Genomic DNA, 72,089 nt, shown 5'->3' with positions numbered 1-72,089 from the left:
GATACAGCTATGAACGCATCGTCTTCGCTTAAGCACTTCAACAACGTGTTGTCGACGTTATTTTTGAACAATTCATTGCCTATGATAGTATAGTTTAGAGCCCTATATTTGACTTTTCTGTCGGTTGACCCTACAGGGTTCTGTAAGTATTCGACGATTGGCTTTCTCCAATCATTGGGAGTAAGGTTATCAATAGCCATAACATCGAGATCCAAAAGACTCAATTTCTCCTTGATCCTAATCAACTCTTGCAATTTTTGCTTATCTATCATGTACCCGGAAGCAATTTGTGCTAACTTGTTAGCTTCTTGATTGCTTACCCTAGGTATGTAGCTAATTCCTTCTTGGTCAAAATTGGCTAGTAAACTCATGGCCTTTACGTAGTATTTTGCCAAATTTTCACTTATGCATTTGTATTCCTTGGTAAGTTGCTTTACAACCAATTCTGAGTCACCTTTAATTTCGACGTTCTTTGCCCCCAAGGCCAACAATATTTCGAGGCCCAAGACTAAAGCCTCATATTCAGATTCGTTATTGGAGCAACTTTCTCGAATTCAAAACATGAATTTGGTTGGGATGCCTTGTGGGGACACTATGAACATGCCGATTCCTGACCCTTCCTTATGGCTTGAGCCGTCGAAAAACAACTTCCAAGGCTGTAATCCTACATAAGCTATTTCTTCAGGCAAAGTGTGATCTGCCAAGAAATCAGCTACTGCTTGCCCCTTAATTGCCTTTAAAGGGGCATAAGTGAGCGAATATTCGGTTAATGCTAAAGACCATTTACCAATTCGACTATGCAAAATAGGCTTGGATAACATGTGTTTTATTATATCAAAGTGAGAAAAAACCATTACATCAATTGGCTTTATATAATATTTCAGCTTGGTACAAGAAAAGTACAAACACAAACACAATTTCTCGATCATAGTGTATCGAGTCTCAGCATCGTTTAATACACGACTCAAATAAAATACGGCTCTTTCGATGCCATCTTCATCTTCTTGTGCCAACATGCTGCCAATGGTTTCATCTGTAGCCGAAATATATAACCTCATTGGCTTTCCTTTTATAGGAGGAATCATCACCGGAGGGCTTGCCAAATAGTTTTTGAGCTCATCAAATGCTTTTTGGTGCTCTGCTCCCCAGCGAAACACGTCTTCCTTCTTTAGTCGAAGAAGGGATGAGAAAGGCTTAGTTTTGTCACTAAGGTTAGCAATAAACCTTCTAAGGAAATTGACTTTGCCCAACAGCGACTGCAGTTGTTTCTTGCTAGTTGGTGGACTTGTGTCGAGGATCGCTTTGTCCTTATTCTTGTTGATTTCGATGCCTTTCTTGTGCACCACAAAACCCAAAAATTCACCTGCAATTACACCAAATGCACATTTAAGAGGGTTCATTTTTAGGCCATGTATCCTCATTCTCTCGAATGACTTCCTCAAATGTGACAAGTGTTCATCCTTGGATGGGGACTTGACCACTATGTCTGATAAACCTGCATAAAAGTTTCAATAAAGTCATGAAAGATAGTATTCATTACCCTCTGGTAGGTCGCGCCAGCGTTCTTCAAACCAAATGGCATGACCACCCACTCATATGTCCCTAAAGCACCAGGACATCGAAATGCTGTTTTCGACACATCCTCCTTGGCAATGAAGATCTGGTTGTAGCCGGAATATCCGTCTAAGAGACTTAAGTATTCATGGCCTGCTGCTGAATCCACCATCATCTCGGCTATGGGCATGTGATATTCATCCTTTGGTGTGGCAGCATTCAGATCTCGAAAATCTATGCAGACCCTCATCTTACCATTTTTCTTGATTACCGGGACTACGTTGGCCAGCCACTCAACATATTTGGCCGCTCTGATGAATTTGCACCGCGGCAATCTTTCGATTTCTTCCTTGATTTTTACTAGAACGTTTGGATGGAATCTCCTAGGCAGTTGTTTTACTGGCTTCCTGTCCTCTTTGATTGGCAGTTGTAATTCTACCAAGTCTCGACTCAAACCAGGCATCTCATCGTAATCCCAAGCGAAGCAATCTTTGAATTCTTTCAACAACTCTATCATCCTGCCTCGAAGCTCTGGGTCGATCAAGGAACTTATGTAGGTTGGTCTTTTCTTCGAACCATCCCCCAAATCGATTTCCTCCAAAGGGTCCTGAGCCTCCATTTTCGTGGCGTCTACTAAAGGTTTTTCGAACCCCAATGGGTCATTATCATAAATGCAATCCATCTTCAGATCATACTCGTCTTCTTTGTCCTCTTCACTTGGCTCATTTCCAAGTGCACTATCCCTTCCATTCCGAGATAGCATCTCGACAGGCGAAACTGCAACTTTAATCTTTCCTTTAATGGCCATGTTTTTAGCCATTTTGTCGGCCTCTAGAGCCGTTTTTATCTTGTTTTCGGCCGCGTAAGCCGAAATCCGAGCCAAACTCGAATTAATCATCATTATGCTGTATTGCCACATTGGTGGCAGCCTCATCGCTTGCCACTTCTTTAGCGGCAACTTCTTCATCGTCACTGTGTCATCCACTCATAGCATCTGTCTTGCATGACTCATTGAGGTGCAATCCTCGAATTGGGTCTAGTGTCACTGAATATTCTGAGTAAGGGTTGAAGTACTGATTGACCACTATGTCAAGTGGGGCAATTGTAGCCAAACTCTTCTCAAAATTCTTCCTGTCGACATAGCCTGCTTCTGCCAAATAGTAACTTTGGTTAGCTTGCACATTCTCGACAACTCTGTCTGCTTTCCATATGGAGATTCTCTGACGTAGGGTAGAAGGCACTGCCCCTACTCCATGGATCCATTCTCTACCCAATAAAAGGTTGTAGTTGGCCTTTGAAGGCACAACAATGAACAAGGTCGATCTACTTACTGTCCCCACTGTTATATTCAGCATGATCGCACCCATGGAGGTGCTGGTCTTACCTTATAGTCTGATAAGACCATGTCATGGGGAATCAAATCTGTCTCCGTCTTGCCCAACCTCTTCATCATGAACTTGGGCATTAAGTTGATAGCAGCACCACCGTCGACAAGTACCTTATTGACCCCTTTGTCTTCCACTTTGGCCCATACAAACAAGGGCTTCAAGTGACTCTTCATATGCTCTGATGGCCTTTGGAAAATGGCCCTTTCATCTTCAACAGCTCCTCTCTGCATGACATAATAGCATAAAGGGTTATCATCAGCCTCTTCCTCGACATAGTAATCTTCGTCGCCTTCGATGACTTTTGATACCCGGTCGAAATCGGCCGGGAGTATGGACACTATGCAGATGATGTTGAGGTCTTCCCCGTCACTTTCGTCGAAGTCCTATAGCATGTCTTCATCTTCATCTTCATCTCCAGCTGCTACCTTTACCTTCTCTTGGGTAGGGTTTGGCAAGGTCATTCCCTGCTTGATGGCGTGGTCCAGATGATTGATGATGGATGTCACGCTTGACTTCTTTTCTGGGGCCTCTGAAGGCTTAACATCCCACAAGGATCGAAAATTTCCACCCCTTTCCCGCTCCGCCTTTCTTCTCCTTAGGAAGCGTCGAAATTGGGTCCTGGTCATCTGCTCTGGCCCATAGTAGTTCCTTGAGCCATAAGAGTAGTTTCTTGACACCTGAGAGTTATTAACGTATGAAGATCCTTGGCCCAAATCGATTTTCTGCCACTTCTGCCTTGGCTTTGGTTTAGGTGGTGCTGACCTAAACCATTGGTTTTTTGGCACATCAGCATTGGGGAGGTAGGATTTGCTCTTCCCCTTTTTATCTTGACCCATGTGGCTGTAGTGCTCTTGGGTGGCTATCTCTTCATGAGGGTAAGTCAATCTTTTGGCCACAGGCGCTTTCTGTTGATAATGCCTTTTCATTTCAGAATCTTGGTAAGCCTTCGATGCTGACTTGTCGAAGACAGCACTGCATCTAGGGCACAGCATGACTTCCTTTTCTCCGTCTTGACTTCGAGACAGGAACTCTACAAGAGTCTCTCCAGCTTTGGGGTAGACCTCCTCTAAGCTAGCTTCTTTAGTTTCTGTTTCTTCCAGAATTAAACCCGAGTCGAGCTTCTCAGTGATGTCTACCATGCAAATGTGGAGGGGCTCCACGTAATTGGCTTCAGCTTTCTGGGGTGGATCTGAGTCGACCTTTGCTTGGCCCTTAGTCTTTTCGCGATACTTGAGTCTACCAGAATCCAGTGCTCCTTGAACAAGGTCCCTGAAACGAACACACTGTGAGGTCCAATGGCCAAAAAAGTTATGATACTTACAATATTTTTTGACTTTCTTCTGTTCAGGAGAAGGCAATTTTTGGTCTTTAGGGACCACAATTAAACCATCAGAGACAAGTATGTCATAAATTGCATCACATTTGATTACGTCAAAAGTGTAAGTTTTAACATTAGGAATACTGTCTTTGGGAGATTCTTCTCCCGACTTGTTTTCATAAGGCTTTAGTGCCTTACATACATAAGGGTCTCCTGGCTGGAGCTCAGCTAGATTGATATCATTATTGTCCATTTCGGGGGTGACCTCATGGTATGCGTACTGAGTTGGGCACACCAACTCTGTATCTATGTAGGTCACTTTCTCTTTTTTAGGCCACTTGTGAGTTGTCTTAGCTTTCTCGTCGTTCTTCTCCGCTTTGAGTAACTCGACATGCCTTACTCTATCAGGGAGCTGAGACATATCTCGAATATACTGTGTGTCGAGTTTCTTCCTAATCGAATACTCTAAACCACCTGCGGCCAAAACAACCAGTTCATGCTCTGGGACGTGAGTAAAGCATCGAGATTTCAACATCCTGAATCTATTCAGGTAGTAATCAATGGATTCGGCATTCTGTCTTTTGACACTAGCCAAATCCTTTAGACTCACTTTGCACTCCCCTCTAAAGAACTTCTCATGGAAAATCCTTTCCAATTGTGTCCAAGTGTGGACTGACCTAGGAGCAAGGGTTGTGAACCATGTAAACGCGTTCTTAGTCAAAGAACTTGGAAAGTACTTCATTTTCAAATTTTCGTTAATGGCCAGGTCCCTAGCCTCAATCTGGTATCTCGCCACGTGTTCTACAGTAGACTCCCCTGAGTCCCCAGAGAACTTAGTGAACTTTGGGACTTTCCAACCTCTAGGGAGTTCCGCGTCGAGAACTTCTTCAGTGAAGGCTGAAACAAAATGGGGTCTATTTGCAAAACCCACATTAAACCCGTGCTGATTTAGTAATTGTTCGACAACAGCAACATTTTGTTGCCCCCCAGCATTTTGGTGTCGAATTCTTTCCAACACTCCATCAGCGTGTTCATTCCTATTTACCATGTATACGTTCTGCGGCCCTGGTTGTCCCCCTTCATTTTCCTCGAATAAAGGGTTTTGTCCTACGTGTTGATAGGGTTGTACGGGCCCGCAAGCTGGGATTGCGACCGGTGGAATTGGCTCAATCCTTGGCATAGGTGCTACCTCGTTTTGTGCGCCTAACACTGTTGCCAGATGCCCCATCTGATGGGCTAACTCTTGGTTATTGGCATTGGTGTTATGGATCAAGGGATTGAAGATCTCCCCCATTTGTCGAGACAAAATATTAACCATCTCGTGCTGGCTATCGTTAAACTGTTGCCTGATAGCCTGAAGTGACCCTGAGTTCATGCCCGTGGGCAAGTACATTTGCGAACTTTGCCCCGTGGCAAAGCCGGGAGGGCTCACTCGATTTCCTACGTTCATCATTGTGCCATTTGCCCCGTATGGAGGCATCCCAAAAGGGGGCACATTCTCGGAGAACGTCGAATAATTGCCCTGCAAGCCATCCGTCAACGATGTAGGCATGCCAAAGGGCATATCTCTCGCAGGCGGAGGAAGGTTAGGCATAAAGGATGTTTGGGCCACGTTGGTCACTCCTCTCGCCACAGTTGGCGCTGTGACGGCCTGAACCGTGGTCGAGATAGGTATCTCAGCCACAACTGACATCACTATACCCTGGGGTGGTGATATGACGCCAAGAGTCGTTCCAGGAGGCAAATCCTCTTCCCTGTTACTAGTGCTCCCCACCAGGGCTATTCTGATTCACCACATTGGATCCCTGTGGGGAGGCTCTACCTCGACTATTCGCCATACTTACTGTCCTACCACTTCTCAAGTGCATAAAACTAACTCACGCAAGCAAGGACGAAAAACAAGTAGCAAAAACAATAAAGCTTCACACAAAACGCTTCTGTAAAACTTGGTTTTCACAAAAATGGTCCCACCGGGTGTGCCAATTTGTTTACCGTGATATTTGGTAAACAAACATCTTCCAAATTCGACTGGAAAAAGTTTAAGAGTTTTGCGAATTAAGGGTTCTTTTGGGAAAACGTCTTGCCAAAGCGTGTGTGAAATTGGGTTTTTCGACAACCGTGTGTCAAAGGTTAAAAGAAAACGAAGTTTCGAAATCAAAATGCAGAACAATCGAAATGCTTGAAGATAAAATTCACTATTTAAAAGCTTTACAAGATTGACAGTAAATCTAACAAAAGCAACAATGGGCACGTTAGGCTCGTTGAGTATCTAAGTGCAGGAATCGTAAACGGTTGGCTCAGCAACATACTTCTCCATGATCACGTTAGGCTCGTTGAGTCTCTTTGATGCGGACATGAGACCTTTTTAGTGATTTTTGAGAATTTTGTGTTGGAACCCTTCTTTCTGCATTGAATTCTCCTATTTATAGAGCTCTCTGTCTTGTGCGAGCTTGGCGGTTTCTTCTTCCTTGCTAGACGAGTTAGTGGGTCTTACTCTACCCACGATCTGTTGCTTGCTCCGGAAGTTCCATGCGTAGTGGTGGAGGTGACGTTCTTCAACCGCTTCTTGGCAACGTCGTGGGGGAAGCGCACGTTCTCCTGGTCCATTTTCGACTGCCCCATGCGTTTTGGGCTGAATATTGGGCCAAACATTGGTACATCGAAAAATTAAACAGACAAGAAACAAAAACTACATATGCACAACGTAATATATAATTACATCATAAGTGAGAATTTCAAAATATTTATTTTTAGCAAAAGTGAGATATGAACCAACACGCAACCTTAGAAACAAGAGCAGAGGGCGTATAACCACTAAGCCAAGCAAAATAATTGGTAAATTATACATGAAATGATATTTATATGTATTTTACCCCAAAGTTGATACACTAATTATAGATTAATTGTTCACTTGAAAATTATTATTTCTTATTTCTCAAGATATTCTCACAGCCGGCATGAGACTAATATGCTCGAGACTCAGATATCACATTAAGTAGATAGACCTCTCTCAACAAATCATTTTCTATCTATGTCGCCTAAAAATCAAACCTTGTACTAAATACTAAAGGAACTTAGTTACCTACCAGCTGTGTTAGACCTTCTCGGTCATACATGATATTACTTGATATTTTAGTTCTTTCAGTATCACGAATGTGTGAAATAAGTGCTCGTGTTTTAAAATGAGCAATTTAGGCCCCTAACGTCTGTTTAATGTTTCCCTTTGGTTCTTCTCTCACTTCTTTGTAAAAATAACTTAACAAATTTGTTTATGGTCATTTTAAAACATGAAACTTTTGAGTAATGATATATTTACACTTCTTTTTATCTCTCATCTCATTTGCACACTTTTTTTTTTCTATCTCTCTCTGCATTCTTTGTCATGTCACATATTATATTATTCATTTCTTTTCATTTTTGTCAAAGTGGAGATGCAATAAAAGTGTTAACAAAACATTATTGCGAACTTTGAATTGGAGTGAGATTGAACCATCAAAATGATGTTGCAAAACAACATCGTTACTAGTAAGCCAATGTTTATTGTAAATTAATATATGCCCAATAAATAAATATATATATATTTATATTTATATTGATTGATTGAATTTTAGAATTTTTTTATATCTTCATAGTAATAATAATAATAATTTAAAATAATATTCATATAAAAAATTAAAGATCAATTAATATCATGTATGACCGAGAAGGTCTAACACAGCTGGTAGGTAATTTTTTTATTCTTATATATTTTAACATTTTCAAACTACTTATTTATTTTCATTTTTAACTTTATTCTGTTCAATTACAATATCTTACTATCAACCTTCACACCCATTCCACTCACACACACTTAACTGAAAGAGATAGAAATAAAAAGCGAGAAATGAAATATATAATGAAGGATGTGATAGGAGAAATAAAAGGTAACTAGGAAAAAAGGTAAATGGAGTTAAAAAGAAAGTGAATATTTTTTTTGTTACAAAGGAAAAAAAATATATAAAAGTGGTGAATATTAGGGTGATCCTTTTATAAAAGGGACTACCGTTGGTCTGTCATTTAATATTGTTAGATATTGGAATTTATGAATATTCTTTAGATGGATGGTGGGTCTTGAAGTGGAGGTTTCGATGAGGTTGGTGGTCGCAACTTTGACGTCGTGATCATGGTGGTTTGCACAGGTTGTGGAATGGAGTAAGTTCAAAGTGGTTGGTGTGGGGTGGCCTTCAAGTTGTGAGACGCAAAGCTGATGTGTTGACTTGGGGAGGAGGCCCTGAAGCGAAAGGCTCTGGTTGCGATGACGTTCGATGACAGGTATTTTTAAAATGAGTGAACAAGTGATGCAGAAATTAAGGATAAAACTTGTATCCAGTTTGCTAAAGTTTTCAAATTAAATATCTGGATATTACATAATTATAATTAACAAAACTGTTAAATAATGTTATCTTTTAGAAATAACCTGTTACGACACTGTTTTCATAGCCATTTGCTCTCTTTCGTGAATCCCACCTCTCATCTCAACCTGTGACCAACCATACCTTGGTTGCCACTCCCACTATCCCATTTCTGGTGACCACCACTCACAATCACGCATAGTTGAATTTCTATCCTCCATTCGTAGTGCACCGTCACCATTAATGTGTGAGGAGGTGCTTGAAGGCGCCAACATAGTGGAGACAAACCGACATGGGACTTATGGCGGTGATAGGCAGAGCGACCATACAAGAGGGTGGAAGTTTGAATGGTGGAGAACATATAAGAGCAAAGGTGGCCAGAGCACTCTGGACGGAACAATGGTGTGATGGTGAGCAAAATTAGAGATCCCAAAACAAAAACAATGAGCACCATGGACGAAATTTAAAGGAGAAAGGAGACCAACAATTTCACTCTGCAGTAATTTAAAAAATAGTACACATGTGAAAGTTTTATTTGATGACCAGATATACTAGATATAAGCAACTAGACTTAAGTTTTATGCGAAAAATAATTAAGTAAACAAAAATTATGTGATACACGTATTTGAGCATCTGCGTCAATTAATAGGTCACATCACAACACAAACAACCAGAAAAAAAAAGTGCAATATTTTAAACTTCATTTTTTTTCATCCTAATTTCATCCTACGATAAATCCCCGGCCACATACTCATAATTTAGGAATATCCAAAAAAAAATTCCATGTAGGTGTAACATAACTCAAAAAGAAAATTCCGAAAGAAGATTGCGAGATTGAAATTGAGATCGGGCGAGAACCGAACCGGTAAAGAAGCAGTTGAAGAAAGAAGCTTTTTCATTCATTCTTTCATTTGTAGTCGCATTTTTGGTTTTAGGGTTTGAGAATCTTCACACACTGGGAAGAAAGCAATGTCAAATCATCACCGTTCTACGAGTGCTTCATCGAAGAACGGTCTTCCTCCTCAAGAACTCCTCGACGATCTCTGCAGGTTGGTGTTTCTTTTTCTCTTCCGCTTTCGATTTTCTCGCTACTCTTGTTTGGTTTCCCAGAAAATGTAGGATAAAGGGTTATTCGAATAGCCATTGTTTCGTTTTCACTCTTTTTTAAAGTTTCTTCAATTTTAGTCGCATTATGTTAGTAAATGGTACTGTCTTACATTGCAATTTTTGAAAGAAAAGGGTTCTGATGGATATTTTACTTATCAGTAGAAACTGGTAAAGGTTCAGTCTTGTAACTGCTTAGTTATGTGTATCTTACTGTTACGAAAAGGTTGGATTCTTTAGCAGCTGCTACAACCATTTAATTATTTTTCTTCTGTAGCAGAAGAGATTCATTGAAATGATTTGACATGTATGAATATTCTGTTTATTTGCACTTGGTCATTTTCATACCTGGGCCCCTTAAGCATCTAGTCCAGGGTTCGATCCTTGGGTGGTGCGAATGGAGAAGGATTTGTTGGGAGTTAGAGCCTTGAGGGGTTAGTCTCATGGCTGCGGACCGACTGTGGGAAAACCTTGGGGAACCAAAAAAGCCATTTTCATTAACTTTCTTCCCACAATTTGTCTTTATAATTGTGTCTTCCTATGTTTTTGTTGTTTTTCTCATATAAGGCTTTTTTTTTGTTTATGTTGCAGCCGATTTGTGCTGAATGTGCCGAAGGAAGACCTTCAATCATTTGAAAGGATCTTGTTTCTCGTGGAGTATGCACATTGGTTTTATGAGGATAATTCTGTAGAAAATAATCCATCTCTGAAGTCGTTAAATCTGAAGGAGTTTACATCTTTATGTATCCTTACTACTGCTTTCTTTGTTTTCATTCCTGTATTTAACATGGCAGAAGTTTTTTTTCTCTTATTACTTTTGACTATAATAATTCATCAGCAATCCTTTCATGCACTGGGTTCTTTCTTACTTTTCATCTAAAAGGGAAAATAACTTTTTTGTGGCCTAGTTTGGAGGTGAGATGAAAGAATGTGAGCAGAAGGACATGGATTATCCATCGAAATTTGTTCCCAAGATTGAAATCTTTAATTTGGTTAGAATTTTGGTTGCTCCTCAAAATTTACGTGTTCTGTTCTTCTCTATCTCTTGTAATATATGAACCAAAACTTTGTAAACCAATCTAAATTATTCTCTTTTATTTTCTCTAATGTTCTAGCATGGAGAATTTTCTGCATGATATGGCTCAAACAAATGTAGGCAGGCACCTATCTGCATCTGGAATTCCCTGTCCCCTCCTCATCTCATTTTTTTCTTAATAAAATCCAACAAGTTGTTGTTTATGGGTTCATCAATTTGGTTGGGTTTATGCTCAGCCGTGCTCACATGCTTGCTTGTACACAAATGAAATTGATATAAAAGGCACATCTGTCTATGCTTTACGTAAAAAGTGCTAGTAGTCAATGCAGTTTAGTTTTATTGTCATACTGTCTCTATTCTGATCATCTTATAATCAGACATTATTTTCCTTAATATTTAGCAGTGTTCAATAGTTGTGATGTTTTGAAGCCTTATGTGGCCCATATAGATGACATCTTTAAGGACTTCACTTCCTACAAGGTTCGAGTTCCTGTAACTGGGGCAATAATTCTTGATGAAACCTATGAAAGGGTAAGCCTTAAAATATAGGCTCTTGGCAGTACTTAAGACAGACCTATTTATTCACCTTCTTTTCTAATGCCAGTGGGCTTACACTTTATGGTATAACCATGACCCTGAATCAATTTGCATCCTAGAATATGTTGGTTTGTTCTCAGAAAATTTTCAATTCATTATGCTGTTTGGTTAATTATTACTATGATGAGTTTGTAGGTTGCATGTGTTTAAAATCTCTCTTGTAAATTCCAAATTATCTATGTTTTGTATTGGCTCTTAGGAGGATTGATGCTGTCAATTGATGGCTATTCAACTATTCAAGTAATTAGGGAAAATGTCAAAGGTAAACTCTGAACACTTATGTCAGAGTGGTGATGAAGGATGAAAAAAGCCATAAACTTGTCTAATTTACATGTTGGCTAAATATTTTTGGATCTCCTAGATATGGAAGATGAAATATTCCTTTGTCACAATATATACTATACATGCAGTCAATTCTTGACTTGGTTATGCATATTTTTTTCATTACTCAACTTGGTGAGCTTGTAGTGAAAAACAAGGCATAGTAAGGTGATAGGAAAAAACCCCCATGGGTCCATGTTACTGCAGTTTAGAGCAAATTAGTGGGTTAGAAACTGTTGGGGTAGTTATTGGGTTAGTTATTATTAGTTAGTTACATCAGTTTATGTTAGTTATGTTCTACCAAAAATTGCCTAGGGGTGGTTATTAAATTTCTGGTTATTAAATAGGAGTTGTGGCTGTTAGTTTAGACATTCAGAAATTCATAAGTGATTTAGTAGGGAGAGAACTGGCTCTCGAATTCCAGAACTAGGAGAGGCTGGCTCTCTAAAACCAGTGCTTGTATAATTATTCAGTAATTCCAATCAGTTCCTATCATAAGGCCATTAATAAGCCATCATGTAACATCTAAGCTTTAGGATGGTTGGTCCATGGCATGGTCTAAAATCGTCTTTGCGGAGGTGGTCAAGATTCACCCCCAATCTTATAATGAAAAATTGAGTTTCAGGCACAGGTTACAAGGACTTGTTCCTTGTTCACCCTTCAAGTGCAAATGACTCTTGCATGATGAACTCCCAATGCAGCAAATAATTGTTAACTAATTTCGAGTTAAATCATTACATAATGCAACCTGTCATCATGAAACATGATTTATTCTGTCTGCCACCAAAATTTAAATCATTGCATAGTGTGTCGTTCGCATTTTCTGCATTTACTATCCTGTCTGCCATGTATGGCGGCATAAGAAGCTTTATTTTTAGCAGTCAATGGTCCCACACAGCTCGCCCAACACTTCTCTTTTGGATCTGGTTTTATATCTAGCATTTTCCCCTTGTGTAGAAGTTTCCTTTTGTGAAGAGGGGTTTCTGGTGACTGTCTTAGTTTTCTCCAGCCTGTTCTTCCTTTTCTCAGGCTGCCACTTTTCCATCTCCTTCAGTTTGTTCTTGTTCAGTAATCTGCTGAACGCAAGGTTTGTTTTTTTCTCTTCCAAATTCCAATGGCTGTTTGGAGCCCTTTTTCTCTCTGATGACTTCTTCGCCACCTTCTGTAGCACTGCATTTGCCCTTTGTGGCTAATGACCCATGGCTTCAGAACCTCCTGTAAATGGACGCCTATGTTGATCTCTTAAAGTGGTTTGAGGTGTGTTAGGCCTCAGGTTCCACTGTCTCTGTTGCACAAATTGGTAATATCTTTGCTTGTATTTCCCAGTCATCCTATGTTGGTCCATTGTTTCTGAATTCTAGTGCCACTAATAACATCTTTGGTGATAAATCCTTACTCTCAACTTTCTACCTTGGTTATTTGCTCACATTTACCTTGACTGGTGCTTCCCAAACATAGTCCAAAGAGTTAAGGTACATCCTCTTTCCTCCTTGTCTGGGGATTCAATATAATATGTTCTAGGTTCCTTGTTTAATTTACTTACTGGTAGCTGCTTGACTTGCTCCCTTGACTGTGTCATCTCTTCCACTAAAGATTTTGTTTTCCATTAGGGCTAAGTTTGGGTTCGTATGTGAGTCCAGTGGCCTCTACTAACTCCCGAATCCATTCCTGCATTTGGATTGCGGGTTGCCTCAGATTCACCTCTCCCAATAGATGTTCATTTAGAGGTGTCAAGGAATATGAAGAAGTAAAGGCTACTTATGTCTTTATGTAACTTTAGTATTACTATGAATAGTTAATTAGGGTGCAGTTATGTGTGATCTTTATTATGGGCTGGAGAAATATTCTTCTCCACAGAACCTCTTCTCTTTTTCCTTGAAGTCCTAATGTTTCTCAACAGGTGGGGTGTTAAGTAATTCAATTATAAATCGAAATATACATTAGTTCCTTAAGAAAAGCATATGAATTTTATCAGAGAAGGCATTACTTAGTTTGTAACTTGCTATCTAAAGTTGTCACCTTTTGTCAAAGAGAGTGTCATTCATATATTTAAGCTTATGTGTACTACCCTTAGACATCAACATCTGTTGGTTCAGTAAAATAATTTTCCAATGCAGCTGTTGGGACCGAAATAGTTCTATCAGTATTTATTGTCTGCTAAGCTGTAGTTACTTCCATGTCTGCTGTTGACAGTGCTTGCTAGTGAAGGGATGGAAAGGTACAAGTTGGAGTTTCCCTCGAGGAAAAAAGAGCAAAGATGAAGAAGATCATGCATGTGCCGTAAGAGAAGTAAGCATGATAATTTGGAGTTGTCACTTTCTCAGTATCATCATAAATGACTCTGTCCATGTTCTTTGGTCTCTTGAAAATAGTTACCCATTTATAGCAAAATTGAAATATATTGAAAGAAAATAACTAAAAATAATGTACGTTGTATCTCACTAGGAATCTTGCCTTAGTTTTTCCATGTTTTTTGTTTGTGGTGAGTGCAGGTCTTGGAAGAAACAGGTTTTGATGTTTCAAAACTTCTTAACAAGGATGAATACCTTGAAGTTATTTTTGGGCAACAGAGAGTGCGGCTTTATATTATTGCTGGTGTGAAAGATGATACAGCATTTGCCCCACTTACCAAAAAGGAGATAAGTGTATGTGATTCTTTTTAAGAATTTACTTTTAAAGTTCCTATCCTATGTGCTTTTAAGTTTTTGGAGTCATCACTAATACCTCTAGTAGTAGTTAAGATAAGATAAGAATTTCCATTGAGAAAGGAAAAGTAGTAGTTTAGGTGAAGAGCATGCTGAGAAATTATGTGTTGTGTTGTGATATCTGTGCAGGAAATTGCATGGCAGCGCCTTGATGAACTTCAACCAGCGGGTGATGAAGTGATATCTCGGGGGAGCACTGGACTTAAGCTTTACATGGTGGCCCCTTTTCTGGCGTGAGTACAACCTCTATGGTTTTGATAGTTTTGGTGAATGTTTCCCATGTGTTGTCAAAGTTCAAAATGATTCACTGCCTTATAACAGATCATTGAAATCGTGGATTTCAACACACCCACCTCCTATGGCTCCAAGGCATGATTTGCCTCTTAAAGGTAAGTCCACTTTTAATACAAATGCTGGTCAGCTGCAAACATTATTTGAGATATTAAATGTTGGAGTTATAGGGTTTTAGAGAAGGAATGATGAAAGAAAAAAAATAAGACATACTATTATTATTATAACAAAAGACAGAACTAACCATTATCTACAGTTCTACACTAATACTAGAATTGTAATAAGGTACTAGATTTCTAATCTCAATTAAATTAGGAACAAATAACAAGATAAGAAGAAATTTGGAAACTAACGCTAAGAGATAATCTAAGATACTTAAGATCCACATATCATAAAATTTATTTGATATAATCTAACATTGTTAAACTGCCTGGAGGTTATAGGTCGAGTTTCATTTACTCAACTCCTGGCTGTCTTTAAACTTGAGTTAGTTTCCATAAGCTAGTTCAGTGTATTGCACTAACATTATTTACATTGCAGTCTCAGCACATCGTCTTGAATGATGATTTTAAGTTGAGGTATAGTTCAATCAAGATTTGGGATGTTAGATGTATCAAAATTGGATTGAGTTAGCTACATTAGTATGCAGTTTTATTTGCTACTTAAGGTTTTTAGTAAAAAGGATTTATTAATAGGTATACTTAATTACCAATATACCATGATTAGGAGGATGAATATGATGTCTCTACAAAAGCTAAGTGGATCAGAGAAAAGACTAAAGTAACTAGACATGTCGAACTTTGAGCTTAGTAAGGCAAGATCTGGATTGTAGAAATGAGATAGGTATTATTGCAAATAAGCCTGGGTGAATGATATTGTGGAATGTGGATGGCAAAACGGTAGGAGATAGGATCATAGCTTTGAAGTCTATAGTTGAAGAAACTTTTAATGTTAGTGCATATGCACCACACAAGTAGGGGTAGAAAAGCACCACAAGATAAAGTTCTAGAGGGTTTAGAAGGTTTTGTTCAAGAAATACCTTTCTGACGAAAAGGTTTTCCTCGGAGATGATCTAGATGATCATGGGTGTTAGGAATTTAGAGGGCATGAGATGTGCATGAGATCGATGGGTATGGTATGAGGGAAGCAAATACAAAGGGTATAGAGAGTCTACTGGTTGCATTTGTTTCATGAGAAAAGCACCTTAATTTTGAAAATAATCTTATATTTTTACAATTGCTGAAAGCCTTTGCTTTTTTGTGAAGGAATTTGCGTGTGGAAAGCAAAGCATAGTTCTACTGGAAGTAGTTGCATAGTAATGGACATCCAGCCAGCTAAGCATGAACCTGAGCCTGTTGCTGAGGGGCCTGGCAGGAGCTTAAGGAATTTCAGATTTGATACTGCTTCAATTTTACAAGCAATGGGGGCTTCCTTTTCTTCTTGAAAGTTCAGCAACCTTCCTGTAAAGTATCCCTCGACTGAATTGACTTCCCTCATTTCACTCCTAGTCAAAGTTGGTAGCAATCACTGTCTATGCTCTAATTAGGTTTCTGTACATGATGTTCCCCAAGTTGTCTGGTTGAGTAATATGTACATTGTTATGTACAGGAATTATTTGTACCTAAAAAGTGTTATCAGTTAGTTCGGTGTTATTTGTAGAACTAGATAAATAGCCCTTGTAAAAGTTATGATGCTTTCAATCAGCATTCATTTCATACAATATTAACTCAAACTCGGTCTTTGAATGAAACTCATTTAGATTGTAATGCCTTTTGTGAATTTTTACAATGCGGCTATGTTAGGATAGGAAATCCCAACAAGTGACAAACAGAAGGAATAACACAGTAAATCAACAAGATTGTTTATTAATGGTTGTAAAGAGAAAATACAGAGAAGGAATGGAATCCAATTCTGACCAGAGCACTGCTCCTAGAGGAAGCTCACAGCTACCTCATCTTGACACTTAACTAACAAACTGAATGGATAACCTCTCAACCTCTCTCTATTTTCCTTATAAGGTGGATTATACAATCTTCCTTACTCTCTCTATTCTGTTAGCTTAATTACCCTGATGTTCCCTTCTTGCCCCTCCTTGAATAAACCCTCCAGACTCTTGGCCCACTTGGTCCTTGGTGGATTAATGCTTCATTAGGCCCATCAGGCAAACAAGCTCTATCAGGCTACTTCATTCCGACTTTGCAAGTGGAAGTGGTAGATAGATTTGACGGTGTTGCTTAATTCTATACGAAATAAATGAAACACCTGCCCCCATAATATCCTCAAACTTTTTTGGTTTTATCTAATAGGACATCCATCTATCTTTGTTTTTATTTCTTACTTTTTAAAAAATATATTTTAATTTATTTTGGCTTAATTAAGTTTTTGGTTTCTAACCTTTGCCATATACCTGATTTTAGTCCCTAGTCGGCCTAAGTTTGGAAGTGGTCCCTAACGTTTGCATTAATGTTTGATTTTAGTCCTTTTGGCCGGTTGGGTTAACGCCAGAGCTCCGACATGCTAACGTGTGCCTGCCACGTGATTTAATGAGTCCACATGACTTTTTTTCTTCTTCTTTTCCATTTAAAAAAAATTAAAACATAATTAACCTCACTAATTAATCTCTTCATTGACTTGATATTGTGGTGTTAGTGGAGACTCATTGTCAATTCCATAAGGCTTAGAGGTTTTGGCGAAGGCAGGGTTTCTTGCCTCAGTGAATTCAAATTTGAGATTTTATGGTGCATTAAAGGGGAAATTTTGTGATTAATGCACTTGAGCACACATCCTTTGACTTGGTTTTGTGTTAAGCAGAAATTTTGAGAGAAAATTTTGAGAGAAAAATCTGAATGGGGATGATGGTGGGCGGCAAAGGAGGAGTGAGGAGGTGAAGGTTGGACTTCTTTTCACATTTAACGAGATGATCATGAAGGAGGAAGGGTGGAGACTTTTTGACCACATTAATGGAGGGACTAGGACTTGAATGTTTTGTGGGCTAATTTGAAAATAAAGACACCTTCATTAAAGTCAGCAAGGACTTGTTTTTGAATGGTTTAATTGCAACTTTGGTCCCCGACGTTTACCAATTCCACAATTTTAGTCCCCCACCTAATTTAATTACACGGATGGTCCCTGACTTTGCTGCCCGTCTGCAATGTTGGTCCTGTCGTTTATTTGTTAACAGAGGAGGCTTACGTGGATGTCCAATTGAAGAGAGAAAGAAGGACTGAAGAAAGATGGAAGCACGTGAGTTGCACGTGAGACCTGCAACAGTCATCTTCTACCCTCTTCCTCCTTAAAAAACAGAGCACCGTAGGGAAGATGTTTCGAAGCGAAAATGGAAGAGATTAAGAACGAACAAGTCCCTAGAGGCGAGAAAGAATGTTGAATCAGTTGCTGGTCTCTTTCTCTCTCCAATTCAACTTCCACATCAGCTAAGTGACCATCCACGTAAACCTCCTCCATTAACAAACAAACGGTAGGACCAATGTTGCAGACAGCCAGCAAAGTCAGGGACCACCCGTGTAATTAAATTAGGTGGGGGACTAAAATTGTGGAATTGGTAAACGTCAGGGACCAAAGTTGCAATTAAGCCTTTTTGAATCTTTAAAAGTTGAGGTTTTAGTTCCAATTAAATGGAGGATTAAAACATGTTTCTAAAGAGAGTTTTGGACTAGAAAATAATTTGCAAAGAGACCCTTGGTTTGACCAAGCTTTGGCCGAATTTTTCAAGTGTTTTGGAGGGGAAAATGCATTCAATTACCTCTCTCAATGCTTTGTCCCCAAACCTCTAGTATAAATAGTGTAAGACCTGGATTTACAAAACTAGTTATTTTTCCGACTCACGCGTAGGATCAGTGTAAGCGTGACAGGAGTTTGCTATTTGGGAAAGTTTAATGAAGAAGAAAGTTCAGGAATTGCTCGAGGATAGTACCATAGTCGTTTTAGGAGTTAGTGCGAGTCGTCTGCACACCTGCCTTATGGCGAGAGTGTCCAGAATAGGCTAATTTCGCTCTTAAAGCAACGTTTAAGTGAGATTTCAAATCCTTGGAAAAATTAAAGAGTTCTCTTTATTTTTCCTTCGACCAGTGTTTCATTTCGGAACCCTGGACTGTACGCACGATAGTATTCACTTCTCGGAAGTTCGACGACGCTAATTTCTTTGCTTCAAAACCCTAAATTCAATCACTGAATGAAGACTTTTTCTATTCGGAGCTTTTAACGAAGTTTCCGTCCGCTTTTCGAGATTTTTTTCGATGTTTCCAATCTTTCTTCAGAACAAAGTTTTGTCGTCTGACCTTCACAGCAAAAAGTAGTTTTTCGGGACAGATTAACTTACACCGCTTTTGGGATTTTAGAGATCGTTTTCCCCTAATTATAGAGATTTGTTTTGAGTTCTGGAATTCTGTCGCCAGAATCTCTCTTAGAATTCACCGATGAACGTGCTGCAAAAATCGGAATCGCGAAATTTTCATTTTCCCGCGATTTCACCTTCCTATAAATAGTTGAAAAATCAAAATATCTTCAGATTTTCTTCCATTAGAGCCGCGAGTTGAGGAGAGAAAGGAGGAAGGAAGATTTTCGCCGAAACTTGACCGATCTTCGAGCTGTTTGTCCCTACTTCAACGTATCGAGGTAACTAGCTTGATTCTTACCTCTGATCATTGTTTCTACTGCGTTTCTATATCTCTTTCTGTGCTCAAAGTTTCGAGCTTTTCGTAAAACTATCCGTTTTTCTTGATTTTTCGCTTGGGATATCTTCTATACTTACCCAAGAGCCTAGAACACTCGCCGATTTTGATCGAGTTGTCAAAGATCTGAAAAACTGATTCAAAACCCTTTTTGTGCACATATCGAAACTTTAATGTCGAAAAGTCGCAATCCGACTTCGTGCCTTTAGGATTAGTTGCTACAAATGTCGTTAGGAACATCGCTGTCAAATTTGTTTTCCGAAGTTTTAACTTTGAGGTTTTGAGCTTTTATTTTGGACCAAAACGCCCTTGGATAGCCGTATTTCGATCCGATCGTCCGAAAATTTTTCCGACAGTTTCTTTACTCTAGTTTTACCCGAAAACTACCTTGTAATCAGATTAGATCGAAGAAAAAGAGCCAGAGCTCTTTTCCTCTTTTGGCCGAGAGCATGTTTGTGTGTGGGGGGGGGGGGGGAGTTTTTCGTTTTCGAAAACTTGTCTTTTCGTACTCGATTGTTGTATTCTGAAGCTTCGATGCTTTGTCTATCGTTAATGAGTTGTATTGTGATCGAGCTAATCGATTTTGTTTGGATTTCTGCTTTGTTTTCTCCGAGGTTTAGTTGAAGGAACTTTGGGTTTCTCAGAACAATTGTGTGAAGGAAACTTAGACCACGAGGCTGGAGCAACTCGAGGTTAGGGCAATGTAACACCCCGATTTCGGTGGCGTCACTTTAGTAACCAAAATAAACTTAATGCGGAAAAACGTGAATATTTTTTTTTCGATAATAACTAAGACAAGACTGAATTAAATAAAACCCAACAATAACAATAATCAGAACTAATATACAATATATAGACAGCCTCCGCTGTAGTAGTAACCTCGTCACGAGTAACCTCCAGTGACGGAAAGAAAAGTGTAACGCCCGAAGGCAAAAGGTACAATCCACAAGAAAGGTCAAGTGTCCGCAACACCATCCCTCAAAACTGAGAATAAGCTGGCCCATCGGCCTGAAGCAAGACCTCCTAAGTCCAACCAACTCTCTGTGATTCTCGTAAAGAACCACACAAAAAGCTATAGGTGGGAAACTACCCTGTCCCAAAAGAAACAAATGATGTTCAGAGCTAAGACTCTACTCCTACACTAATCCCATCTTGAGGAGCTCACACCAGCACTAAAACCTACATGCTAGCATGATCGTCGACCGAATTCGAAATCCAGAACGACCTAGTCTATGTACACCCTCCGTCCTCCTCTCGCTACCGCGATACGCTCCAGTTCCCGCATCTCAACCCTAGTTCCTCCCGAAGGATGAACCATCATGAATCAGCCCTCCAAAGACATCTGACAAAGGGCGTTTGTTCGCCAAAGCACACACAGAAGACGCGAGGGTCAACTCCAAAGAATTATGTAAATAATAGCACTAATAAATATAAATAAGATAATAGCCACTTAGGCTTATAACTAGGGATAACATCCTAGGGTTGCATATTTCCACAAAGAATATAACGACTGTAAATCACAGTTAACATGCATCAAGTAGAACTAACAAGTATCAAACACACTCATCAACTACGTCAGTATGCATGTTGCATGAAATGATATGCAGGTTAACCCAGTCAACCAATATGCAATCCGGAACGGATGGACATCATCGGATCAGCCCTTCACCAGCCACGGTGGTGCCATTTCGGCCCGTGATGCCTCTTACTCCAACATCATCATGTAGTCAGATCAGCATAAAACCCGAAGGCCTGCCATTTCGGTCTGCTACTAAGAGTCGCCTAATAGCGCTCTTACGCGGAAATCCGGGTCTTATGACCATTTTGGAATCCACCGAGGTCCGGTATCACGCCGTGTATTAACCTCCAATCCACCGAGGTCCGGTATCACGCTGTGTATTAACCTCCAATTCCCCGAGGTCCGGTATCACGCCGTGTATTAACCTCCTATGTATGCATGAGTGCAATGTGATTTGCCAAACAACGTCTCCGACCTCACTCGACACGTCGCCACGTGTTCTAGGTAAATTAAAGTTTCTAAAAGCTTACCCTAAGGTAAAAGTCGATTCTGCGACAAAGTACAATAATCATAAAATGAGTGCAAACACTCACGATAACTCTTCGAGTCATCAATGCTCACACGAAGTCTCACGCTTCAGTGGAGTCTCACACATTCACAAAGTCTCACGCTTCAGTGAAGTTTTATGCTTTCACAAGGTCTCACGCCTCAGTGAATTTACACACTTGCACGAAGTCTCACGCTTCAGTGAAGTTTCATGCTCTCACAAGGTCTCACGCCTCAGTGGAGTTCCATGCTTTCCACAAGGTCTCACGCCTCAGTGGAGTATCCCGCATTCACAAGGTCTCACGCCTCAGTGAAGCTTCTCGGCTCATCCCTTGGATGGCTAACAAATTGCTCAACGAGCGAAGAAGTACCAACATACTCAGAACTTACCAAACTCCTCAACACTTGGATCCGACGACACTCCTCGCTTTTCCAAAACCATGATTTGACTTCCAATGCCTTCCTTCGAGGTTGTTATCATTACTTAAAGATTTTGAGGTTATTTAAGGTCTTATGAATTTTCTTTATAAAATAGATTCCATTTTGTCTTATCGCAAGTCTTATACATTTGCAGGATCTCCCAATCCCAAGTCGCTTCCAGAGGATGTCTCGATCCACTAAACAGAATTAAGGCCCGAACCTCGTTCGTCCTATCAAACTTTCTCAAAACTCTCAAAATAAAATCGGCATGACCTGCCCGCTATTCTCACCATTCAGAATCTCAGATTCCAGTACAGAGCATATTTAAATCATCACAATCAACAACATGTCATATATCAATAAATCGCATCATAAACACTTAGCACTTAGCATATAAAGCATGCACCACACATCCTAGATTACCCACATAGCACATAGCATGTAAGACAATCTCAAAAACATTCAGTAGATGAATCATCTACATTGTCAGCCGAAGCCTCAGAAAACATTTTCCAATCACACACAATTCCAGTGCATAAACAGTAAACAATGTCGAAACATCGACCCTAAGCATTAACTAGAGATTCAGTGAGAAGCCCTCACCTGTAGGTTCTCCCGAGTTATCTCCTAAAGCTCCTTCACAATCAAAGCCTTGCTCCGCTGGAAATTCCTCAAAATCACCTTTAGAGCAAAACCACAGAAATACTATCAGAATCTATCGAAAACTAAGCTATCGATACTTACTAAGGTTACTCGAAGTAATCTATACTCTAAGGTACGATAATCTAGCGCGAAAGACAAGTTTTCGGAAAAGGAAATTTTCCTCCTCCCCCTCTAATAGGCTCGGCCACTTTTCACAATTAAGGGGCTCGATTTTTCTTCGATCAAACTTGGTTCCTATGCTTTCATAAGCCGTAACTAAGGGTATTCTGAACTCGGAAAAATTATCGGATCAAAAACTGTCGCAGGGGTATTTTGGTCATGATTTTTAACTTAGGATTTTCAAAACTGAAATCCCAAAAATAAAATTTTGCAGGGACGTCACCAACGACGTTTATGACAACTAATCCTACTAGCACTAAGCTAAGGCGATAGTTTTCAGCCTAAAGGTTGAAGCTTTACTCCAAAAACTCCAAAATGGGTATTTTAGGCTAAAATTGATTCCGACGGAATTCCGGCGACATAACGGAAAATCTAATCCGGCAGAAGTGATCTTGGGCACATATAGAAGAGGTTTAGAATCAGAAATGAAAGATTCAGGATAGTTTTGCAAAAACCCATAAACTATCCACTCAGAAAACTCTACAGAAAAGCTATGGAAAAAGCGATCAGAGGTAAGGATTAGCGACTATACCTCGAAACCTTGAAGGAGCAACTGATTAATCAACGATCAAGCAAGGTTTGAACAAAAACTCTTCTTCCTTCTTCCTTGGATGAGCTCGCGGATTTGAGGAGAGAAAATGGAGGAAAATTTGAGTTTTTCTTCCTTTCTTTGCTATATATAAAGGTTGGAAATTCGCGGGAAAATGAAAGTTTCGCGAATCTGATTTTTCCGGCGACATTCTCCGTGAATTAATAGATATGTTTTGGCAAAAGAATTTCAAAACTATAAAGAGGTCTCCTTGTATTTTTGGCAACTAATGCATAGTCGGTATAAAACTATTTTACCCGATAAGTTGCTTTTTGCATCGAATGTCGGAATAGAAAACTTCCTTCGGAAGAAAGATTGAAATCATCAAAAGAAATGGGTGTACGCGTGTAGAATATTCATTTGAAGCTCTGAATAGATAAAGTCTTCATTGTCGAGAAATTCTAGGGTTTTGAAATACCAGGGATTCGGTTTCGGCAAACTTCCGATGATTGGAATCGGACGTTCGTAGTTCCTAGAGTTTCGCCTCGAAACGATTGTGATATATGGAAAAAGAGAAGTTCTAACATTTCTCTGAAGATTTTTGGAATTAACTGCCATCGTGCCTAAAAGTGAAAATTAGCTATATACTAGGGTTTCTGACCTAGGTCTAAGCGTATAACGATCGTGCTATAACTTTTATCGATCATAATGCAATCCTTGAACTTTTCCTGAACTTTCTCCTTCATAAATATATTTCATTTAATAAACTTTCGTTCAGGTTTCCCTTCACATTACATCAACCCTAATCGTGAATAAGGAGTTTATTCACTTAGCATGAACTTAAAAACTCGGGCCTTACAGGCAACTTACCTATTATGCTTTACTTTGATATTGATTATGATGATGAATTATGTTATGATGCTTTCCATAACTTACGATCTTGAGATGTTATTGAATTGTGCGTTTTGACGTGACTTCGGAGTGGGGAATCATTGAACTGGTTATTTTTGATCTTTCGGGTTGGAGAAACAACCCTAGGCAAGTTCAAACAGGGGGTTTGAGACTTAGCCGTTCGTTTGTATACTTAGACTTTCCCCGGGAATTGCTTTTGGTGGGTTTATGGAAAACTTAGAAAGAAAATAGAATTTTGAAAACTAGAGACTTTGGGAAACTTAGACTTCGAGAAATAAACTCATAACTTGACTAATTCAATTCGAAACATTTTATTAACGAATAAACGTAGGAAAACTAAAGGGGAAAACAATTGCGAAAGACGGGGAAAAGTCGACTTTTGTTGTGGGTTCTGGAGAATTGCTGGACACCAGGGGGGGGGGGGGTGAGCCACAGTGATGATTGAAAGTCACCGAGTACTGTAGTACTCTTGTTGTTGGAGTTATGTTGTATTGACCGACACTAAACTCTGGGTTTTGAAATTGGGTTTTGAGCTAAACACTTGCGTTGGGAGGACGATTCGATGTTTGGCTAACCATATTGCATCATGCATCATTCGGGGTTTGTACAATCGAAAGATTGGGCCTCGGTGAAGAACGAGAATGCTTCATGAACGGTGAAGAACGGGAATGCTTCACGAAGGTTGGGGATTGCCTTCATCGAAGAACACCTGGGTGTATCTTCGGCAAAGCGGGCAGAGTGGCACGACCTAGGGTGGTTGGGGCTGATCCGACTATGCATGGGTTTGTAAGTGACACCCGAGCGGAAATGGTTAAACACTAGGCCGGTGTTAGGGCTGATCATATTGAATTGCATTTCACGCATACATTCACTCTGACTAGAATTGTATGCTGTTTGAATTATTGAAGTATTGTATATATATCAACATATATATCTATACCCCAATTACCTGTTGAGTGTATAATTACTTATTTCCGTGAGTTGACCCTAGCGCCTTGGCTTTGGTTTCATGTTTGTGTTTTGGGCGGTCGGCCTGCTGCTAGATGTCGATGGCAGACTGGTTTTCGATGGTCTCTCCCTCGGGGGGGATCAGGTATGAGTTGGTGGACCGTCATGCCCCCACCGCTTGGGTGATCGATGTTGCGGGTCACCGAGCGACGTACCGGGGAAGGGTCATGGAGGACCGGACAGACGAGCGTGGGCGTTTGACGAGGTGAGTGCTACTACGCATGGAGCTGAACTTTGATTTGCCGCCTTCAGTTCGCTGTGGACCAGGTACTGGTCGAGGACCACCTGCACCACCTCCGACTTCATCTTCTTCTGATGACGAGGACCCAGCTGAGATCGAGGCTGATGTTGCTACACCTGTTGCGCCACCTCCTGCTACTGCTATCGATCCTACCGATGTGGCGCCGTCCTCGAGGCTTGTGCAGCCGAAGAGGGAGTCTGTTGTTCCATCTGCCTCACGTCGCTTTCCTTTTACTCCACCGCGCGGCTACCGTGTGGAACCCCTGGTTCGGGTGGTGGAGGAGGATGTTCTTATTGGAGAGGTGGATGTTGAGACGGGCTTGACTAGGACGGTGCGCAGGACAGTTAGGAGGGAGGTCGTGGACTTGGACACCGAGATGATCGCGGTGGATTCCGACTCGGACTCCGACAGTAGTGGGGACAGCTACTCGCCGAGCGACGAGGGAGAGGAGGAGGAGCTATGAGCAGTACTGGGAGGGTAGGTTAGGCAACGTCATTTTTTGTGTAGAGCTCTGATTCGTCTTACTTTTGGGACAGGGTAGGTCCCCGATGCATGGCTTTTTGTGTGGTTCGCTTGATGAGGAATCACAGAGAGTCTGTCGGATTATAGGGGTCTTTTGTTTAGGCCATTTTGGAGCCGACTTTCTCTTGGATGACTGTACTTAAAACTTTTCTTACTCACATTACTGGTTCTGTACATATTTGCCTACGGGCACACTACTTTGAGGTCACTGCGAGTGCGCGTGACGTTGGCGTGCAGCTGAGGCTGTACATGTATATATATGTTTGTACATCGGTTAGTTTAGTTGCTGGGTTATGCCTTTATTTTTCTATTGCTTTAATTAAAAAGAATCAAACGAAAAAAAATTACCTGTTTTCCGCGTAAAGTTTATTTTTAGTTACTAAAGTGACACCTGGAAGTCGGGGTGTTACATTTGGGCCTGTGACGCCCGGGGCCAACGAGGGCGAGGAGTGATCGCCGGTGCAGTGAGGCACGGACAAGGAGCGGCTTCGGGCAGGCTTCTAGGCGGAGGGGCACATGAATGAACCGATCTCACACCCGAACAAGAGGTATTCCGAGACTGTATAGGGATGAACTATACAGTTGAGGAGGGCATAAGAGATTTGATTGGTACTACTCATGACAACAAGTTGCAACTTCTTTTTGGGAGCCCAACTGATAAGAACTTCATGGTTAAGTGTGCTTGCCTTGGAGCAATATCGTGAAGGGTGACCTACTGGGAAGTTTTCCCGGGAAGTGCGCGAGAGAGGACAAAGCGCATTGAAAAGACTCGTGTTGTTACCGTGAGGCCAGTCGTCAAGTCAGGATGTTACAAGTGGTATCAGAGCTGACCTCTCCCAGTAAGGTGTGGTTCGAGGACGAACCAAGCGGAAGCTGGTGGGCCTGTGACGCCCGGGGCCAACGAGGGCGAGGAGTGATCGCCGGTGCAGTGAGGCACGGACAAGGAGCGGCTTCTGGCAGGCTTCTAGGCGGAGGGGCACATGAATGAACCGATCTCACACCCGAACAAGAGGTATTCCGAGACTGTATAGGGATGGACTATACAGTTGAGGATGGCATAAGAGATTTGATTGGTACTACTCATGACAACAAGTTGCAACTTCTTTTCGGGAGCCCAACTGATAAGAACTCCATGGTTAAGTGTGCTTGCCTTGGAGCAATATCGTGATGGGTGACCTCCTGGGAAGTTTTCCCGGGAAGTGCGCGAGTGAGGACAAAGCGCACTGAAAAGACTCGTGTTGTTACCGTGAGGCCAGTCATCAAGTCAGGATGTTACAAATAGAGTCTCTCCCCCTCTTATTTCTTCACACAACTCACCAAGCCTCTCTTGCTTGCATAACCGCGAGTCCTCTCTCTCCCTCTCTTGTTCTTCATGTCATTTTCTTATTCTTAGTTTAGTTTCGGCTTAATTCCAGTTTGAGCCCCTGATGTTTCATAAATGTGTGGTCTGCATCCCCTGTGTTTAAAACGTGCGGTCAAACTCCCTCATGTTTCTAAAACGGTTGATTGAAGCCCTTCCGTCCATCTCCGTCAGTTGACCAAACGGAAATGCTGACGTGTCACTTATTTAATTCATAAAATATAGGCTACTATTTGGTGACGGAAATAATCCGTCACTAACAATATTTTATGAACAACAAATCCATAAGGGTTTTGTGACGGATTATTTCCGTCACTAATTAGTAGCCTATATTTTATGAATTAAATAAGTGACACGTCAGCATTTCCGTTTGGTCAACTGACGGAGATGGACGGAAGGGCTTCAATCAACTGTTTTAGAAACATGAGGGAGTTTGATCGCACGTTTTAAACACAGGGGATGCAGACCGCACATTTATGAAACATCAGGGGCTCAAACTGGAATTAAGCCTTTAGTTTCTAAGCCTTGAGCAAGGTCATTCTCAATATGCTATGTGGTTGCAACTTATGCTGATCTGCCAAATCCATAAGAGAATGATTTTAATCAAGTTGCTTAGAGATGTTTGTGAAAGTGGAGGTTTTTCTTGTAGATTTTCGTGATGCTCTTATGATCTTCAAACAAAGTATTTTAGAAAGTAGGCGTTGATCTTATGAAAGAGAAAGTTTTGGTTTTTCTAGGTTTTAAGAGGATATTTTTGAAAATACGGGGAAGGGATGTACTATCACTAACAATTGACTAATTCGTACCGTTACTCTGTCTGCATGGCTAGGATGTTCGAAGTGTACGAGATCCCCGTCGAACCCAAAGTCGTTAGGACATTCTCGCTGTGACTTAAGGTAAGGGCACTTCGCCTACGACCTAGAATTATTGATTGTGATTGTATGATTGTGAAATGCTAAGGACCTTATGCTAGATGAATATGCTAGTAAGGGCACTTTGGCCTCAGCCTAGAGATATTTTTTGTGATTGTTATTGTTAGAAAGCATGATGCTAGGGTTGTCAATGGTATATGTGCTAGAAATGCTATATGATTATTGATGCAATAAATGTTAGCTATTGTTATTATGAACATGCTTATATGACTAGGGTGTTAGCTTCATTTATTGATACGCATGTCAGTTATTATGTTATGAGATTATGTTCAAATGAGATAGACGTGAAAGGCTTAGGGCCAAGCGATACTGACTTGCATGGCATGCATTTGTGGACCAAGTGCCTGGATTGGGCTTGGTTGGCCACGGCTAATGCCTGGATTGGGCTAGTCGGTGGTGACGTTCAAGGTATGGACCTGAACAAAGGACGAACGTGATACGGCAGTGCGTTGGAGAGGTCCAACCTCGATTGTCAAGCTGTTGGGCAGCGGTGCGTTGGAGGAGTCCAACCCCGATCGTGGAGTCGTGTTCGTCCTGTCTTTCCATGAGGGATCAGCTGATGGATATCCAAAGCGTCTGCATACATCTGCACGAGCATCGACTAACTATGACTTAGAACTTTGAGTTAGTTCCCCACGCTTGTGAATCTAGAGCTGAATATAGTTCCCCTATTTGTGAATGTTAGCTTAGGGAAGAACTTGTGATTGGTAGAAGTTGACCCTTGCTTGTTTTCTTGTTTGTTGTTTGGGGTGCTTAACGCCTAGACAACGAGCACGCGTGTGATCAGTCGAGATGCGACCCTATACTTGCTTGATGTAGACGACGACAAGGCTTGGGACATCGACCTCGTGACTGATGGTTCAGCTATGGATTGGCAAGAGCAAAGGGTACATGACAATATGATGCAAGCATCAGAGGAGGCCTTGGAGGCACGTGGACTATGAGTCGGGTATTGGGTGTGATAATTGAGTCTTTTCTTGGGGGAGAGCCGAGTTTGTTTATAGGGTTCGAACCTAACCTAGAGACCTTCTTGTTGTGTTGGCTCGGGGGCGGTCGAACACTAGTTTAATGATTATGTATTTAATTTGAAAGAATCATTGTACGCTTCCAAAGCTTTTATTAATAAAATGAATCATTCAGTCTATTTACTCATGTCACTACTTCTTTATTGTTAAACTATGTTTCAAGAATGTTTTTATTTCGGCTAAAATTTACCCACGTTTTTGAAAAAAGATTAATAAAGCAACCCCTGAGATTTAGGGATGTTACAAAAACGACTCGTGCTAACATTCAAACTGACTATAGTGTCATAATCAAACATATTATGAAATTAATTACCATTTAAATAATTTCCATGATTCGTAATTAAATTCGAGTCATGAAAATAACATAAAAATAATAGAATATAAACACTTAATTAATTAATATTACAAAATTAAATAAATAAGCTAGTTATTTAATTCCGGGTCTTAAATTCAACCTCTTGGTGATGCGGGAAATTGGGTGGTGGAATTCATTTAGAGGCGAATTCCAAATAACACTATACTGAAAGTATTGGTTCGTACCCTCGCCGTTTCTCTCAAGATGGACTCTTGCTCCAAGATTTTTTTTGGAGTGTGTCAATCGAAGAATATATGTTGGAAATATAGGAAATCATCGAACAAAGTGTTCTATGTGAGGGTTCTACCATCAATGCCACCTTTCGTGCTGCCTATTGTGTGGTGGTCGTAGAATGTACACTTAAGTACCTTGGAGTGGAACTCTCCAATCCTAAATACTTTGAGTTTGTTCAGAGAATATGACTGGGAAATGTTAGGTACAGACAATGTTTGTCTCAATTGTAGAAGTATTGGACTAGGAATCCTCATCCTGTCATTCAAACTAAGACTTACGACACAATTTGTAAACCCACAACAACCATTTATTATTGTTAGCCCTTTCCAATTAAAATGACTTTTTTTACCATTTATCTTCATTAGAAACTCATACCACTGCATATTAGTTCTACTGAGGAAACAACAAATCAATCTCATTTGGCTAACCCCAACTGGAAGAGGGTTTATGAAGGTTTCTCCTTTAAAGCAATATGACTCTATTGACGTTAGTAAAGGGAGAATATAGAAAAAATGTATTAAGTTGGCGGAAGATACCCTCCAAATAGCTGTGAATAAGTATATGGTTCTCATCTCTTTATGCTTGTACATTGTCATTACGGTACTCATGAAATGTGGTCTACAACTGAGACAAACATATCTTGTTTACCATTGAGTGATTTTATAGTTTTATTATGCCATTAACCGAAGTAAAATAGAAACTAACCAAAATAGAAAGTCAATAACAAATCTATAATATCAAAAAAAGTTAAAAAGGTTGTGTATATCATAAGCTGAGTACTTCGCTTAATTTCTCTGCATTTATAACAAGAAAGTTTATTAACTACTAGATGTAATCAAATGATATTTATTTTAATATATTTCTGACATATATTAAAATATTTTATAATAAAATGATATTTATTTTAAATTAAGACATTCAAAAAAATTGGTAGTAAGAAAAACTATTCTGAATAATCCCTATCCCTTTATTGTTTAAGGTGGTTATGCACACAGTTTAAAAAATTATGAATTGATATATAATTTGATGAAATTGCCCTTCTTTGATGCTGAATTTTTATTTTTGGAAGTATGCTGAATTATATTAAAGAAGGAGAATAATAGTTATTGGTAAGTGATTAGGGAAAATTATGATAGTTGAAAATAAACGGTGGTAGGTCAGAGATGTAATATTAAATGAGTTATAGATGAAAGAAAATTAGATAATCTTGGGTTTATAAAATAATAAATTTTTTGTAAAATTTGTTAAAATCCTAAAAACTAAAAAAGGAAAGAAATTAGTGCTTGGTTTTGCCCCATCTTGAAAGCATTTTTTATCGTCCAACTTCTACTTTATGCCTATTTATATTTTATCGTTCACTCATAATATATTGGTTGTTCAACAAAATACAATTTTTACTTCCATCATGATAGTATCATGTTTGTTAAATTTTTGACTATTGTGTTATTCATAGTAAAATGAATACTATAATGATGAAATTCGAATGAGTTTACATAAAATGAAATAAAAAATGAGACAAATTATTCTTCAATAATAGTCTAAAGTAGAAAATGAATAAGCGGTTTAATGTTAGACACAAGACGCGCACTGCGCAAGTTTTTTTTCTTCCGAAAAACACAACTTTCATTCATGAAAATAATAAGTATGATCAACCCTCTCATATAAGTCAACTATACATCAAAGACATAAACAAACCAAACCTAAGCAAAATAAGTCAATAGAAGCAACCCTAAAAGCAACAACGAAACGAACAAATTGTGACCTTTCTACCATTAAGATGTATGCTGGCAAAGTCTTTTGTTTTAATAGTTATGATTATTTCTTATAATATTTTTACATCGGAAAGATAAATTGCTAGATTACATACCAAGTTGCTAAAAGAATCCATTGTTTTTTTTCAACACCCACAATAGAGGACCAAGAGGAGAAGGATATATTGCATCATCGATGGTTTCCACGATTGGGGAAATTCAACGAGAAGGAAGAAAGAAGCACAGGCTCCTGGAAGAGGACGATGTTTTACAAGAATTGCAGTGGAGTTTGGTGTAACCGACAAAGAAGACACAAGGAACAAATTTGAATGTGACGATGGTTGAGGGTGAGGCTGGGTAGTGGGTTTTCTCATCTGTCACGATAATAGTAACAAGTAACAACAATTGAAGATTGTAAAATTAATTATGAAATAATAACCACCGTCAGATTCAATTAAAATTAAGGAATGATTTAGATCTACTCACATGACATGGTCATGTGAATATCCCACATGAGGGGATCCGATCCGTAAAAACAAGGCACAATAAAAAAGACATTAATATAACAAAAAGTCAAAAACACAAAAATGTCAAGATAGAAGTATCAATATCCAAACATATGTCTATCTTTATACCATTTTGAAGTGACCGGAAAAAAACTCCCAATTAACTTTGGTTAATTATTTTAATGTCATTAATAACCATCAAATGTCAAATTAATATGATAGATTAAAAAAAGTCTCAATTGACTTTGGCTACTTATTTCAATGTTATTAGTAACCATTAAATGTCAAATTAATACAGTAGTTATTTTTCAAAAAAAAATCACAATTGACTTTTGTTAATTATTCTAATGTTAATTATTCTCATGTCATTAGTAAGCATTAAATGTCATGCAGTTATTTTTAAAAATATAAAATTATTCAATATTTAAATTCCTAAAAAAACAGAAATTATAAATATGACATCATTTACCTACTAATAATAGTATGTGAAAGAAAATTTATGAAGAAAGACATAACATGAGGAGATAACACTTATTGGAGTTGCCATTTTTTAGTTTCGAAAGAAAGACGTGGAACATATTTAACCCCATTTTCAAAAAATGTTTTCAAATTGAGAACTACATTGCATTCAATTACACCGGATTTCTCACTTGTAGAACCTTTGGCAGGCCTTTCAATGCAAGATCGCTTGACAAAAGAAATAATAAATAGTCTATACTTTACGAAAAATTCTGTAAGCAAAGCACACTCAACTCAATACGAAGTAACAACTGACTAGTCAATAATATCTTCCACAAAACTGAAGAATTAAATGTGGAAGCCAAAATCACTTATTCTAACCAACGAATTAAACAGTGAAGTATACTTGAATAATAAGCAAAGTAAAAACCCTTTCCCAGGTAATAAAAAAGATGTCCTAGAGAACTTATCTTAACTAAGGTCGCCAAAAGATGTCATTTGCAACTTACACTTCTACAAATTTGTCTTGGGTTTGGCAGTGCCAGTAACGCGCCTTGTCACAGACCGCATGGTCACAAATTCTTCTGCAGCCGATGGGTGAATTCCAACCTAGATTAAAGAGCCCAAGTGACGTAATCAGAAAGTATATTAACACGAAGAAGTGTGTCATGAAGATAGAAAGAATAGGAAAACTTGCAATTAGAGAGACTAAAACTCTTTTATACTACCATTAGAATAGTGCAAAAACTTGGTAGGTGATGTAGAGGATGACCATCATGATTGGTGCTAGAAAGATTTACTACTACACACTAGATTCTGGATTGCACACTTGGACTACTACTTTTTATTGGATCTTATTGATCTCTAGTATTCTTGATAATCCACCTTTTATCTCTTCATATTGTAGCTACCAGGTATGGTTGTAACTAGTAAATCTTATGGAGCACATTTTACTTGCTCTTTCTTATCTCTCAATTGTTCAAATATCATGAATCATGATGCACAGATGCCATACACCCTCTTCTCTCGAAATCTGTTTACCGTTATCTCAATAATTTCAAAATCATACGTTTTGAAGCATTGTCTGTATCATCTAACATTGTACAAAATCTAAAAAACCATTGCACCATATACCTTCTAACACTGTGTTTTCCTTTAAAAGAAGACATTCTTGAGCACAGGCTTCAGAAATGTTAGCATAATTTAGATGTGCATTTATTCTGACTCTCTAAGTGACATTTTCCTACCACATCCCTCAAAAGGCAAAAGGGAACAATAAATCAAATATGTAAACATACCGTGCTGTCAAACTGTGCCTTGGTAGCTCCGCACTTCAATGCAACAGCAATGCCCTATTGATGACCAGTAAAAATATCACGAATTAATAGAGAGAACTAATTAGAGCAAAATCAATGAGCAATAACTTCTAGAAGGATGCCCATAAACTAGCATATTGCCTAGCAAATAAGATGCGTTAGAAATATAATATGAAACCATTTATATGTCTTCATCGAATATTTTAAACTTCTAAGATAGTTGGTTCATGACATGGTATTAAACCCTTTAAATATGACCAAGAGGTCTAGAAGACACGGTGCTCCTATTCAACTAAAAAGTTAAATTTCAGCACACAAGGTTGGTGGACCTATGTAATGTCCACACTTGAGGCTCAAAGGGAACTTGCATGACGGAGCTTGTTAGAAGTATAATATAAAACTATTCATTTAATAAATAAACGCTTATAAAAAAAAAACATATAATAGATAAATACATCATCAGCATTATTATCACCGCTAATTTGGCTAGGGGTGTTAGAATTATAAGTTAGAAGCACACACCACCACAAAACCTTAGGCTTAAGGCAACGGGTGTGCGACTGTGCGTGTGTGCTCTTTATTATATATACATTTGTACCCTAGCTAATCTAGACAGTGTGGGACTTCTGAGTCTCCACTTGGTATTCTCTAATAAGGGGGAAAGTTCAATACCGTCTAGAAGAATAAACATCGTCGTTTTTAAAAGAAATATGGTTTTTATTTGGAGCGAAGTAAGAAAGTTAAGATCATATAATCTTAAATAACAGAAAAGCTAAAATACAAGGAGCAAGAAAAAATGCATTAAATAGGAATTTCATAGCTGGCAGCAAATGTGAAACCAGTAGAATACCTGAATGATTTCAGGCGCATCAGGCCCACACATGGAAGCACCAAGAACTTTATCTGTCGCAGCATCAACAACAATCTTCATAACAGTTTTTTCTTGTCGCCTATATGAAAAGTATCAGCAATGAACTTTATTAAATAAAAATGAAAGACATGCAGCAACAAACATAAGTAATGCTGGGTCAGTGCACTGAAGAGCTAAGAAGGATCATAAAGACCAACATAAATCCAGATTTATCATTTTTGCTTCTTAAAATCCCACACAAAATTTTCCATGATGTAAATAAATAAAATCAACGGTGACTGGATCTAGAAGGCCAGCACATTTACATAACTGGAATGGATGTATGTCCAGAGGTTATAAAATGTATGTACCAAGCATATTCCATATAAAGACTAGTGTTATCTTATCCAAGTTATCATGAACACTGTACATAATTTGTTTCCAATTAAGGCCAATGGATAAAGATTCCAGATAACTGCACTTACCCAGAGATGGTATTCTTCATAGGATTGAAGGACGATGTGAAAACCAACACATCACCATTTGCTTGCTCTATTGCTTCCTCCTCACTGAGACCAACTACAGAAAGCGGTGGAATACTGCAAAACAACATAAAAGAATGAGCAACATATTAATCCAACAAAACATTAAGAGGTAAGATTGGTAGAAGAAAGGAAGGAGATATATTATCAAAAGTTAACATGTTCAAAATGGATAACAGATGCAAGTTTTATTATGCAAAGGAAACTCATAGAACCCAACCAAGAACTGATATTATTTCAATGATGAAAACCCTAATTCCCAATTTGCGAATCAGAGGAAAATACAAGAGATAACAGACACTCCCTAAACCCCAAAGAAAAACCCAACACTCTCCCTAAACCCCAAAGAAAAACCCAACACTCTCCCTAAACCCCAATTCCAGAATGTATACCAAGATTATTAGAGTATAATATATAGTCAGATATAGTTTCTGTTAAGTAACTGTTAGTTACTGTTATGGAGTTAGTTACTCTAGTATTAGAGTACACTATGTAACGTGTAAGAGAAGCTACTGTTAGTTAGCTTGCTGACTGTGTGTGCAGTCAGTTATAGGGTTAGTTAGTGTTAGCTGTCATAGTTAGTTATGCTGAGCTGTCATAACAGCTGTCATAACAGAATCAGTTAGGATTGTTAGCTTGATCAACAAGCTAAGTGCTCTTCTATAAATACTGATGTAATCTCTTGAATCTGTAGCTTTTACAAATCAATGTTAATCAGTTTTCTCATTTACAGTTTTCAACATGGTATCAAGAGCAGGGTACGATCCTTGAGGTCTCTCTTCTCAAATTTTTCTTCTTCATTTTCTTCACCATGGCTGAAGAAGCTCCTGAGATTCCGATTCCCGTTCCAGTTGCAGTGGCTCAACCACAGTTGAGTTCCTCAACTCTTGTTCACAAGCTTTCACTGAAGCTTGATGATACGAATTTTCTTTCATGGAAGCAGCATGTGGAAGGGATCGTTCGTACGCATCGATTGCAGAGTTATCTTGCTCGTCCTGAGATTCCACCACGATTTCTCAGTGAAGAAGATCGTGTGAATGCAGTGGAGAATCCTGCATATCAAATCTGGGAGCAGCAAGACTCTGCTCTGTTCACGTGGTTACTCTCGTCTCTTTCGCCATCGGTGCTTCCTACGGTGGTGAACTGTTCTCAGTCGTGGCAAGTGTGGGAGGCAGTGCTCGATTTCTTCCAAGCACACTCTCTCGCACAGTCAACGCAATTGCGATCTGAAATTCGATCCATCTCCAAGGGATCGAAGTCGTGTTCCGAGTATCTCAAACGTATCAAGTCGATTGTTAATGCGTTGATCACTATTGGAGATCCAATCTCCTATCGTGAACACTTGGAAGCAATTTTTGATGGTTTGCCAGAGGATTACAGTCATCTCCAAACGATTGTCTATAATCGTGAAACACCGAGTTCAATCTCGCAGATCGAAGCAATGATTATCGCGCATGAAGCGCGGCTAGATCGCGCTCGATCTCGTCAGGTTACTGCGAATCCTCCATCGGCGCTGCTGACGCAGGCTTCGCTGCCGCCAGCGACGCAACCTCCATCGTCGGCGCCGTCGCCGGTGCCTTCTGAGGCAAATTATGCTTCCAGTTCCGTCGATTCTTCCTATGAGGAGCGCTCCTTTGATGAGCGCGGTGATGAGCGCAGTGGTTTCTCTGATTCGCGTGGTCGTGGTGGTTATAATGGACGTGGCGGAGGCAACAACTCTCGCGGTGGCTACAATGGACGTGGCGGAGGCAGAGGCAACAATCGCAGTGTGCAATGTCAGATCTGCAAGAAGTATGGTCATGATGCCAGTATCTGCTATCATCGTGCATCTTCCACTCCTTCTATTGGCATGTCTGGCATGAACTCAGGCTATGGAATGCAATTTCCTAATTTCCCTATGGTTCCTATGCCTCAGTTTGGTTTCTCTCCTTACTGTGGTTCTCCTCAGTTTGGAAATCCAACTCAGTTTGGACAACAACAATACTCTGGACCTGGTTCCTCTTTTCCAGGATTTCCTTTTGGTCCTCAGCAGTTTGGTTTTCATCCTTTTGCTGGTACACCTTGGAATAATTCATCCTCTTCTCAGTTCACAAGTGTAGGGCACAGACCTGGAAATTACAATGCAAGACCACCTCAAGCTATGATCACAGGTTCATCACAAGCAGGAGGCTCTTCTGCCTCAGCAAATCTGAGCACTTGGTTCCCTGATTCTGGTGCAACTCACCATGTGACTAATGATGCATCAGTTGTCTCAGATAGTGTTTCTCTTGCTGGTAATGATCACATCTTCATGGGGAATGGACAAGGTTTGCCAATCCTCTCTATAGGATCTGCTTCCTTTCCCTCTCCCTATCATACTAACACCACACTCACTCTCAAAAATCTGCTTTTAGTTCCTGATATAACCAAAAATCTGGTTAGTGTGAGTAAATTTGCAAGAGATAATAATGTTTACTTTGAGTTTCACTCCTCTTTTTGTGTTGTGAAATGTCAGGTCACCTCTAGGGTTCTTCTTAAAGGTCATGTTGGTCCAGATGGCTTGTATGTCTTTGAAGGCATGCACACTCCTTCTCTTTCCAAGAGATCTTCTGTTCAAGTTCCAAGTTCCTTGCCTCCAGTTGCTTTTTCAGATTCAGTTTCTGCCTTGTCAGCTGTTTTCCCTAGTTCTACTATTCCTAGTTCTAGTAATAAATCATCTACTATTGTATGCCCAACCTCTTATGGTTTATGGCACTCTAGACTAGGACATCCTCATCATGAGGCTTTGCATTCAGCTCTCAATAGTTGTAATATTCCAGTACCTAATAAAGCAAAATTTACAGTTTGTTCAGCTTGTTGTCTCTCTAAATCACATAGACTACCTTCTCATTCTTCTAGTACTGTTTATCATTCTCCTTTGGAACTTGTGTTTGCTGATTTATGGGGACCAGCTTCCATTGAGTCCTCTTGTGGATTTTCATACTTTCTTACTTGTGTTGATGCCTATTCTCGCTTTACTTGGATTTTTCCCATTAAGAAGAAGTCTGATACATGTTCTGTTTTCCTTCAGTTTCAAGCCATGGTTGAGTTAAAATTCAGTTTAAAACTTAAATCAGTTCAAACTGATAATGGAACAGAATTTAAGCCTTTAACACCCTATTTCACTAAGTTAGGGATTGTTCATAGGCTTACTTGTCCCTACACACATCATCAAAATGGTAGTGTAGAGCGCAAGCATCGCCATATAATTGAAACAGGTCTTTCCTTGCTAGCACATGCTCATTTGCCATATCAGTTTTGGGATCATGCTTTCCTTGCAGCTGTGTTTCTCATCAACAGATTGCCTACCTCAGTTTTGGGCAATGTTAGTCCTTACTTTAAGCTCTTCAAGGTGCAACCTGATTATAAGCTTCTCAAAGTCTTTGGCTGTGCTTGTTATCCACATCTCAGACCTTATACTCACTCCAAGTTGTCTTTGAGATCCAAGCTTTGTGTGTTTATTGGATACTCTTCTACACATCAGGGTTACAAGTGCATGGACAATGAAGGCAAGATATACATCTCCAAGGATGTCATTTTTGATGAGTTTACATACCCCTATCATGCACTGTTTAATCCTAATGAGAGTGCAACTTCTGGACAAGGATTGTCTTCTGTTATTCCTCTCATACCTGCTGCTGCACACATTCAGCAACCTAATACTGCTGCTGCTATTTCTGCACCTTCTCCTGAGCACAATGCAGACAGTGTTTCTTCTGTCCAGCAGCAGCCCATGCATTCTCCCTTGCCCTCAGCTTCTTCTGGTTAAGCAGCCCAAGGACATCAGTCATCTACATCTTCTTCTGCTGGTTCTGTTCCTCAACCAGTTGGGAATGTTCACCCTATGCAGACAAGGGCCAAGTCTGGCATTGTCATGCCTAGATTGTTCCCCACCTTGCTTCTTACTCAGGCAGAACCAACAACTACCAAACAGGCTCTTAAGGATCCCAAATGGCAAACTGCAATGCAGGCAGAATATGATGCTTTGATGGCTAATGGTACCTGGACTTTGGTCCCTCTTCCTAAGGATAGGAAGCCTATTGGATGCAAATGGGTATTTAGAATTAAAGAGAATGCAGATGGAACCATTAATAGGTATAAAGCTAGGCTTGTTGCCAAAGGATATCATCAAGTTAAAGGCTTTGACTATTCAGAAACATTTTCACCAGTGGTCAAACCTATTACAATCAGACTTATTCTCACTTTGGCCATCACCAAGCAGTGTGATAGGAACCCAATTGTTAGGGATAGGCCCAATACTACTAGAGTCCATGGAAGTAAGAGGAAGAGGTGCAATGCACCAAATCAATTCCCACGAGAGGTGTAACCACCTGCTGAGGTGGCATGAGCTGTGCAGGTAGTGGGAAAGAGAGAGAGATTGGGGTTATATAAGCATGTATTGTGTGAGAGAGAGGTTAGGCTTGAATTTGGATTAGGCTTGGACTTGGGAGAGAATAGAGGCACTCTCGAATTTGCCTCTGCTATCTTTTCTGTTTTCTTTCTACTTTTCCCTGTAATTTCCCTGCAACACTGCTTCTGGGTATTCTCCAGAGGATTCAGTGCACATCTATCATATTCTAGTTTACTACACTTTGCTATTTTCCTGGTTCCTAACATTGGTATCAGAGCACCGATCTAGGTGCTGTGGTAGCCATTGATTCGCGAAGATGTTTCCAGAATTTAATGGAAGTGTGGCTTATGGATGGATCATCACCGTGGAGCAGTACTGTGAGGCGAAGGGAATATCAGAAGAGAAGAAATTCTCAGAGGCGGAGAAGGCATTGGCGCGTGATGCGCTCTTTTGGTGGTATTCCTGGAAAAAACGAAATCAGAGGGCAAAATGGTGGGATTTTGTGATAGCATTGTTGAGAGAATTCGAACCAGAATCGGAACTGTATCTGCCAGACCTAGTTGCAGATTCAGAGGAGGAAGAAATTCCTGGACAAGAAGAAATTCATAAGGATGACGCCAGAAAAGCCAAGGAAGAAAACCGGGAAATCAGAAGAAATTGGTGTGAAGATTGGATCCATTCCAATGGCTACTGGGGTGATCAGCGTGAAGTCGTTCCGAAGGATGACGACGAAACTGCGACAGAAGAGAAGCCGATGGTTGCACAACTTCAAATCAGTGACGCTCTTGAGGAATCAAGAAGAGTGACAACAGTTTTAACAACTCAGGTAACGATGGGGAAGACGAATCCAGAAGGGAAGATAGAACTGACGCTACCAGAGCAAACAGAATGTGGTGCTGCTACAGCGGCGCAAACTTTGACGACGGCGGCGGAGGAGACGGTGGACCAAGCAACTACGAAGGTGCAAACAAGAGCACTGGTGATTGAGCGACCACCTCCAAAACCTCCGTACCATGGCGGTCATTGTTATGTTCGAGGCGGAGCCGGCGGGAAGTTCGGAGCTACTGCAGCGTGGATGAAAGATGCCAAAGACGAGGTGGCTAAGCGGCGGCCACCACCTAAGCCACCGGAATCCATGGACAGTGGTGTTGGTCCGGCAGCGCTCACCCCACCGACGGCGGCGTCGGGGTCGGAGAATCAAGCCACACCGGCAACGAGAATGGGAGAGAAGGTAGCAGAAGTCTCTAGAAGTCTGAAGGCAAGTGCATGGGCAAAATGGAAACCGTACGGATTGGGTTCTTCTCCCAGCCTAATGGGCCTGGCCCATGAGGTGAGTGGTTGTCCTACTTTCACAAAATTGTTTGACAAGTATTTACTTGCTACTGGAAATAAAGAGAAACACGTGTTAGAGGGTGAGAATCATGGTGTACAAAATATATCTTCTGAAATTGTAAAAATGACACATGCCCCTACTAGCAACAGGTTTCAGGTTGAAATGATATTTTTGAGCCTAGCCCAGTTGCTAGGACACACTAGTGGAAGAGAAAAGGTGGGCCAAGCCCAAAATATTGGAAAGGAAGCTGAAGCATGTCTACAAGCCCAAATTAATGAAAAGAAAAAGGAGTCTGAAGCATTTCTGCAAGTCCAACTTAGAACAGGGACATCCAATATGTGGGTTATTATTATGTTTAAATTGTTAAACCCTGATGTTGGTACTGTGATGAACTACCAGTTTGTGGATGTCATATCTCTGCTGGAAACACCACCCTATGATACTAAAATGGTGGTTGACACAGGAAAGGGTGCCAAGCGGCCGCCTCCACAACCACCTGATCGTGATGCTTGTATAGGCAGGGACAAAATGGAAGAGATGAAGCTGGTTTTCTATAAGATTCATTCTGCAAGTACCCATGTTTCATCTTCATTAGCAATTGCAAACATGCAGAAAATCCCACACTCACCCAAAACTTTAGATACCATGGTGGTGTCATGCTTATGGCAAGGAAAACCAAGTTATAGTTTGGAGTTTTACCAATTTCCTGAAACTCTGACCCATGTGCATAAGGCTGTTACAACATTGTGTCGTCCTACTATTTCTAATGAAAGGGAATTAAGGAATTGGGCTCTCCCAGGTACTGAGTTACATATACTGAGGTGGGGACTTGAACAGAATTGGAAGCATTGCCAAGTGATAGTCATTTATTGGGAAAATTTGAAGCTGCAACCTCATGAATTAGGGTCATTAGATAAGACACCTAATCAGAATTTAAATGCTGATGTTGGCTCTAAGGGAAGTTGGGTTTTCTCATTTGACTTGAGCTTTACACATTGGGATCCTGGAGGTTGTTCTTACTTTTCAGCAACAATTGGGTCAGCAAGTGTTGCCTCATGTTGGCTCATTGTCTCTACCGGATTAGAATTTGAATTTCAAAACTGGGATTCACAAGTTACTGAGTTCAACAAAATAAGGGGAAGGCAAGAACATATTGCATGGCATCAACCTTTTGGGAGTACTTTGAGTGCTTTTCACTTTTGTTCGCATGGAAGTAGGGGGCTGATTTTTCATGGTGACTCTACTACTGGTCGAGTCAAGGATTTGTGGGCTCATTATATATTTGATAATGGGGAATACTGCTACATGCTTCTTGTATCATGGTTAGAAGAAGAGCTAGTACCTGAAATGTTGAGTACTATTCTGAAGGTACAAGATCAACTAAGTGCTCAAGCATATCAGCTGCAAAGACCACTGGAATTGCTGACTGGAAATTGGCTAAATTCTCTGTCACAACTTCATAAATCAAGGTTACTAGCTGTGGAACCCTATCAGGCATTCAATGTTGGTTCTCATGGGAATTTTAAGGAGATATTGAGCATGGGAATGGAGGAGTATGAGCTGAAGAAGGTTTTGGCAACTCCACAGCAAAACCAACCTCTTTCACTTATGTTCTTAGTAGAGAATGAACTGTCAATACAGACTGCACAAGTGATGACAACAATTCTAGGTTCTCTGGTTGCATTACATGGACTGATTACAGGGCAAAATCTGCTGGACCAAGATGATTTGGCGGTGGAATCAAAGGGAAATTATGGTCTCGCATATGCCCGAAGCTTGTCTTGTTTTACACATTGGAATTCAAGGGGCTGTTCTGATTTTTCAACAACAACTTGGCCCACATATTTTCAACAATGGGATCCAGGTGGTAGATTTTATAGTCCTTATTCAGATTCTGCAGGGAAGTGGATCAAAGGGAGGCTGTTACAGGTCACTTTGGGGGCAGCAACATACATTCAAGAAGGGTTTTCCACATCCATCCTTGAGGACAAGGATGTTTTGAGGGGGGGAGTGATGATAGGAACCCAATTGTTAGGGATAGGCCCAATACTACTAGAGTCCATGGAAGTAAGAGGAAGAGGTGCAATGCACCAAATCAATTCCCACGAGAGGTGTAACCACCTGCTGAGGTGGCATGAGCTGTGCAGGTAGTGGGAAAGAGAGAGAGATTGGGGTTATATAAGCATGTATTGTGTGAGAGAGAGGTTAGGCTTGAATTTGGATTAGGCTTGGACTTGGGAGAGAATAGAGGCACTCTCGAATTTGCCTCTGCTATCTTTTCTGTTTTCTTTCTACTTTTCCCTGTAATTTCCCTGCAACACTGCTTCTGGGTATTCTCCAGAGGATTCAGTGCACATCTATCATATTCTAGTTTACTACACTTTGCTATTTTCCTGGTTCCTAACACAGTGGCATATTCACCAATTAGATGTGAATAATGCCTTTCTTAATGGAGCTCTCCAAGAGGAGGTTTATATGACTCAACCTACTGGTTTTCAGAATTCAGATACTACACTTGTGTGCAAGCTACACAAAGCTCTCTATGGCCTCAAACAGGCCCCTAGAGCATGGTTTGAAAGGTTAAAGTCAGCCTTAGTTAAGTATGGGTTCACACCTAGCAAGTGTGATCCATCCTTGTTTACTTTTTACATAAAAGGTTCAGTCATATACATTCTTGTTTATGTGGATGATATCATCATTACTGGCAATTCTCTGCCTTTGGTACAGCAAGTAGTGCAGAATCTTGACTCTGAATTTTCTCTGAAGCAACTGGGTCAGCTTGATTATTTTCTTGGAGTTCAGGTTCATCACTTGAAAGATAGGTCCTTGCTTTTAACTCAAACCAAGTACATACATGATTTACTTGAAAGAGCTGAAATGGGGGAAGCAAAGGGTATTTCTACTCCTATGATTGGTGGTGCCAAGTTGAGCAAGTATGGGTCTGATTATTTTGCAGATCCAACCTTGTACAGGTCCATTGTTGGTGCCCTGCAGTATGCTACTCTCACAAGGCCAGAAATCAGTTTTGCTGTGAATAAAGTTTGCCAGTTTCTTAGCCAGCCCTTAGAAGATCATTGGAAGGCTGTCAAACGTATTTTAAGGTATCTTAAGGGTACTATTCATCATGGTCTTCACCTCAAGCCTTGTTCCTTGTCCTCTACAGTTCCTCTTGTTGCATTTTGTGATGCTGATTGGGGTTCTGACCCTGATGACAGAAGGTCCACCTCAGGATCTTGTGTGTTTTTTGGTCCTAACTTGGTGTCTTGGGGTTCCAAAAAGCAAACCTTAGTTGCTAGGTCCAGTACTGAGGCTGAATACAGGAGCCTTGCCAATACTTCTGCTGAGTTACTTTGGATACAATCTTTGTTGCAAGAGCTCAAGGTCCCCTTTTCTTCTCCTAGAGTTTTCTGTGACAACATGGGGGCTGTGGCTTTAACACACAACCCTGTTCTGCACACCAGAACAAAGCATATGGAGCTTGATATCTTTTTTGTCAGGGAAAAGGTGCTGAATGGCTCTCTCTTTGTTCACCATATTCCTTCTGAAGACCAGCTTGCAGATATTTTTGCCAAGGCTCTTTCTCCAACCCGGTTTGAGCTTCTTCGTTCCAAACTCCATGTGGCTGAGAAAATCCTTTCCTCACCACCTTGAGTTTGAGGGGGTCTATTAGAGTACACTATGTAACGTGTAAGAGAAGCTACTGTTAGTTAGCTTGCTGACTGTGTGTGCAGTCAGTTATAGGGTTAGTTAGTGTTAGCTGTCATAGTTAGTTATGCTGAGCTGTCATAACAGCTGTCATAACAGAATCAGTTAGGATTGTTAGCTTGATCAACAAGCTAAGTGCTCTTCTATAAATACTGATGTAATCTCTTGAATCTGTAGCTTTTACAAATCAATGTTAATCAGTTTTCTCATTTACAGTTTTCAACATCTAGTAATTAGCTTAGCTGTCAAAGCTGAGCTGGCATAACAGTGCCTCAATAACATTGTAACTAATTCACTAATTCGATGATAGGTTTAACATGTTTACTCTAGAAGAAGGGGCTCTAATGTGGAGTAAGTAGTTGGGAAGGACTGAATTGTAATTAGTATTAGTTAGTTAAAAAAACAGTTGTTGCCAGCTGTAAGCTGTTAGAGCAGTTACCAGTTGCAAGCTGTCAACTTTGTAGTATAAATAGAGTTAGCTTGTGGGAGAAGACACTTTTGGAAATTAGAGTTCTGATCTGGTTGTGGAATCAATGAGATCGTGGGATCTCTAGGTGAACCCTAATTCCAGTGTTCTTCCCCAATTCATCTCAATTTCTCTGTTATTCTCTGATTTCTAGTTCAATCTATAATTGAACTTCTAGGTTTTAATCTCAGTTTCTCAGCAATGATATTCAGTGGAAATTACCAGTACTAACATTCTAACTAACTAACTAACTAACTAACCCATGAGATAAGCGACGCCTATCTGAAACTTTACCTGAACACCGCAAAGGGCACATCATTATAGTCTGGCTTGCATGATTGCCCACCAAATACTGTTTTCTGCATATGTCCAAATAAAGCAAAATAAAGGTAAGTAACACAACAATAAATGACAACATTGTAGGACCAATCAATTAGTGACAACCCCCTTCCCAATCCAATAGATGAACTCATACGCTACTGCATTTAATATTGGAACACTTACTGCAAAGCACGATGCCTCCATCAAGGCCACTGGTGTAAGATTAATTCGATTTGTTACGTCACCCACAGCCCATATGCTAGGTATGTTGGTGCGTGAATAGTCATCTACCTATAAACAAGGAATGCAGAACATTTAAGACTATGGGTCTCACAATCATCATATAGCTGTTAAACAGTTGTCCAACTCAATATCAAATGACAAAAGCATTTAGAACCTAAAAGATTAATTTGCTTCAGACACCTATACTACCACTAATATAGCAACAAACAAGTGAAGGTGTTAGGCCAATATAATATATCATGTTTATTATAGAAATTGACAGCAAGTGGTAGGGCAGCGGTGATAGATAATGGGCCAAAAGGAGTTAGTAGCATCCAGTGAGGGAAGTATGAATAAATTGATGAGTATGATGAGTTAGAAGAAAGAGAAGTAGTAAATCATAACAGAATAACTGCACAGTGATAAAAGACATCAGAGTAGTGGGAAGGAGAGCAAGGGTTTTCGTGGGGTTGGCCGTTAGCCATTCCCATGGCTGGAACTTTCTTTGGGAGTCTCCTGGTTTATTTTTTCATGACATTTCTTCTGTTATTTGCTGTTATCTATTCCAGTATTTCCACAAGAATACCCTAGTGATAGGCTTTATTTGCTTTTTATCAGTACTATTCTTTTCAGAGTGCTTCATCTATCAAATATTTTGCCAATAGGTAAAATTTCATTCACCAGTAAAACCAAGCATAAATATTTAAGGGATTTCTCTCCATGAAGGTGGGAAGATTACAGGTATGAAGTTAATTTTATTTTATAATTTCTCGAAGCTTTAAAAATCACAGCTTAGCCCACTAGTCAACTTGATAAGCAAATTATGGCATTCCAACTTGATAATTCCTATAAAAAAATAGACATGTCGTATTTATATAACCATGAAAACCTATATTTATTTTTTACAGAATCACAGTAGATCAAAATATACAGATACTGAAATGAGAACAAATATTTTTACTGGACTTCATCATGGAACACTCAAGAAAACAAGCAAATGAATAGAAGAGAGAGCTATGAACCTTTATGGCTCCTGCATTGTCAAGCTCAACACCTACAACTTCTAAATTTAACCTCTTAGAATTAGGAGCCCTACCTGCAGCAACAAATGAATGCTTGAGAAGATATATAGATTTCAGAAGAACGCATATCAACTCCCATGAGATAAAATTTGGACAACACATTTTACTCAGCCACTACCAAAAAAGAAAGAAAACTTGGCTAGATACTGTTAATGTATACTAGTTTCATTTGAGTAGTATTAACATCAATTAACTCTAAAGAAGGATGCTCCAATTCCACGTTAAGGTATAAAAAGTCATTAAGCATGAATTACTCACGTATCAAGTACCAACAAACAAAAATAATATGATGATTATGTGGAAAGAGATCATCACATATTTGAAGTAGCAAAGATATTATTAACAGAGTTCATCATCATTCAACGCTACAATAAAATTACTACATAAGCGAGGAGTTACATTGAGTATTAATACTATTACTAACGCAATCAGCCTCTTGACCAAGTTTGATGTGTATGTAATATGTATCCCTTACCAGTAGCAAACAGTACAACATCAGCAATCAGCTCCTCACCATGATCTGTAAGAACTTTAATGCCATCATCTGTTTTGGTCAACTAAAAAAATGATATTGCCATTAGCCAAGCCTAAAACTAAAGAATCGAAAAAGAAGTTTAACCATTTAAAGAATTATTTTATCATTATATATGTGAGTAGCAAATGCCAAAAGGATGTACCTGTGTCAAATTTGTCCTCGGATGCAAGTTAACTCCCCTCCCTTCAAGATTTCTCGCAACTACAGCTCTCATTTCATCATCAAAACCTCTGTAACAGAATTTTATTCAGCAGGGAGTAAGTATGCTACATGGAGCAAAAAGTAATTTTAAAAAACGGGTAGTGCAAGCTATTGCTTTAATATTAAGTGGTACAGGAAAATTTATATTTATTTCCCCTGCCTTCAACATCTATATTAACCACTACCACACATATACACCAAATAAACTTAGGACATTCATCATTAAAAGCACCAATGTCGCTGAAATAAATCCTAACTGTGCTATGGGTTTAATCGGGATTTTAGGGATATTTTGCAAATAATTACCAGTACCGTAGATATTTCAGTTTAAGGTGTCATTTCGAGGCTCTATAAACCAAAAATCTACATTATCTTTAAGATATTTACGATTCCAAACGCACTTGTAATCTTCTTTGCCAATTACAGCTTGCTTATTAGGGTCAGAAGTCAGAACCCCTTATTGCCTGTATAACCAACATTATGAGCCACTTAATTTTTTCTCTAAGGAATTTCAAACAATGTTAAAGTAAGGCAAAAATGTATATAAATTGTTACATACATATCTACGATGACTTACTAATATTAAAACAAACAAGAGGGAAGGGGGACATGGCCAGAAGGCCCCATTTAATGGTAAACATGAAGCATGCATGTCAGAGCCAAACCTCAATGGAAGCTCCTTTCTGAAAACCAGATCGACTGTGGAGCCCATCCCACGCCAAATAGATGCAAACTCAACTGCAATATAACTGAAAATAATAATAAACTAATCACCATGAGATAGTATGTTGCTAAAGTAATAAAGCCTCAAAGATTGTGCCAAAAAAATAACATCGGAAGATAATGAAGACACACCCTCCTCCAAGAATCACAGCACGTTTAGGAAACTCCTCTAAACTCAGTGCCTCATCAGATGTTATACCCAACTCCTGCAAATTAATAACCCCCCACCCCAAACAAAAAATAAAATAAAATTGGAAGAGTGAGAAAAACAGCAAGAGAAGATAAAAGCAACAACAATTAGTAAACATATCCTAAAATTTTAAATGGTATTATGAATAATAAGAACTTCAACAATGTATCAAACACATGTTCCAAGAGTGAGTGAGGAACCGTGGAACAGTTGAAAGGCCAGATGTTAAAATTCCAACATTCGATATGAATTATTCCAACAGTCAAGCATTCAAAGGAAGGTATACACATGTAAATCTAGTAAATAACAGGAAAGGGAAGTGCAGTTTAAATGCAAGGGATTGACAATATTAAGCATGTCACAAAAAAATAAACAGTAATTCACAACTGTAATCAGTAATGGTAAGTTGGTAACAAAAACTCCAACAACTAGAGACGTTTCATAAACAAAATATTTCAGCACTTACTGAATTTATTGAATGTATCACATTTCAAAATTTTCTATATGAATGTTGGAATTTTAACATCTGGCCTTTCAACAGTCAAGCATTCAAAGGAAGGTATACACAAGTAAATCTAGTAAATAACAGGAAAGAGAAGTGCAGTTTAAATGCAAGGGATTGACAATATTAAGCATGTCACAAAAAAATAAACAGTAATTCACAACTGTAATCAGTAATGGTAAGTTGGTAACAAAAACTCCAACAACTAGAGACGTTTCATAAACAAAATATTTCAGCACTTACTGAATTTATTGAATGTATCACATTTCAAAATTTTCTTTTAATTACTTGAACTAATCTATCTGTTTCCAAATTTTATAGACTGAATACTAAAATCATATGCAAAGAAAAAATACCATTTGAATTAATAATTTGTATTGGTTAAACTTCATAATGAATAATGATTATGGAAAAAGTGGTATCAAGAGTGAGCAAGTGTGTGTGCTTCTCTTTGTGGACGTATGCGTGTGAAAGCGAGAGAGAACAACAAACTATGAAAGTAATGTCAAATTTTTATAATTATAAGAAAAAATCCAGGGTGTAAATTTCATGTGAAGTCATACAAATTAGTTTCAATGATGCATTCCATGTTCATCATTATGCATTTTTCCCCCTCTCTTGATCACTGTATCTTAAAAAAGCTGAATGAATGTCACCATGTTAACACCTCCATTGAGTGCTAAATTATCATTTTCTCACACCATATCCATTCCAAATAGAAATTTGTAAGTACAACCAGTTCAATAACATGACAGTTTAACTAAAATTATGTAATCTACTATTAGAATAATATAGGATCTTTATATTCCATAATAACTAAACATAAGGAGTTGTTTTGTGATTTTTTATATTTTGTGTTGTAGCGCATCCTTATTTAAACAGGGTTAGTAGCCTTATTATGTTAGTGGGCTAGGACTTGTATTAGTAGTAATATAAAAGTACTTGACATGAATATTAGTATGAATAGAACTAAAGTATTAATATTTTGAATCACCTTATTAACACCATAACAATCTAATATCTTACTATTCATAAGCTTCCGCATTACTAAACATATAATTCTTAACATACTTTTCACCCACTATACTAATAAAACTGTAACAATCATGTTGGTAAAAGACCATTTTGCAAATGATATTTAAAAAAAAAACAAATTAACCTGTCCGGGAATATTTGGCCTTTGAGCCCTACTGCCAGTTGCAATCAATATGTGCTTTGCTGAATAGGACAATTTAGTGCCATCCAACTGTGTCACCTCAACATCATTTGGACCCACTATCCTTCCCTCGCCTTCAAATAATTTTACCCCAGAATTGGATAACAACCGCTTGTAAATTCCATTCAATCTGTTTATTTCATCTGTCTACATTTTGGTAAAATACAGATTATTGACAACAAACATATAAACTAGCCTTCTTGGTACTAATAAATTGCTCTCTGCTTTAACATCAGAATATTAACTAGAAAACTCTCTAGAATTTATAAACAAAGCAAAATAAAGAAAACCAAAGATAATGCAAACTAAATCTTTATAAAGTTCCTGAGCATACACCAGATGCATATGATCACAACCCTTGTGGCTGTTACAGTTAGTTAGAGTTAGTGTGACTTAGTTATTCCCACTATAGAAGCTGTAAGGTTCAGTTATGAGAAGTTAGGCTTGCAATCGTTGACAAATGTTAAATGTATGATGTAATCATTCACTGAATAACAGAATAAATTAATCAAATTTTCTCCCCACTCACAAAATACGGTATTAAGAGCTTGAGTTTGTCCAAGCTATGCCAAACATCGATTCTACTTCGCCACCTTCTCCACTACACCAATCACCAGTGCGTGTAACTCCGATTGCGAGCAATCCCTCACCATCGCCAGTATTTTCTCTTCAAGTTAGTACATCTGTTTCTTTTTCACATTCCATCACCGAGAAGCTGGATGAAAAGAATCTCCTTCTCTGGGAACAACAAGTAGAGCAACTCCCATTGCGAACAATCCCACAACATCGTCATCACTTTATCTTCAGGCGAGTGCACCTGTTAGGGTCCAAGAAAAGCCCCCAATTTGGAAGGTTGATTCAAGGAGTGGGACTTTGGGAAGTGGGCCTATCTGACCTTGGGTCTGAGTTTGATTATTATCTGTCAATTAGTTTGTTCGAATTTTTATCTGTCAGTTAGTTTAAGCGTGTGGTTGAGTCTATTTAATTATTTGTTGGGCGGGTGTTATTTTCTTAGTAGGGTTACTCTATTATAAATAAGAGTTCTCTGAGTAGGTTTGAATTCATGCTTTGAAGGATTGACTAGTAACTTAGTAAGGGTTTTCCCTTGTAAAGAAGGTTTACCTTCTTCGGTTCAATTTTTCAGATTTAATAATAATTATTTTAATTCAGAAAATTACATCTACGTTCCTGTTTGGTTGTTAGGTTCATTTGGTCCGACCTGCCGGATCCTCCTTAGCACTGCCACTAGGCCCCCCCTCCCCCTCCGCCCTATTCTGCAGCCGCCAACACACCAACCGTCCATTGCAGCCACCGCCACATGTCATGCCGCTGATCAGCTTTCGTGAATTCTATCACGCTCACAGCATTGTTAAACCACAGGAAACTAATGTTGTGTTGCTCCTTGGAGTTGTGGGCAATGATGGACGTTACTAGTTTCCAAATCTTCTCTCAAGTCCGAATACTATAGCTGTTACTTCAAATAATACTTTTTCATTTTCCATGTGGCATTCCAAGTTACGCCACCCTAGTTCCGAAGTTCCCAAACTTGTTTTTTCTTCATGCAATCTTGCAATTCCTAATAAAATAATGTTACAGATTTTTGCACTAGTTGTTGTTTGGATAAATCTCGCATGGATTAGTTTTTCATGATCTGTGGGGGCAGCTCCTTTTGTTTTTACCAATTGTGTTACCTACTATATGCCATTTGGGAACGCCTTTTCTCTCATACTTGACTATACTTACTCAAGTCTGAGGCCTTTTCGGTCCTTTAACAATTTAAACAATTAAACTTTAAAGCTATGGTCTAATCGCAGCTTAATACACCCACCAAAGCTTTACAAATAGATATGTGAGGGGAGTTTAGACCCTTTACTAACTATCTCATTAACCACAGCATAGTCCATTTCTCTAATGTCCATGTTAGGTACCAGAAAATAACACTGATCTGAGAATGCAAATGTATTAGATAGCACTGAATCCTCTGGAGAAATTCCAGAAGCAGTGTTTAGGGAATTTGCAAATAACAGAGGAAATGAAAAGACAAAGATGAGCAAATTCGAGAGTGCTCCTTCTCTCCTAGTCCTAGCCAATTCCAGCCTACAACAATACTCTCTCCATAACTAACTTATATTCTCTCAGCTGGTACAATGGTCCCCCCCTTCCCCTCTTGATTGCTGCCACCTCACCAGGAGGTTATTTAGGAATACTACATTCTAGAAGAGTGATCATTAGGTGATTCTGCTGGCATCATGTTGGGCCTCCTATTGTAGACGTTGCCAAACCTGGGCCTGGTTCTTGGGTTTGCAACATCTCTCCCTCCTTGAAGAATCAGCTTGTCCTCAAGCTGATGATCTGGGAATTGTTCCAGTAGTTTGTTGAAATCTTCCCAGGAATCCTCAAATTCTGGCAAGTCCTTCCACCTCACTAATACCTCTAGGTCTCCATCAGTTTTTGCTCTAGAGTCTTGAATTGATTCTGGTTCAACCTTGAGCTCCCAATCTTCAGTGAGAGAGACAGGTAGTGGTGGGCTGGTGGCTCCTGCATTCAAAGCCTTCTTGAGCAGGGAAATGTGGAAAACTGGATGCGCTTGACTGTCCTCTGGTAGCTTCAACTTGTAAGCTGCAGGATTAATTTTTTCTATGATCGGAAAGGGTCCATAATATCTAGGGCTCAGTTTCTGGTTCTTCCTCCTGGCTAAACTCTTGAGTTTGTAAGGTTGTATTTTAAGATACACCAAATCCCCAACCTCATACTGCACATCCCTCCTATGTTTGTTGGCCTGCTGTTTCATCCTATTCTGTGCCTTCTCTAAGTTTTCCTTCAATTCATCAATTATCAAATTCCTTTCAGCAGTCATTTTCTCTACTTCATCCACTGAAGTCAAGGAATCATTTCCCCTGATGATTACAGGAGGCTCCCTCCCATATAAAGCCTTGAAAGGAGTGGTTTTGATTGCTGAATGATAGTTTGTATTATACCAGAATTCTGCCCAGCATAACCACTTGGGCCACTGCTTGGGTTTTAGCCCTGTCACACATCTCAGATAGGTCTCCACACAACGATTGACCACTTCAGTTTGCCCATCTGTTTGGGGATGGTAAGCTGAGCTAAATTTCAGCTTTGTTCCTGCTAGTTTGAACATTTCTGACCAGAAGGTGCTAAGGAAAACTCTGTCCCGATCAGAGACAATAGAAGTGGGGAATCCATGTAATTTCACCACTTCTCTTACAAATAACTCAGCTACTTCCTTTGCATTGTAAGGGTGAGCAAGTGCAAAGAAGTGTGCATATTTTGTGAATCTGTCTACCACAACTAAGATAGTATCCTTTCCCATAGCCTTAGGTAACCCTCCAATAAAGTCCATAGAGATATCTGACCACCCTTGAGAAGGAATAGGTAATGGCTGAAGGTAACCAGCTGGTTTTAGAGCCTCATATTTGTTCCTCTGGCACACTTCACACTTTTGGACATAGTTTTGAATATCCAACTTCATTCCTTCCCAGAAGAAAAGGGCTGAAATCCTCTTGTATGTTCTGAATATACCTGCATGGCCTCCAATAGCAGAATCATGAAATTCCGGGAGAATTGTGAGAATTTTCCCAGATCCTTTAGGGATGACTATTCTGTCTTTGTATAACAGCCTTCCTCTGTGCAATTTATAACCAGCTGTAGTGTGACCTTGGGTGGCCAACTCTTGCATGATCATTCTGTACTTGTCATCTCCTAAGATTTCAGCTTCCAAATCTTCCCATTCTGCACACTGTACTGATGAAATTGCTGAGAATTGCATCTTTCTTGATAAAGCATCAGCTGCCTTATTTTCAATTCCTGGTTTGTATTTTATCTCAAAATCAAACCCCATCAATTTGGATACCCATTTCTGTTGTTCCTCCCCCATTAGCCTTTGCTCTGCTAAAAACCTCAGGCTCTTTTGGTCAGTGTGTATGATGAACTTGCTGCCCAGCAGATAGTGCCTCCATTTTTGAACAGCAAATACTACAGCCATCAGCTCTCTCTCATAGACTGATTTGGCTTGGGCTCTGTCTGATAAGGTTTTGCTCATGTAGGCTACAGGCTTTCCCTCTTGCATGAGGACAGCTCCTAATCCTTTCCCAGAGGCATCAGTTTCCAAGATGAATGTTTTATCAAAATTGGGAACAGCAAGCACTGGTACTGTTGTCATGACCTCCTTAAGCTTCTCAAAAGCTTTGGTTGCTTCCATACTCCAGCTGAAACTATTTTTCTTTAGTAACTGGTTTAGGGGATGAGCCAATTTACTATAGTTCTTCACAAACTTCCTATAGTATCCAGTCAATCCCAGAAATCCCCTCAACCCTTTTACCTCTTTAGGGATTGGCCAATTTAGCATATCTTTGATCTTACTTGGATCAGCTGCAACTCCTTCTTTAGAGATAATATGTCCCAAGTAAGCAATCTCACACTGCCCAAAAGAACACTTCTTCCTGTTTGCCACTAGGTGATTGTCTTTCAGTACTTGCAATACTACCCTCAGATGTTCTGTATGCAACTCTTCAGTCTTGCTATAGATTAATATGTCATCGAAGAATACCAGAACAAATTTCCTCAAATAAGGTTTCAAAACTTGATTCATGAGGGCTTGGAAAGTAGATGGTGCATTAGACAGCCCAAATGGAAGAACCAAATACTCATAATGCCCTTCATGGGTTCTAAAAGCTGTTTTTGGTATGTCTTCTTCCCTCATCCTTATTTGATGATACCCTGATTTTAAATCTAATTTAGAAAAGACCATGGCTGACCCTATCTCATCTAACAATTCATCAATAATAGGTATTGGGAATTTATCAGGAATTGTTAACTTGTTTAGGGCTCTATAGTCTACACAGAATCGCCATCCACCATCCTTTTTCTTTACTAAAATTGCAGGACTGCTAAAAGGGCTAGTGCTAGGTCTAATAATCCCTGATTTCAGCATGTCTTTAACTAACTTCTCAATTTCATTCTTTTGGTAGAAAGGATACCTGTAAGGTCTGCTGTTTGGAATAGTGGCTCCTTCTTGTAGTAAAATGGCATGGTCAGTGTCTCTCTTTGGGGGCAATCCTTGTGGTTCTTGGAACACAACAGGGAACTCAGCTAACACTCTCTTTAACGCACCTGATGTCTCAACTTCTGCTCTTGGTTCTTCACTCAAACAGCCATAAGAGTAAAAATACCCCTCAGCCTCTCTCTGTTCTGTCATTTTAATTGATTTCCAGTCAGCTGCAACCCCACACCAGGATGGTTCTCCTTGTAGTGCCAACTTCTGTCCATTTGACTCCCACTGAATTATGAGTTCCTGGAAGTTTGCCCTGATGTTCCCCAAGCTTGCTAGCCAGTCCATTCCCAAAACTAACTCAGTTTCCCCCAATCCGAGAATGAAGAAGTGTTGGGTGATTTGTATGCCCTGAACTTCCAGTTTCAAGTTCTTGCACACCCCAGAGTTTCTCTCCTTGGCACCATTTCCCACTTCCACCACATACTCAGAAGTTGCTATGACTGGAATTTCTAGCTCTGCTACTAGTTCCTGGGAAATAAAATTACTTGTGGCTCCACAGTCAATAAGGATCAGAATTTCCCTGTCTTTAATCCTTCCTTTCACCTTGAAGGATCTGTTTGAAGTCAGTCCTTCCTTACTGTTCAGTGACAGCTGTAGGACCTTGCCTTCCAGCACAAATTCTCCATCTTCAGCTTCCTCAAACACCTCTTCTTCTTCTTCTTCATCTTCTACTTCCACCAAAATCAACTGGTAATTTTTCTTTGCACAGATGTGCTCTTTTCCCCATTTTTCCCCACATTTAAAGCACAACCCCCTCCTGCTTCTCTCCTGCAACTCAGATTGGGAAAGTCTCTGCCCCCCATTCCATCTTCTCTCTGGTGGTTTTCCCTCCTGCACCTGATTCCCAGTATTCCCCTTGTTCATAGGATTTTTCCCTTCATTATCCTGATTTCCAGCTCCTTCTTTACCCTGGTAGCCCACTGCAGTACTAGGAAATCTTCCCCTGTTTTCCCCATAACTAGAGAGATTTCTCCCTCCCCCACCCCCTTTTTCCTTCCATCCCCTTTTGTCATCCTCTCTACTTTTACCCCCTTTTACTGCCAGATTTTTCTCTTCCAACAGAAGAGCTCTGTCCATTAGCTCTGCCAAATCCTCTGCAGGATACAACTTCATCTCTGCCTTAATCTCTTCTTGCAACCCGTTCAGGAAAACGCCTTTCAACACCTCTCTATCAGCATTCCTCATCGGTGCTGCCAATAGCTCAAAGCTCTCCCTGTATTCCATCACGCTTCCCTTCTGTTTTACACTAAGCAAAGGTCCAAAGGGATTCTGAACCAAAGCAGGTTGGAAACGACGAATCAGAGCTTCCTTGAAGGGTTCCCAAGCGCGCACAGGAGCTTGTTCCTCCCACCATTGGAACCAACTCAGAGCTCGCTCCTCCATAGCAATCATCACGAGTTCGATTTTTTCTCCCTCCTCGATTCTGCTGAGGCGGAAAAATCTCTCAACCTTGGTGAGCCACCCGTAAGCGTCTTCACCATTGAACATCGGAATGTCTACCCTCCTTCCAGTCACCGCTCTCAAATGACTACGATGATGGTGGGGTTCGAAACGCTCGCGACTCCGTGTTGTAGAACGCGACCCGGTTCGCGACCCGGTTCGTGACCCACCGTGTGTTCTTACGGCAGAAACGGAACCCAGATCTCGCGAAGTCCTCCTATGACGAGGGGTGTTGGAGCGTCCTCTGGTTCTCCTCTGGTCGCGGCTCATGAAGAGTCGCCGGAGTTCCTCAAACTGCTCGTGAGCCACCTCCTTCATCTCAGTGATGGTGCGTTCAAGACTGTCAACTCGAGATTCCATGGCGCTGCGGGTAAACACCATACAAAGCTCCCTCTGGATCGGGAGCTCTGATACCAATGTTAGGTACCAGAAAATAACACTGATCTGAGAATGCAAATGTATTAGATAGCACTGAATCCTCTGGAGAAATTCCAGAAGCAGTGTTTAGGGAATTTGCAAATAACAGAGGAAATGAAAAGACAAAGATGAGCAAATTCGAGAGTGCTCCTTCTCTCCTAGTCCTAGCCAATTCCAGCCTACAACAATACTCTCTCCATAACTAACTTATATTCTCTCAGCTGGTACAATGGTCCCCCCCTTCCCCTCTTGATTGCTGCCACCTCACCAGGAGGTTATTTAGGAATACTACATTCTAGAAGAGTGATCATTAGGTGATTCTGCTGGCATCATCTTGGGCCTCCTATTGTAGACGTTGCCAAACCTGGGCCTGGTTCTTGGGTTTGCAACAGTCCACATACACACTATCAAAATGGTGTAGTTAAGAGAAAATACCTCCATATTGCTGTACTTGGACTGACGCTGTTAGCTCAAGCATCCCTACCTTATACATTTGTGGAGCCATGCATTTTTTACCTAATCCATCATTAAATTTTGATGCTCCTTTTGCAAAGTTATTAGAACTATAGCCTGATTATAACTTTCTGTGGGTATCCGGATGCTCCTGTTTTCCCTTTGTCAGACCCTATTATTAGCAAACTTCAATTTCGCTCTCAAGAGTATTTTTACTAGGTTGTTCTTCAACCTCACACAAGCGATACAAGTGCCTCACGCCTGATGTGAAACATGCTATTTCCAAGGATGTACTTTCCAGTGAAGCCAAGTTCCCTCATTCACTGCTGTTTCCCACTAAGTCTCACCTCTCAACTCTCAAGACCTACATCTACTCCCCTTACCTCCTTAAGATCTCCACAGCTCACTAGGGTTAATTTCTTCCCTTTGCATATAGTCAATCCACTCTACCTTCTTTTCTTCCACCTTCCTTGTCCACTACTCATTTCCCTCACATCCACATCAACCAGTCATCCATCCACTCAAATCGGATTTATTCTGGATACAAACATAATTGAGCTCAAAGCAGTTACCACTTGCCATGGATCCTTGTACCTTTGGTGACAATAATAGTACTATCACCCTTCCTCACAACTCTTTTAATATGCTCAATCTAAGTATATGGGGCTCGGTCACTTTTGTGTTTGAGGAAGGAAAACATAGTGTCCAACACACATTCCAGCAGACCTCCAGCTGGCTGATGCATTGACCAAGCCACTACCTACTTCTAGATTTGAAGAGTTTTGGTCCAAGCTCAACATGTGTGACCTTCACTTAGTCGCACACCCTAGTTGAGCTTGAGTGGAGTTAGTATCAAAGTATACATGATAGCATACACCAAATGTATAGGATCACAACCCTTGCAGCTGTCAGTTGGTTATAGTTAGTGTGAGTTAGTTATTCCAGCTATAGAAGTTGTTAGGTTCAGTTATGAGAAGCTAGATTCACCAATTGCTTATAAATGCATGACATAATCACTCAATAAAAGTGTAAGATTCATCACATTTTCTATCTCCTCTCTCAAATTCAATATTATTAAAACAAAAAATAAATATTGAAATACCTTCTTCTCCAAGAGCTTCTTCCAATTGAAGTCAACCTTCTCACTCAATTCCCACCCATAATTTCTGGCATCCTATCAAACCACAGTCATGTTCATTAAATCATCAAACACAAGTTAAACACAAATGATGATCTCAGAAGCATTTACAATTACAAACCAGCATGACTAAAAAAATAAAGAAAAAAATAAAAGATATATTAATGAAATCTAACATTGAATTGCATTTGCATACCATATTTGATTAGAATTGGAACCAAACCTATTGTAAGTTTTAACTACATCAAATCAGATCTGACAACAAATAAATCTAATAAAGTTGATATATAAAATCACTCATGTGATTTCGCCTAATTTAAGCTTTTGCGAAGTTGACCTAAGAACAAGTGGTCAAAAGTTTGATCCAAGCTGTCCCGATTCTTTTAAAAAAAATTAAGTTTCAGCACTACAGAGGTAGGTTTGTGCATTGGGCATACTTCTTTGTTCCTGAGACAATGTAACACAACCATATCTATCATTTAAGGGACACTTAAAAAACAAATTTTGAGTTCACACATCCATAACTACCTACCTACCTATCTATCTATCTATCTATCTATCTATATTTATATCTATACAAGGGCAACCTGGTGCTATAAAGCTCCCACCATGGCACGGTCTAGGAAAGGGTCGAAGTCATGGTCGGTAAATTGTAGGTAGCCTTTCCTTGCATTTGCAAGAGGCTGATCCCATGGTTCAAGTCTGGTCTCCTAGCTAGAGAAAAACACAGCAGACAGAAAACATACAGTTTTTATATATCTTGGATGTAATAGAAAATAACAGAGTTGGTATACGAACTCATTATTGATTTTCTTTTATGAAATAAATTTAGCACAAAAGAAAGTCTTGTGTCACAAAATAATATAAAAAAAGTAACATTCATATCCGTATAACCATATCAAGGAGATGATGATGATTTATTATTTTTTAGGCAAAATACAATTAAAGAGAATTGGTATACAACTGCAGCAAGGTCAAGAGCTTAAAAGAGGAAACTAGGTATGCGGAAAGCTTTGCAAATCAATGATGGTTGATCCCTGTAAACAAACTTAGGCTTAGCAGAACACCTAAGATAAGCTAAGAACATACCCCTATCCCAAAGAAAATTTGGATACAATAAGATACCCTTAAAGATGCATTCATCCAGTTCTAGCAGACAGTGGCGGGGCCGAGGGGGGACCAACTGACCAAGTACTGCCACGGTCACCCCGAACTTTTTCAACTTCTTTTGATGTAGTCTTATAAAATAACTTGTGGCCCTGCATTTTCTATTTTCTTTACACTAAGAGCCCTTCTTCCGCATGCCAGAGTGCAGCACAAACAACACCCTATTTATTTTTTCTGCTTACCTTCTCTAGACTCAATATTTTATATAATAGGGAACTTCAGTTTCTTCCTTCTTTAAGTTTTGATTTTCCCTTTTCATGGTCTTTCACTTTTCCTTGTTCTTATAGATAGTCTTGCCACCCCCCCCCCAAGCCAAAGATCTGGCTCCACCATTGCTAACAGATGTACCAAATAATAGCAAAGAAGGCAATGCACAAAAATCACTACATATATCTAGCAATTGTTTTATATTTTTAACTGAAAACTCATTTAGGATCAAATCCTTACCTGAAGTTCACCACCATAAGATGCTCCGTAGACTAAAATCTTTTTGGGAACACAACCACGAATAACACACCTTCAAAATAAATAAATAAATGAGCATTTCATTAATTATGTGATAGTTGATAAGATAATGTTGGGCAGTGAAGAGTGGGGAAGGACAAAAACTGTGTAATAGCATACATCTAAAATACAACTCACTCACACTATTATCATGCAAGTTCACCAAATTAAATAATAAATTATATTCAGTAGAAAAGTCGGCAAAAACACAGAAATTTTTCAGTACAAATGATTTGTTTGGATATAAGTGTTTTACATTTGCTATAGGTCATCATTAACTTGCCACTACATCATATTCATAGCAATGCAAACAGATAAGCAGACCACATAGAAGTAAAAGAGAAGACGAAGAAATAAGAATTCAAGATAATTGAGGTATGCTTTCCAAAAATATGTGCATGACAACTCAACTTACCCAAAACATAATAAGCATCTAGCCTTATCCCACTAGGAAGGGTAAGCCATTTGGACGAATCAATCTCAGTGTGCTCTATTATAAGAAAGAACCACTTAAAGCAAAGGTATCTTTAATACTTTCTCCATATTCTAAGTAGGGAACACTTGTGATCCAATGGCAAATGCAATGGACAAAGTAATATTATAAGCAAATAATTCTGTCATGCACATGGCATAAATAACTTGCTCCTACCGTTTCTCTTTCCCAATTTACAGTGATTTCTGCAAGTGTAGAAATGACTTCTTCACAATGTGTTTTACCATTATTGCTCATTTTATGTTCTAAAACTCAAAATACAGTTAAATCCTATCATTGGCCCTTAAACAAAATCAAGCAGTCTCACTGTTATACAGTTAAAAATAAATTTTCGAAATAAACTTAGTGTCCCAGTATGGAAATTGAGTCAGCATTACCTATATGGTTCACGAGCATATTTTCTGGTTTTGTTCCGGTTCTCACTTTAAATTACAAGTATTCCACCTTGTACTCATTCTGCTTTTTATTTTCAAATATGTGGAGCACAAATTCCTTCATCCACTCCAAAAAAAAAGAAACAGGTTCAACCCTAACAGAGCTCAAGACTTTGCTTTGATATATACAAATCTTCACCTCTGATGAAGTAAGAGTAACAATAACGACGGGAAAAATGTGGATTATTGATGGACATAAATGGGATTCGTGCAAAGGGGCAAGAATTCTTGAAATTACTACTCTTTCTCTGGATGAACGAGATATCAAAATTGTTCTTTTCATAACGATGGACAGGGAAGGCATGAGATTGGACCTGTTAAAGTGCAAGTTACATAGGAGTAGCTTAGATCTTGTAGTATTGTTTGTTGGCTTAATTGCTACTTTAGTCGCTAACGTTTAAAAAATCACGATTTTAGTCCCTCACCTAATTTAATTACAAGACAAGTCCCTCACCGTTGCAACGTTAGTCTTTCTGTCTAATTTTTAAAGGAGGAGGCTTAAGTGGCAAGTCTCTAGGGACATGGCACTGCCACAGGAGAGAGGGAGAGAGACGCACATGCCTCTCACGTGACCCTCCAACGAGCCAACACAAACCATTTTCCCCAATTATGAAACCCTAGGGATCGAAATTGCATAACCTAAAAAAGAAAGGAGGAAGCAGAGCTAGGCGGCGGAGAAGAGCTCGTAGACGCGAAGAAGATGGAAAACTCGATACAGACACAGCAGAGGAAGAAGATTACGCAAAGGAAGAAGAAGACACACATGGAGAGGGACCACATGATGGAGAACCCGAACATTAAGCTTTATGGACCTGTTACGCCTTCCAGATCCAGAAAACGCAAAGGAAGTTTCGCTAAATCCTCCCATAAGTTTCGAACCTAGGCTTGCTCAGCGGCTTCAACCTTCTTCCTCACGACTTGCTTCTTTTTACTTCTCTTTTGTTCTTCCTCGCGACTTGCAGAACCTTCCCCCCTTCAATGTTGCGTCTTCATTTTTAAGGAGGAAGAAGATGACCGTTGGAGGGTCACGTGAGAGGCATGTGCGACTCTCTCTTTCCAGTGGCAGTGCCACGTCCCCAGAGACTTTGCCACATAAGCCTCCTCTGTTAATAATTAGACATAAAGACTAACATTGCAAACCGGAGAAACCGTGAGAGACTAGTCTTGTAATTAAATTAGGTGAGGGATTAAAATCGGGTTTTTTGTAAACGTCAGGGACTAAAGTTGCAATTAAGCCTTGTTTGTTATAAAAAATTATGTATCATTGTCATGTACGTTTTCAATGTAAGATGTTTTGTTATCATGTTGAACACTTTAAACTCCAATTATATTCTATGTTATGCTACTTCGGGGGGTTTTATCCTTTATGCAATTTGGTCATGTTTATACAGAATTCAACTTTCTTATAGTGTAAAATTTTAAGTGCACCCAAACCTTAGATTGTTGAAAAAAAAATGTTAGGTCAACTAATAGACCAAATAGCACCATAAAGTACCAGTACCATAGTTGTTGTATCTGTGTGAGATAGATGAATGGGTTTATTATATAGCAATCAAGATGAAGCAACCAAAAGCATTTTTCCAGTAGGTGAGGTAAACTAATAGATCAAATAGTACCATAATGTCTTAACATAAATTATGTGATTCATGTCTAATTATAGGCCATTTAAATCTAAATCCTACTTAATGGTTTACCAATAGATTTCACTTTTCAGTAATCTCCATTGACTAATTATTAGATTATCTTTTTGTTATCTAGCAATCAAGAGTCTTACTCAATATATGTTTCAAGAGCGTGGAGACAATCCAAAATAAAGTAGGACTACAACTGTAAGATGAACTGACTTTGCCTAGAAAAGGAGAAAGATAACGGGGTTACATGAAAGAACATAGCTACAAAAAAGTGACGGAAGAAAGTACCCATAGATAAAATTGGAAATGAGAATCTCAATATGATATTCTAATTCCTTTTCTTGTATCAACTTAGGTAGCTGAGATCAAATACCAAGCTTTATATAGTATCAGGGTTGTTAATGGCGGATAGCGTAGTGTAGCGGCAAGCCCAAAAAACGCTATTTCGAGCGCTATTGCGACGCTATAGCGGAAAATAGCGCAAATAGCGGTGAATAGTGGAGTAGCGGTGAACCCCCAGGCCGCTACGCTATAGGCTAATGCACCGCTATAGCGTGCTATTAACAAGCCTGTATAGTATTAAATTTTTGTTCAATCTTGAAAAAGCCAATGCAAAAAACTAAACTCTTAAAATTAGCCACAAGCATAGCATTCAGAGTAAACATGCCTCTCATAAAGTCTAAAATTAGTATTTCAGCACAGATGAATCATTTAGCACACATAGGAGCAAATTTTTATTAAAATACAAAATAAGAAAAATATCCCATAAAAACTGCATGAGTGTATATAAGAGTTTTGTCAATGCATGATCCGGAAAGTGACTACACAGACAAAAAAAAATAGAAACGTTTCGGGCCTGATCACACAGAAGTTTCTTTGAAAAAGCAAAACGTCCACTAGCAAATTTTGATAGAAAGAGACACCAAATTAGAATATAATTTAATAGAAAACAACCTGTAGCAAACTCAGGTGCAACTATTTACATAAATGAAGCATTTGAAGTGAGTTGAAGTTTTACAAGAGTTCATGATGTGAGCATTGAAAATATTTAGAATTATGATTGAGGTATTAGAAAGCAACTATACAATAAATGAAATCTGAAAGAATATAAGGTAAAATAAAACCCAAATCAAAATACTAACAACAACAGCACTAAATGAAAAGGAAGATATATAATAGTTAAGCAGGTAGAACTCAAACCCTAAAACTCTGAGAAAAAACTAGTATAAAAAGTCAACAGGAAATCTTTCAAAAAAAAAAAAGCCAACAGGAAAAAGAAATAATAGCTAAGAAGCACAAGCCCATAAACAAAATTGCTTTAGAACTAATGTCAAAATGGGAGCAGTCACAAACGACCTAACCATCATCTGAATACCAGTCACATAAAAAAAAATGATAAAGGAAGCAGCATAAATGTACAAGATACATTGTACTTACGTTCCACCAACTCCTCCAATAGTTTCTGAGCTAATTGGATGAAAAGGAAGCTCACAAATCCCCACCTTTAGACACAGATTGTAAAATATGATTAGAAGGCAACAACTAAACCAGAAAAATACTTCAGAAAACAACATAAAAGAACTGAAATCACACAAGATCAACTTCAATATTATTAAAAGTTTACGTGCTCCTTCAAATATGTTCTTTTAAAGAAATTTCACTTGAGTCAGCTGAGCCACTACGGGAGGCAAAACTCTCCATCTGAGCATATAACATAACTCCTCTAAACATGCTTTAACTTAAAGGTAGTTATTTCATTAAAAAAAAAAAAAGTGTTCTTGTTAAATTTTAAGATAACCATTAGAAAATCTAAAGGCACTAAAAAGGGCAGAACTTGTGCTATAGTTTTATATTCTCAGGAAATCTGTTCAAACATTTACAATAATCCCCACCCTTCAAACAAACATCTGAGTAAAGCTTCAATAATAGACAAAAATGTTATGACTGTTTGATCAACATTAACATAGTAGTATTGGAAAGTAAGCAACAACAAAGATACAAACCTTGGCTCCAAAATTTGATGAAAACCTAGCGGCACGAACGCCACCACTTCCAGCCCCAATTATGAACAAGTCAAAATCAAAATTCGTCGCTTCTTCTGCAGCTTTGCCCAATTCAGGTTCACCATCAATAAGCATCTTTCTAGCCATAGCTATCGAACAATTCGAACCAAATCTACAACAACATCAGATCATTAGATTTTGATTCAATTCAGAAATCAAACATTCGAACACAAACTGTTCTGTTGCCAAGGAATGAAAAGTAAAATCCATCAAAATAGAAAACAATTCGAACACAGATACATACATCACTTGCACAGAGATCAAAGATTTTTCTTTGTTGATTTTCCCGAGAAAACAAACTGGGAAAACGATTACCTGTATCGTCGTTATTGGAGAAATTAGGTTTGTGAGTGCTGAATGCTGAAGCAAATCAGGACCCGATGCAGAAGAGTGTTTATATGTATTACAGGAACAAAAGGAAAAGAATGTTTTTGCAACCTCTTGGCGGATCCTATATTCACTAGTTCTCACTACTGGTTTTCCCCAACTAAGGAAATTCCATTTTAGTACCTACAAACTTTTAGCAAATGAAATGTGTAACACTTAGGGCCCTGTTTGGTATGTTATACATCATCCGGTCACTATTATAAGAAAAAAAAAACAAGTTTTTAAATCCATTTAATAAATGATGTATTTAGTCTATAATAATGACTAGATACATCATTTATTCAATGAATCTAAAATGTTGTTTTTTGTTTATAATAGTGATCAGAGGGGGTATAGTATAAGACATGATAGTATAAGGTCTGATAGTATAAGGTCTGTTAGTATTGGGCTTAATAAAATTTTAATACTATGCTGCATTTGGTGACATTCTGTATAATTTATCATTTCGTTTAAATCAATATAAACTTATGTTTTGTGAAATATTCAATAGTGATATATATTAATAAAATGAAAATGGTGTTAGTGGGTAGTAAAGATGACGGTTGCAGCCAATGTGGCTGCGATAATGGATGTGGTGGTGATGGCGGGTAGTGGTTGTGTTGGTGGCTGTAGAGGTGGCAGTGATGATGTTGAGTTGTGGTTAGCGTGGAGGCGGCGACGGTGTTGGAAGTGATGGTGATGGTGGCGGTGGAGGGAGGTGGTGGTGGCGATGGTGGAGGGTTGTAGTAGCGGTAGTGGTTTAGGTGGTTGTAGCGACGGTTGTGGTATTGGAAGTGATGGTGGTGGCGGTGGTCGCGACGGCAACGGCGAAGGGAGGTGGTTGCAGCGGTAGTGGTGGTGTTGGGTCATGTATTTTTGTATTTTAGAGTCAACATTTGCATAATAGTCATTTTTGAGTCTTTTATTGCACTTTTAGTTCTTAGGATTGAGTCCTTTTTAATTTTAATCCTTGGCCTAGCATGTTAGAGGAATTAAGGGTAAAATGAGAATTATATTATTCTAACATGTGATGAACAATCAGCTGAACCTCTATGGCTTGATGATCATTATTTGATGTTTTGTGGTTACAAAGATGGTTTGATGGCGTGTTTAGTGAGCAACTCACATTTATGGCTCTAAAAGAAGGAATGTAGCATTGTCCATGGAATCTTTTGGGTGAAGAATTGCAAGAGTTGATGATGATGATAAAGACCAAGAGGTTTCAGAAATGAGTAATAAAGAAGGAAAGAGTTGTTGAAAGGACTTGAAGGACATTTATTGGGGAGATTTGAGCTAAAGAATGAAGAGAAGATGCTGCCAACGGGGACTGACCGCATGTGCGTGCACATATGGCACACACTTGCGTGTCAGGTCAGTGGCTAGGCACCCTGAAGAAGTGTTGACCGCATGTGCGTGCATATATGGCACGCACAAGCGTGCCTAGTCAGTAGCTTTACACATTTGAACGCATGTGCGTGCAGTATGAGGATGTAGCTTAGGGGCAAGCATCAGTCTGATGTTGCTCTCCATTTTTAAAAGGATTAAGGAGAAGCCGGGGAACCACGATGTCTTTGTAGTTGGCGGACAAGTCCATTAAGCGTCCATATTGCTGAGGATGTCTTGGTAAGGGTGGAGAAATTGGTGTTCCCTGTGGACTTTGTGATTCTAGATATGGAGGAGGATACTAGATTCCTCTCATCTTAGGAAGACTCTTCTTAGCTACTGGTAATGCTAAGATAAATGTTGCTAAGGGTCTTCTTTCTCTTAAAGTTGGGGAGGACAAGGTATGAAGCATCCTAACCTTAACAATGTTTTTGTTTGTGATGTTGTTGATGACTTTCCTAGGTCCCCTAGTGAGACCCTGAAACGCACCATTTCAATTAGAATAGGGAAAAAAAACAACATTAGATAAAAGAAAATTGGAACCAACCTACCCCACCCCACTTTACCTTTCTCCATTCACTTTCCCATTTTCTTTCTCCTTCGACAGAAGCACATTTCCCCCTTTCTCTCCATCTTTTTTTTACTTCTCAATCTTCACCCAAATCAACACCAAAACTCTTCACTCAAACAGCCGCAAAATTCCCACCGTATAATGCTCTAATTGAAGAATAAAAGAAACTGAATCTTTCAAGTGTGTATGCTCTTGGTCAGTGTTTTGGGTGCTAGGGATTATGCTATAATAGAGGAGAAGATTATCCACCCCATAAAGAGTATTCACTTGAGCTCAATGAGTTATATTCACAACCCAAAATTTAGAAAGAATGGTATTCTAGTGTATGTTAGTTTTGGGTAAATTAATTTTAGGGACTTGAGCTCACAATTAGGGATTTCATGGTTGCTTTTGGATAATAGATAGCTAAATTAAGTTCCTAAAGAGTTGAAATCTGTTGTTGGTGTTCAGATTTGCCGACCACGGACTCATCCGGGCATCTTGAAGTTGTTGGGAGCGCTTCTCTTGATCCTTCATAGTTGTGAGTGGTTTATGACCATTGTGGCATATTTTTAATTACTCTATGTTTATGATTTTGATTATTTTAGTACAACTAGAAGTTGTCTATTTATTTAAAAATTGGGGGAAACATCCTTTCATCAACTTGACTATCTTTTTATTGATTTATTTGATGATATGCATTTGAATAGATATTTCTGAGAAGGTTTATGAGTTGTCACAAACTATGAGGTTACAAACTTTGCATATTGAATCATGTGATATTGAGAATGACGTTTTGATGAGCTTTGATGATTATTGAGAACTATCATGTTTGGAACTTTGATATGAATTGATTACGGTTTTGAAAATTGAATTTTTGGGGATCCTTGATAGAACCTCGTAGCCGTTTGCGGTGGTAACGGCCTAGGTGCACCTAGTTAGTTTGATTCCGGGATGAGAGGATTATCCGTTAGATGGAACCGCCAGTGCACGGAAAGGGGTATCAACGAGATATAGCTGCCCCCGATGAGATTGATGAAAATGACATGATTCCGGGTGGAGAGGGCTATCTGTTAGATGGAGTCGCCCCTTGGGTAATAGAACCCTTATGAGGAAAAGGCTATCAACGAGATGTAGCTTCCCCCGATGACACGATGTGACTTGAGAAAGGAAAGGACTATCCGTTAGATGGAGCCAGCCCTAGGGGAAAGGCCACCCCGTAGGAGGAAAGGGCTATCAACAAGATGGACCTGCCTCATGATTCTAGTTCTCTCATGTGTGACCCCCCTATTGTATTGAATTATCAGATTTGATTTGTTTTCATAAATGAAAATGATTTAGCTATATTCTTTAATCCTTGAAGTTTTCCTTATGTTAAAGTGACGTTGATTTGAGTTGGTAAATATAGCATAAAGCTTTTGCTATAATATATATGTTTTATGAAAGTGATTTGAATTTCTTGACTTGATCAATTGTCATATTTATCCTGAGTTTTAAAGAGAAACAAATCGTGCTTATGATGTTCCCCTTCTAGTTCATGGTGGTTAATAGGCCCTCGCTAAGTCTTTGTGACTTACCCCCTCCTATTTCCATTTCAGATTCACAGGCAGCTGAGTAGGAGGTTGTTTCAGTTGTAGCTTGTACAATTACTTCTTTTTGGTAGGCCTCCTACGGTTGATGGCCTTGTTAATGTCTTTTGTTGATCTTTTTGGTATTCTGCAGCTATAGGGAATATGTAATAGTCATATTTTGTAAAGTGTAAAAGCTCTATGATGTATTTGACGATGTTGCTTCTTGGATGTTGGATATGTATATATTTGGATCCTTGGCTGGATTTAAAACCACATTGGCAGGTCTTGTTATTTTGGGAAATGAAGATATACAAAGGAAACTCTGTCGAATTATCGTTTGAACTTGTTTATTTTTATAAGTGATATTGCAGAAATGAGTTGTGAGAAAGCAGGCTTGCTAGGCTATAGTAATAGCTTATGCACCGGTCACGACTCAGGTATGGGTCGTGACAAAGTTGGTATCAGAGCCAGGTTGTAGGTCCTAATAGCTGCAGACATGAGGTTGTAATAGAATCTTGTGTGAACCGCGACACAACTTACTTCCAAGATGCTATTAACACCTCATGATAGTCCTAGAGTCTTTTTAAATGTTGTGATGGAGTCTAATATTTATTCCTTTAAAATTGAGTCTTGTCTTGAGTTGGATCAATGTTTTTTTCTTAGGTGAGGATGCCACCCAGGATGAGGATTCCTGCTAGAAGAGGAAATTCTGATGAGTCCGCTACCCAACCCCAAGACCCTCCTCCAAGGGGTCGTGGTCAGCGCCGCGGTCGAGTTAGAGGGTGAGTTGGAGGGAGAGATGCGCTTGCTGTGCGTGGATTGGTTGATGAGGTAGCCAATGATCAGGTTCCTAGGGTAAGGAGAAGCAACCCAGGGGTTGCAGAGCTTGCTGCTATTATGCAAGTGTTTCAGCAGTCTGTGCAACAACTTGTAGGAGTTTTGGGTGGGCAGCAACAACAGGCAAACCAAAATCCTATAACTAATGATCCGCAACAAGGAGAAAGACAAGGGCAACAACAACCAGCAGCTACCCTTGGTGAGATCACGGTGTCATTGGCAGACTTCATGAAGCTCAAACCGCCTACTTTTTCTAGGTTACCGAGTGAGGACCCACAGAGGTTCATTGATGCTTTGGAGAGACTATGGAGAGCCTTGGGATGCTCATCTGTCAGGGCTGTAGACTTGGCGTCATTCTAGTTGGAGGGTATAGCACATGATTGGTATGATACCTTGATTCATTCAAGGCCAGTGGGATCGCCTCCATTAGACTGAGGTTCTTTTTCTCAGCACTTTATGAGCCGTTTCCTTCCAGAGAGTGTCAGAGATGGTTTAGTCCATGAGTTTGAGAGATTGGAGCAGATCAGGGTATAATGCTCATTTTACTCAGCTCTCTAGACATGTTCCTTATCCTCTCTCAGAGGACATGCGTGTCAAGAGGTTCATCAGAGGCTTAAGGGAGTATTTGTATAGATCCGTTGTTGGGTCTAATTGTTCCACTTTTACAGAGGCTTTGAGTTTAGCACTTCATACTGAGCAGCGACAGAAGGAGAAAAACAGTGGTACTCGAGACTCTCACAAAAAGCAACGAATAGAGGCGTCACAGAGTAGCCAGCCGAGTCGTTGCAGTGGATATGGTGGACAACTGAGGTCAGTGGTTCCAGGGAGTGTATCTAGTGGTCAGTCTCCAGGCTCCGTGCAGAGTCATAGATCACGTTCTGGAGGGCCTTCCCGACCTAGTTTTTCTTAGAGGCATGGTGATGTGAGATCTATTCCTTGCCCTACTTGCTGGAGGTTTCATTTTGGAGCTTGCTTTGGAGATAGTAGAGCGTGCTATTCGTGTGGCCAAACTGGTCATATTAGGAGGGATTGTCCTTTGATTGCGGCACATCCTTCCTCTAGTCATGCATCAGCACCAGGTGGAGCGGCTTTAGCGTCTTCTCATACTCCTACAACATCTATGAGACCGTCTGGGAGTGCTTCAGGTCAAGGTTCTGGAGTGTCTCAGCAGGGTGGCAGAGGTACCGGTGGCAGAGGCCAGGGACAGACTAGGAGAGGTCAGGCACGAGTGTTTGCTTTGACTCACCAGGATGCTCAGACATCCAATGCGGTGGTTACAAGTACACTTTCTGTATGTTCTCAGGATGCTCGTGTTTTATTTGATCCTAGAGCTACACACTCTTTTGTATCAGTTTGGTTTGCTTCTCAAATTGGTAATTGTTCTTGTCCCTTGAAGGATACATTGGTTGTGGCTACCCCTCTTGGGGAGAATCTTTTAGCTGATTCAATTTATCTTTCTTGTGAGGTGTTCATTGGGGATAGAAAATTGTTAACATACTTAATAACCCTAGACATGGTTGACTTTGACGTAATCTTGGGTATGGATCGGTTGGCCTCTCATTATGCTACTGTGGATTGCCGTAACAAAGTAGTGAGGTTTGATATGCCTGGAGAACCTTCTTTTTCATTCCAAGGTGAACGGTGTTTGACACCGTATAATCTAATTTCAGCATTAGGAGCCTTTCAGTTGCTAAGGAAGGGTTGTCATGGATACTTAGCTTTGTTAAAAGATACTGAAGCAGTTGAAAAGAAACTTGAAGGAGTCCCAATAGTGTGTGAATTTCCAGATGTATTTCCTGAAGAACTTCCTGGTTTACCACCTGATCGGGAGATAGAATTTTCTATAGATTTGGTTGCTGACACCCAACCAATGTCTATACCTCCTTATCGGATGGCACCGGTGGGGCTTAAGGAATTAAGAGAGCAATTGCAGGATCTTCAATAAGGGCTTTATTCGCCCTAGTTCTTCTCCTTGGGGAGCACCTGTCTTGTTTGTGAAGAAGAAGGACGAGACCATGCGGTTATGTATTGATTACAGACAATTGAATAAGGTGACTATAAAGAATAAGTACCCTTTACCTCGCATAGATGATTTGTTTGATCAGTTGCATGGAGCTCAATGTTTCTCAGAGATTGACTTGCGATCAGGGTATCACTAGTTGAAGATTAAGAAGAAAGATGTTCCTAAGACGGCAATTCGGACACGCTATGGTCATTATGAGTTCTTGGTCACGTCCTTTGGAATCACTAATGCCCCTGCTGCTTTTATGGATTTGATGAACCGGGTCTTTAAACCCTTCTTGGATCACTTTGTCATTGTGTTTATTGATGATATTCTTGTGTATTCTAAGGGTAAAGGAGAGCATGAAGAACATCTAAGGTTGGTTTTGCAGACTTTGAGAGAGAAGCAGTCGTATGCCAAATTCTCTAAATGTGAATTTTGGCTAGATACTGTTGCCTT

General features: G+C 39.5%; 3 protein-coding genes across 3 annotated transcripts; 2 read left to right on the top strand and 1 right to left on the bottom strand.

Moving 5' to 3' along the window:
- The first annotated feature begins 9,393 nt into the window (after nucleotides 1-9,393).
- Nucleotides 9,394-16,471, top strand: LOC130738070 (mRNA-decapping enzyme subunit 2). The gene is made up of 8 exons (XM_057589969.1): nucleotides 9,394-9,700; nucleotides 10,347-10,498; nucleotides 11,195-11,322; nucleotides 13,903-13,998; nucleotides 14,202-14,354; nucleotides 14,544-14,647; nucleotides 14,736-14,803; nucleotides 15,971-16,471. The coding sequence occupies exons 1-8, from the start codon at nucleotides 9,621-9,623 to the stop codon at nucleotides 16,147-16,149; spliced, it is 960 nt and encodes a 319-aa protein (XP_057445952.1). The 5' UTR covers nucleotides 9,394-9,620; the 3' UTR covers nucleotides 16,150-16,471.
- A 16,292-nt stretch (nucleotides 16,472-32,763) lies between these two features.
- Nucleotides 32,764-65,395, bottom strand: LOC130738068 (glutathione reductase, cytosolic). Its single transcript, XM_057589967.1, has 17 exons — nucleotides 65,237-65,395; nucleotides 64,862-65,033; nucleotides 64,296-64,360; nucleotides 60,244-60,313; nucleotides 58,594-58,665; nucleotides 50,051-50,254; nucleotides 48,332-48,405; nucleotides 48,142-48,225; nucleotides 47,418-47,505; nucleotides 47,216-47,297; nucleotides 46,681-46,754; nucleotides 45,620-45,727; nucleotides 45,410-45,474; nucleotides 35,186-35,299; nucleotides 34,701-34,800; nucleotides 33,833-33,886; nucleotides 32,764-33,143 (listed from the first exon to the last, which is right to left on the bottom strand). The coding sequence occupies exons 2-17, from the start codon at nucleotides 65,006-65,008 to the stop codon at nucleotides 33,048-33,050; spliced, it is 1,497 nt and encodes a 498-aa protein (XP_057445950.1). The 5' UTR covers nucleotides 65,009-65,033; nucleotides 65,237-65,395; the 3' UTR covers nucleotides 32,764-33,047.
- LOC130738069 (uncharacterized) lies at nucleotides 36,591-37,859 on the top strand. The gene is made up of 2 exons (XM_057589968.1): nucleotides 36,591-37,515; nucleotides 37,737-37,859. Exons 1-2 carry the CDS (start codon nucleotides 36,684-36,686, stop codon nucleotides 37,745-37,747), a joined length of 843 nt encoding a protein of 280 aa, XP_057445951.1. The 5' UTR covers nucleotides 36,591-36,683; the 3' UTR covers nucleotides 37,748-37,859.
- Nucleotides 65,396-72,089: the final 6,694 nt, after the last annotated feature.

The sequence above is a fragment of the Lotus japonicus genome, chromosome 2 (genome assembly GCF_012489685.1).
Source record: "Lotus japonicus ecotype B-129 chromosome 2, LjGifu_v1.2".
In the NCBI taxonomy this organism is placed as follows: Eukaryota; Viridiplantae; Streptophyta; class Magnoliopsida; order Fabales; family Fabaceae; genus Lotus; species Lotus japonicus.
Note: the sequence above shows the minus strand (reverse complement) of the source record. Positions and strands in the feature narration are given on the sequence as shown.

What these genes read in the sequence shown, in the direction of transcription:
- LOC130738070 (XM_057589969.1), top strand. Translation starts at nt 9,621, where the DNA reads ATGTCAAATCATCACCGTTCTACGAGTGCTTCATCGAAGAACGGTCTT. An exon ending in CTCCTCGACGATCTCTGCAG is followed by an intron (nt 9,701 to 10,346) that starts GTTGGTGTTTCT and finishes TTTATGTTGCAG; the next exon opens with CCGATTTGTGCTGAATGTGC. An exon ending in GCATGATTTGCCTCTTAAAG is followed by an intron (nt 14,804 to 15,970) that starts GTAAGTCCACTT and finishes TTTTTTGTGAAG; the next exon opens with GAATTTGCGTGTGGAAAGCA.
- LOC130738069 (XM_057589968.1), top strand. Translation starts at nt 36,684, where the DNA reads ATGATTATCGCGCATGAAGCGCGGCTAGATCGCGCTCGATCTCGTCAG.
- LOC130738068 (XM_057589967.1), bottom strand. Translation starts at nt 65,008, where the DNA reads ATGGCTAGAAAGATGCTTATTGATGGTGAACCTGAATTGGGCAAAGCT. An exon ending in AGAAAGGAGCTTCCATTGAG is followed by an intron (nt 47,506 to 48,141) that starts GTTTGGCTCTGA and finishes ATTCTGTTACAG; the next exon opens with AGGTTTTGATGATGAAATGA. An exon ending in ATGAAGAATACCATCTCTGG is followed by an intron (nt 34,801 to 35,185) that starts GTAAGTGCAGTT and finishes CTTTTCATATAG; the next exon opens with GCGACAAGAAAAAACTGTTA.